Here is a 68659-nt window from a genome sequence, read left to right on the forward strand (position 1 = left end):
ATCCATCAGTCCATCCACCAGTCCATCCATCTATCCATCCATCCACTCATCCATCCACCAGTCCATCAATCCATCAATGCATCCATCCATCCATCCATCCATCATCGATCCATCATCCATCCATCCACCATCGATCCATCATCCATCCATCCACCAGTCCATCCATCTGCCCATCCATCCACTCATCCTTCCACCAGTCCATCAATCCATCCATCCATCAATCCATCCATCCATCATCCATCCAGCAGTCCATCCATCTATCCATCCATCTATCCATCCATCCACCCACTCATCCATCCAACCATCCATCCATCCATCATCCATCCATCCATCCATCCACTCATCCATCCACCAGTCCATCAATCCATCCATCCATCAATCCATCCATCCATCATCCATCCATCAATCCATCCACCAGTCCATGCATCTATCCATCCATCCACCCACCCATCCATCCAACCATCCATCCATCCATCCATCAACCCATCCATCCATCCATCATCCATCCATCCATCCACTCATCCATCCACCAGTCCATCAATCCATCCATCCATCAATCCATCCATCCATCATCCATCCATCAATCCATCCACTCATCCATCCACCAGTCCATCAATCCATCCATCCATCTATCCATCCATCATCCATCAATCCATCCACCAGTCCATCCATCTATCCATCCATCCACCCATCCATCCAACCATCCATCCACCCATCCATCCATCCATCCCTCCATCCACACACCCATCCATCCACCAGCCCATCCATCCATCCATTCACCTATCCATCCACCCACCTATCCATCCATCCATCCATCCATCCACCCATCCACCCATCCATCCAACAGTCCATGCATCCATGCATCCATCCATCCAACAGTCCATGCATCCATGCATCCATCCATCCATATCCATCCACCTATCCATTCACCCACCTATCCATCCATCCACCATCCATCCATCCACCAGTCCACCCATCTATCCATCCATCCATCCATCCACCTATCCATCATCCATCTATCCATCCATCCATCAGTCCATCCATCCATCTATCCATCTATCCATCCATTAATACATCCACAGTCCATCCATCTATCCATCCATCCACTCATCCATCCACCATCCATCAGTCCATCCATCCATCCATCCATCCATCCATCATCGATCCATCATCCATCCATCCACCATCGATCCATCATCCATCCATCCACCAGTCCATCCATCTGCCCATCCATCCACTCATCCTTCCACCAGTCCATCAATCCATACATCCATCAATCCATCCATCCATCATCCATCCATCAATCCATCCAGCAGTCCATCCATCTATCCATCCATCCACCCACCCATCCATCCAACCATCCATCCATCCATCCATCATCCATCCATCCATCCATCCACTAGTCCATCCATCTATCCATCCATCCAGTCATCCATCCACCAGTCCATCAATCCATCCATCCATCAATCCATCCATCCATCATCCATCCATCAATCCATCCACCAGTCCATGCATCTATCCATCCATCCACCCACTCATCCATCCAACCATCCATCCATCCATCATCCATCCATCCATCCATCCACTAGTCCATCCATCCATCCATCCACTCATCCATCCACCAGTCCATCAATCCATCCATCCATCAATCCATCCATCCATCATCCATCCATCAATCCATCCACCAGTCCATCCATCTATCCATCCATCCACCCACCCAGCTATCCATACATCCACCCAACCATCCATCCATCCACCTATCCATCCATTCATCCATCCACCAGTATATCCACTTATCCATCCATCCATCCATCCATCCACCTATCCATCCATTAATCCATCCACGAGTCCATCCATCTATCCATCCATCCATCCACCCATCCATCCATCTATCCATCCATCCACCCAGTCATCCACCTATCCATCCATCCATCCATCCACCAGTCGATCCATCCATCCACCAGTCCATCCCTCCACCCAGCAATCTATCCATCCATCCACCCATCGATCCATCTATTCATCCATCCACCAGTCCATCCATCCATCCATCGGCTCATCTTTCTATCTATTTGACCATCCATCCATCCATCCATCCATCCATCCATCCACCAGTCCATCCCTCCACCCAGCAGTCTATCCATCCATCCACCCATCGATCCATCTATTCATCCATCCACCAGTCCATTCATCCATCCACTCATCCATCCATTCATTCATCCATCCATCCATGTACTCATCCATCCACCTGTCCATCCATCCATCCATCCAGCCAGCCAGCCACTCATCCAACCATCCATCCATTCATCCACCCACCAGCCCATCCATCTATCCATCCATCCATCCATCCATCCATCCATCCATCCATCCATCTGTTGGTTCATCTTTCTATCTATTTGACCATCCATCCATCCATCCATCCATCCATCCATCCATCCATCCATCCACGCATCCATCTATCCACCCACCAGTCCATCCATCTGTCCTTCCATCTATCTATTGGTCCATCTATCTATCTATTCAACCATCCATCCACCCATCCATCCATCCATCCATCCATCCATCCATCCATCCATCCATCCATCCGTCCATTTGTCCATCTGTCCATCCCTCCACATGTTTGACTTTGGTGAGCAATGAATGGGAGGGGAGGGGATTCTCAGTCATGCCCCAGCCCCTCACAGCCCACCCTCCTCCCAGGGCCTTGGCCTCTCTGCCGACACCAGGCAGTCAGCCCAGCCTGCAGCTGTGAGCTCCGGGTGGGAGGCTGGACCCACTGGCTCCCGCCACTGCAGCTGAAAAGCATTTCCAGTTTACAGCAACCTAATTATTCACCCCTCCTTTGGATGGGGAAAGCTCGGGGAGGGAAGACATGGCTGCTGGTCCAAACAGATTCAGACTCTAGAGGACAGGCTTTTGGGTGGGAGTCCTGGGGTGTGTGGAGGTGGCTGGGCCAGGGTTGGGGAGTTCGAGGTGGGGTGGCTCCCCCTTGCCTGCAATGTCTTAGGCTGGGGCTCTGCTGGGGCATGAGGGCACAATGCCAGGCTGGGTGGCGAGGGGGTGGGCTTGGCTGAGATGCTGGCCCACACGGCCCAGCTGCTGAAGCCCTGGAAGCCAGCGTGGGGCTGGGCAGAGGAGGGGCAGAATCTCTGGGGAGGGGATAGACAGGCAGAGTCCTGGGGCTGCCCGGTCCCAAACAGATGCTGCCTGGGGTGCAGTGACCGACACCCTCTGACCCTGTCCTGGCCTCTTTTCCAAGACTCATGGGGCTGGCAGGGCTGGGGGTCCGAGGCTGCCGACCACAGAATTGACCTTCAGGTGTCTGGAGGAGCCAGTCTGGGGACTGTGAGGAGTGGGGAGCCAGCGGCTACTGCCAGGCCTTGAAACCGTGGCTCAGGAGGGGCTCCTGGGTTCTGGAGGGCCATGGGGAGTGAGGGGATGCATGGTTAGTCCTGGGCCAGTTCAGCATCAGCCACATAGCGTCTCTCACACTCTCAACCTCCCTGGAGGTGCAGATGGGGAAACTGAGGCTTGGCACCATGCAGGTCGGAAGTGGTGGGGCCCACGTTCTCGGCTGGCCTATGCCACTGCTGTGGACAGAAGCCAGTGAGGAGGCGGAGGTGATGGGCCTGGCCAGAACCCTGTCCTGAGGCCCCCACAGCCGCCAGCCCAGGGTGCCACTGAGCAGGGCCATGGCCTACGTCCCTTCTTCCTGGCATGGGCCTCAGTGGACAACGGGGCCCTGTCAGGAGCTGAGTGAGTGGACAGGAGTGGAGGGGGAGAGCCTGAGGGGTTGAGGACCCCACCACCACCATCATTAACCCCCCCAAGGCCAGTCGTGGAGGCAGGGAGGGCGCGCTGGCCGCTGCTGGGGTGGGGACCTTAAATTTCTTCACTGCCCCCACCCCAAGAGCGTCTGCATTTATCAGGTGCCTCCTGTGTGCCTGTGCCTGGCTGCCTGGCGGGGCCTCCAACCTATGGGATTGCTCTGCAGTGCTGCGACTGGGGCCTCGGTCACTGCCCCTGCACCAGGGCACCAAGGCCTGGCGGGAAGAGGCCCCGGGGAACACAGTGGGACTCCCCAGGAGCTCCGTCAGCCTGAGGTGCCCTTGAGTCGCCAGAAGGGCCTGGGAGCAGGTGCACAGAGCCCGGCCAGCTTCCTCGCCGCTCCCTCCTCCGCTGCAAACGAGCTCCTGGCACTGAGACCTTGCCTGGAGTCTGACCCTGATTGGGGCCCCACGGGGCTGAACAAGACATGAGCTCTGCCCGTCACTGTCCCTGTGTGTGGCTGCTCCTCTGGGGGTCTGGGAGCAGGGAGGGACCCAGGAAGCCTTCTTCCTCCCCCTCCAGCCTGAGGAATCCCTGAAGGAGGGGTTCCCCGGGGAGGGGCCTGAGGGACACCGCCCGGGGGAGCTTGGTGCTGTGAAGGAGGGGTTCCCCGGGGAGCGGCGTGAGGGGCCACCACCTTGGGAGCTTGGTGCTGTGAAGGAGGGGTTCCCCGGGGAGCGGCGTGAGGGGCCACCGCCCGGGGGAGCTTGATGCTGTGAAGGAGGGGTTCCCCGGGGAGGGGCGTGAGGGGCCACCGCCTGGGGGAGCTTGGCACTGTGCCCTGTCCTGGATGTGGGTTTCTGCAGTTTCTGCCCCCGAGGGGCCTTGGTGGAGGCTCCATCTTCAGAGCCAGAGACTCCCGGATGGTGATTCTCCCACCGCACCCTTCCAGGGCAATGAACTGCACCCAAGAGCGGCCCACGCCGTCCCATGTCCCTGCGGTCCAGCGCTCCCGTGGGGCCCCACCTGCCATCCCCCCAGTAGGGTCCTGCCCACACTGGCTCCACCCTGATCTGTCCCCCACTCCTCAAGGGACTCTCCTTGTGTGTGCTCTGGGCAGCGCGGGGGTCAGTGTGGTCTCTTGCCCAGGGTATCCTACCTGGGGTTCTGTCAGGGAGTCCCTGCCCCCACCTAGGAACCTCAAAGCTTAGGGGAGACACTGCAGCTGGGACGGGGCTGTCACTCCCCAGGGGCCAGGAGCCCCGTGTGTGGGCAGCCAGCCGAGGCAGCAGCGGGAAGAGACATGCAGGGAAGTGGCCCTGCGGCCATGACTCATCTCAGCGCTCAGTTGACGGTGCTCGGCAGCTCCTGAGCCTGTAACCTGTAACCCCTGCCCCCCACCTCCGTGTCCTGAGCCAGGTCTTCAGCACGCTGGTGATTAGGACGCCCCACTCCCTCCTCGCCCGCTCCAAGGAAGCACCCGCCGCCTCCCAGCCAGGATGATCCCGGAATCCTAGAGTTGCCCAAATCAGGAGGGAGCCAGGAATCCCAACGCCGTGGGGTGGAGGGGGGTGCCTGGGGCCTCTCGTGGGGGGCGGAGTGGAGGGGGGTGCCCCAGGCTGCTCATCGGGGGCAGGAGGAGGCTGCGGCTGGGACGGGATCCGCCTGGAGACTGCCAGCCCTCCCGTGCTGCTTTGGGGATTCAGGAGATTACGTACAGTTGTTTGTGGTTTGTCTTTGGTAATTGCCAGTTGCGGCCTGTGGCTGAAAGAAGCCGAAATCAGAGGTAGGGACAGATCCTGAGCTGGTAGTGCCAGGAAGGTCCCGGTCCCGGTCAGGCCTGGGCCCATGAAGTGGGTAACTGCTGTGAGGGGGCTCAGCCTCTGCCTCCTGCTCTGGGGAAGCCAGCAGCCATGTCGGGAGGGCCCAGACAGCGCCGTGGAGGGGCCACGTGTGGGGCCACGTGTAGGGGCCGAGACCTCCTGACTCCCAGCACTGATGGAAGAGGGCAAGGTGGACCCCAGGTAGGGCTCCCCCAGCCCCAGTCCAGCCTTCAGGTGACCTCGGCCCTGGCTGACAGCTTGATGGTAATGTCTCCCTAAGCCACACCACCCAGCCAAGCCCTTCTCGATTCTCAGACCTCAGAAGCCACGTGAGACAGCGAGGTCTTCAATTGTTTAAAGCAGCTGCACTTGGGAGCACCCAAAACAAAATACCACAGACGGGGCAGCTCACACAGCAGACATCGCTCCCCTCACCGCACTGGAGCCTGTGAACCAGGGTGGGCTTCTCCCGCCGTCTCTTCCTGGTTCACATATGGCGCCTTCCCAGGTCCCCACAGGCCTCTCCTCTGTGTGCGCGTCTCCAGCCCTCTGCTCCCTGGAAGGGCACTGTGAGGCTGCATTAGGCCCCCGGAAGGCCTCGTTTTAAAAGAATTGTGTCTTTAACGGCCTGTCCTCAAGTACAGTCACATGCAGAGGTGCCAAGGGCTGGGACCTCTAGGGAGACACACTCAGCCCACGGCAGCAGCAGAGGCTAACGCTCCCACCACCCTGCCTTCTGCTCCAGCCCTGGCTCCTGGGGGCTTCTTTCCATGAAGCTTCACGTCGCCGGCTGCTCTTTCAGGGGCGCCCCACGTCTGCTTGACCCCGTTGCCCATCACACGCACCAGCGTTCTTTCATTTACTCAACCAAGGGTGAGGGCAGTTCCCTCAATAGCTGCCCCACTCAGACCCTGGGATTGTCCCTGCGTGACGATGTCCTGGTCGCCCGTGAGCTCCCGGGCGGCTTCTCGGGGGAGTTGCTCTGCAGCCCACGCCGGGGGTTCTCCTGGGACCCCGTCCTCAGGGGCGCCAGGCATTGAAGCAGCCTCGGTCAGAATCCACCCTGCCGCTTCCGGCCCCGCAACACAGGCAGTTCGCACCGCGTCCAGGGCCGGAAAAGCCACTCGGGCCTCATGCTCCACTTGTGAATTCCACTCACTCAGCCATTCACACAGGCGCTCATTCACGGAGCCCCCCGGGGGGCTGCACTGCACCAGGCATGGCCCTGAGTCCCCTGGGCTCTGCCGCACGGAGCTTGCTTCTTGGTGTGAACTACGACCTGATTCTCTGAAGGTCCCTCAGGATTTTCCAGATAAAGGGCTTCTAGCCAAATGACCCAGGGAAGTACAGGTTACGCAGCACTAGCTGGACCTGTCAGTGCAGGCCTTATCAGAGCCTTGAGTGTTCGAATGGGTACCAGGTGGATTCAGAGGGAGGCAGAGCCGTGGGCTGCTTGGGAATGTCTGTCCTCTGCGTGTATCAGGCCGGGTTGAGGGGGTGGCACTGGGTTGCTTGGGAATGTCTGTCCTGTGTGTGTATCAGGCCGGGTTGAGGGGGTGGCACTGGGTTGCTTAGGAATGTCTGTCCTCTGTGTGTATCAGGCCGGGTTGAGGGGGTGGCACCATCCCTGCTGCGGAACGAGAGGCAGGCAGGTGCCCCAGACTACTTCCTTGTCGCTTCTGGAAGCTTGTGCCTCCAGCCCAGCCCTGCATGGAGAGAAGGAACCGGCCCACCCCGGCTGCATCCCTGGGGCCGGCCTGGTCCCACCTAGGTCTCAGTGTTCCCTCTGAACCAGGGGCTGGGACCTTCTCTAGGACCCCTGGCCCTGCCACTCTGTCATCACTGGCAGGAAAGGGGTGCTATCCCCAGCTAGCGTCCCCTCAGTCCCCGCCCCCAGGCAGTCATACGCACACACATGCAGAGACATGCAGGTGGACACGCACACACATGCACACGCTGACTGCCCTGGCTCCAGGCTCCGTCCATCCAGGGACCCTGAAACTGCCCAGGGCCTGTCCCAGTCTTTCCAGCCCTGCCCATGCTCGGGGATCTGCTGGGTCCCAGAACTTCGTGGAACTCTCCAGACATCCTGCTCCCTGCCCCTAAAACTCCAAGGTGGGGCCATGTCCAGGTTTCCCCACCACGGGCTGCTGAAGCACCTACGGCTGGCACCTCCCTTTCCAGATGGGGAAACTGAGGCAGGGGCCGAGTGATGTCCCCCCATGTCAGGACCAGAGAGCAGCAGAGCCGGGACTCAAACCAGGCTGCCTTCGAGTCTGGGGTCTTAAGCCCCATGGAGCCCTGGGCAGCCCACACCCTCACAGGCTGGACCCTGCGGGAAGCAGCTCTCACACCTGGTGAGACACTCACCTGTGAGGCCCCGGGCCTTCCTCACTCTCAATTCTCACGGGAGCCCAGAGATAAGGTTCAGAAAGGTTACGTAGCTCAGCCAAAGTCACACAGCTGGTCTGACGCAAGTCTCACGAAAGCCAGTTTCATTACCTGAATGTGGTGAAGCCTCTGTCTTTGGGTCTTAAGGGCAAAAAAAAACAAAAAAACAAACAAAAAACTAAACAAACAAACAAAAAACGTTGAGGAGGGAAGAGGCGACCTGTGCCCGGGACCCGGGCCTTGGGGCCCCGAGAGGTGGAGGTGGTCCCATTCCAGTGAGGGCAGTGGACGTGCCGGGGTCTTCTGGGGCCCAGAGGGTGGAAACGTCCTTCCAAGAGAACAGCCAGGCCCAAGTTGCCACAAGCCTGGCCCCGCTGAGGTTCCCGCCGAGGTCCCCCCCGAAGTTCCCCCCTGAGGCCCCCCCAAGGTTCGGCTCTGAGGTCCCCCCCCGAGGTTCCCCCCCGAGGATCCCCCCTCAAGGTTCCCCCCGAGGTTCCCGCCAAGGTCCCCGCCAAGGTTCCCGCCGAGATTCTCCCTGAAGTTCCCCCTGAGGTCCCCACCGAGGTCCCCGCCGAGGTTCCCCCCGAGGTCCCTGCCAAAGTCCCCACCGAGGTTCCCCCCGAGGTTCCCGCCGAGGTCCCCCCCCCAGGTTCCCCCCGAGGTCCCCGCCAAGGTCCCCACCGAGGTTCCCGCCGAGGTCCCCCCGAGGTCCTGCTGAGGTTCCCGCCGAAGCCCCAACGTGTGATTAGGAAAGCGGGGCTTTGGCTGTGGGACCACAGAGCCCCAGTAGGAGCCCCCGCCCCAGCGCAGTGAACCCAGGACAACGTCGGGGCTGCCTGAGTGCCAGCGCCCCTGTCCCCAAGCTGGGGTGCCCCTCACCCCACACCAAGGAGGGAATGTGGCCCGGCTCCCAGCCCTGTGCCTGCACAAGCCTCTGCCCTGTCCCAAGTCATGTCCTGCTTCTGTGACCCTCCTCTGCCCAGATCCCCAGCTCCCACGTCCTCCCCAGACCCCCAGCTCACACCTCCTCCTCCTGACCCCCAGCTCCCACCTCCCAGACCCCCAGCTCACACCCCATCCCAGACCCCCAGCTCCCACCTCCTCCCCAAGACCCCCAGCTCACACCTTCTTCCCTCGAGACTCTCAGCTCCCACCTCCTCCCCAGACCCCCAGCTCCTACCTTCCCCTGACACCTCCCAAGCTCCCACTTTTCCCCAAGGGTCCCCCTCTCGTTATCACTGGATCCTCATCCTCTGAGGCCTTCTTTCCTGGGCTCTGTCTTGGTTCCCCATCCCCTGGCAGCCTGGGAGCTCCAGCAGGGAAGGGCAGGGCCTGGGATAACTCTGCCCTGGGTGCCAGGCCTAGGGCACACTTGCTTCATGGACCACCCTGGGATCACTTGGGCCTAGGATTTTGAGGCCAGCCTGGCAACATAGGCAGACCCCATCTCTACCAACAACAACAACAAAAAATTAGCCAGGCGTGACTAGTCCCAGTTACTCAGCAGGCTGGGGCAGGAGAATCCCTTGAATCCAGGAGGCTGAGGTTGCAGTGAGCCAAGATGGCACCATTGCACTCCAGCCTGGTGAACAAGAGCAAAACTCCATCTGTGCTTGGTGTGAGGTAGGGATCTAGCTCTATGTGTATGTGATGGACAGAAAGTCATCCCCATGGTGTGGTCACTGTGGGGTCTGTCACCTCCTCCACCGAGCCCCAGTGTGCCAACTGTCCCATCTGCTTGGTCCATTACTGAACTCTCTGTTCTGTTCCATCAACTCAAATCAACCTACAAAAATGGCTGTAATCAGCCTGGGTATGCGTGACCCCAAAACAGCTGGTTAATTCCCTGAAAAGAATTGAGCGCCAGATGTGGGGGATCGTGTAACCTGAGGGCTGCTTCTCTACTTTCAGTTTTGGCCGGGGTGGGAGTTCTAATAATCACTCATTTGCTGCTTTGCAGGCAGACGCTCACTGCATGCCTCCAGGGTGTCAGGCACCAGGATGGGCCATGGTGGGTGAGCTTAAGAGCAGTACACACTGGAAGGCAGGGAGGGATTGACAATGCGGCAAAAACACATGCCAGGTCATTTTTGTGAGGGACAGGCACTACTGAGAAAACCACACGATGTAGGCACAGGTGGCTGTCAGGGAGGGCTTCTTGGAGGAAGTGATCTTTTTGTCTGGGTCTGATGGATGAGATGGAGTTCACGAGCGAAGATCTAGGGTGGAGAAATTCCAGGAAGAGCAACTAAAACGGTCCCGCAGCAGGAATGGGCATTGCGTGCACACTACCGGTGGCGCTGGAGCTGGGAGGGAGGTGGGGGCTGCAGAGAAGCAGGCAGGGCCGGCCCACCAAGGAGAAAGCCTTCAAGGGGTGGGGCGGGTGGCGTGGACACTAGGACCTCCCCACGTGGCTGCCTCGAGCCAGAGCACTGTGGGGAGGACCCTCCCTTCTGCATCGCCGGTGCCACAGTGGGAGGAAGGTTTATTTACTGAAGTCCAGGCCGGCCCATCCCCATCCCGCCCCTTCCCGGTGCCACTCCAGCTCCAGAGCCTGCAGCTCCCCAGTCAGCACTTGGGGGTCAGACCCTGGCCCAGGCCACGTTTGCCCCCTCGGCCCCAGGATGCCCGGTCCTTGCCTCCCTGGAAAGCCCAAATCTCTGCCCGCCCCTCGGCCAGCAGAGCCTTTCACGGAACTGGAGGACACCGGGCTGAGCTGCGTGGAGGGTCTGCAGCTCACAGCCTGAGGGGACGCCTGGAGCTGGCTCAGCACAAAACAGGAAGTGCCTGATGCTGAGTTCCCAAAACTGCGCATGAGCACCGGCGGCTGAGAGCAGCAGGAGGACCGGGCCGTGCAGGGGGGCGGTCAGGGACCCCTTGGGTCAGCCTTGGGGCCATTCCAGGGGGTGGTCAGGGATGCCTCAGGTCAGCCTTAGGGGCCGTTCTGGGGGGTGGTCAGGGATGCCTCGGGTGGGTCTTAGGGGCCGTGCAGGAAGGCGGTCAGGGACAAGCGATGGCTTGGTACCCTCCGTAGCCCGAAGCCGGCCGGCAGGGAGCTCTGGGCAGCTGTCCACAGACCTGGGGGAGCCCTGTCCTAAGTGGACAGCGGGGTCCCCGCCAGGCCCAGCTCCCGCCTCTCCCAGGCCTGGGGGCAGTGGGCAGTTGGCCACTTCAGCCGCTTTGCTGTGGTCCAGGCAGGCGGGGACCCTCAGGGCCCCAGCGGGGCATCAGGGTGTTCGGGAGGCGGCGCCGGCTGTGAGTGGGGCCCTGGGCTGGCGGCGGCGGGGGCGCCGGTTTTCTCGGCATTAAGCCTGGCTCCGCTCTGCCGGCTGTGGAATTCCTGGTCTGATCCGTCTCCAGATTGGCCCTGGAAGAAATTGGGGGAGAATCGATTTGTGCCACGTTCTAGCAGCACGGCCTCATCATGACAGACGCCAGGCAACCACGGGCAGGGAGCCCCCCGCCCAGCCCCGCCCTCCTCCTGGGACCCCTGGGCTCCTCGCTCCCCTGCCCCACCCCCTTCCCGCCCCCACGCCCCTGGCCGGCCTGCTGGCGCCTAGAAAGGGGGAGAGGGGGTTGCCGCTTGCCGGGAGTCACGCGGCACTGCCCAGAAGCTCAGCGGGGTCTCCCGGGCGGCACTGCCCAGAAGCTCATCCTGCCCCATGCGGCCCAGAAACGAGAGTGTCCCCAGCACAGGGACACCCGCCCGGGGCCGCCTGGGGGGCCGAGGTGGGGCCAGGACAGCTCCGGGCCTCTTCCTCTCCCTTGGCCTCCTTGCTCCAAGGCTCCTCTGGGAGCCCAGGGAGGAGAGGGAGAGGCCTCAGGAGGGCTTCCCGGAGGAGGTGGCCCTGAGCTGGTGCTGGAGGAAGCCCTCACGCGGCCCGGAGCCTGGTTCCGGCATCCGTAAATTACACGTCCCCTTCCGGCGCCCAGTGGCGTCAGGCACTGCCTGTGGCTCCGCGAGGGGCGTCCGCGCGTCGTTGGGCTGAGTGTTCTCAGTCACCTAGAGCCCCACCCCCTAACGCCGGCTTCCCCGAGCGCCCGGGCAGCCCCACAGCTGGCATGGTGCTCACAGCCCCGAGCGGAGCCGCCAGCCCCAGGTGGCCTCTTTGGCCTCTCAGGCCCAGGGGTGGGTGGAGCTCAGAGGGGCCTGGAGGGGCGGGGTTCGCTTTCAGAGCCAAGGCTTCCGGCCTCTCCCGGCTGCTGGGCTGTGGGTGCTCTGCATAGACCCTGCCCTGCCAGGCAGCTGGGAGGCACAGAAGCCTCTGCAGGGAGGGACAGAGGGGCCTGGGCGGGCCAGGGCGTCCACACTGCAGGCGAGGGCTGGGCCTCAGCTTCCTCATCTGCTGAATGGGGCCCGCTGGGCTCTGGTCAGCCTCCCAAGGCTCCTCACCACCTCCGGGAAGCCGCCTGGATTGCTCTGCTCAGAATGAAGAGTGAGGGCCAGAGCCAGGGGCTGCAGCCTGAAGGCGCCTGTGCTCCCTGCTCAGCCCTGCCCGCTTGGCCGTGGCCGTGGCTGGGGCTGCAGCTTCACAGCTGTGCTGAGGGGCCCCGCCGACTGTGGGCTTCAGGTCCAGGCCTGGCCCCACCCAGATGTGGCAGCGCTGAGGCCTGGGGAGTGGCTGGAAGCTCACACAGGGCCAGAGAGGAGCCGCCACAGCCGGCACTGGGTCCAGAGCGCTGCTGGCCAGCCCTCCGCAGACACAGTCCATGCTCCACCCTGGCCCTGTGCCCCTGTAGGCACCGAGCTGCGGAAGGCTGGGCCGCTGCCGCCATGACGATTTCACATCCACCCTGCTCTGGGGGCCCAGGGAGCGCCAGGCCCTGCCGAGCTTCATTCTGACACAGACCCCGTGGTGGGGGCCGAGTTTCTGTCGCCTCCTGATGACAGCGAGGGACACGGCACTAACTGGGACAGCCTCTTGCTCAGGGGAGCAGCTGCACCAGCACCGAAGCCCAGGCCGGGTGGGGAGGGAGGGGCACGGCCTGCCCTCCAGGCGCTCCTGGTCTGCTGGGGACGTGGGAGGAGTGTCCTGGCCCTGGGCCCCATCGTGAATGAAAGGGGTCCAGCGTCTTGTTGCCGGGGCCGTCCAGCCGGCTGTTCGTACCTAACACTGCTGCAGGGAGGGGTCCTGGGGACTTGGCATCTTCCTCTACGTGTGTTCCCAGCCGGCAAGCGGGGTCCCCCGCCTTCGCCAGAGCAGGCTGCCCAGGGCCCAGGCGGCCACTCTGCACCACTCGGGCAGAGGTCTCGGGCAGGGGCCGGAAGAGGGGCTGCTGGGACCCAGCTAGCTGAGGAGGGCGGCTCAGGGAGGGCTGGGTGGCCCAGGGGAGCCGGGAGGGCAGGCGTGTGCTGGGCGTAGTTCCGGCTTGTGACTGGGCTCTGAGAGGAGTGACCGTGGAGGGGTGGCCCATGTTATCCTCTCAGCTGCTAACAGGTTCTGCCACCCACTCCTGGCCACAGATGGGGAGACTGAGGCACACAGCAGGGCCGTCAGCAGTGCGAGGCTGCAGGCAGCCAGTGGTGTGGAGGTTACCCAGGAGTCGCCCAGCACAGCGGGGTGGTAGGTTAGGGCCGCCCCAGAGTGAGCTCTCCTGCTCCTGCCCTGCTCCCGCCCTGCTCCTGGGCCCGTGGTCTGGCTCTTCCTGCTTCCTCCACCTCCAGGAAGCAACCAGGATTGCTGTGCTCTGAACCAGCCCTCCGTGCCCAGCCCAGCCACTGCTCAGCCACGGCGATGCCACATCCGAGTGCGGCCAGACCCTGGCCTGGGGCCCGCGGTGGGCAGGGGCCGCCTCACCACAGCTGTCCAGGCTGCAGCCCCCAGCCACTGCGGAGCAGGCGGGGCTGGGACCGGAGAATAGATGCCTTCATGCCACAGCCCCTCGCTCTGGGCTGTGCCTGGGCCCCACCCTGGCCCCCGTGCTCCCCCCACCGTGCCCGCGGTGCCCTCCTCCGCCCGCGCGGCTGGTGGCAGGGCCTCCCCGTGTGGGACCGGGCAGCCACCTGCTGCCCACAGCCACAGCCGCACAATGGGCCCTTGTGAGCCGGCGGGCAGCGGGTGGCGGGCAGCGCCTCTCAGCCCACCCCGGGCTCAGAGCCCCACTGTGTGAGGCGGCTGCCCTGGCTGAGGATCACGGAGCCGGCCAGGCTGGCCCCACCCACCCTCAGCCACAGGGACGGTGGCTGCTCCCCCCACCCTCTGTGGTTCCTGCCCCGGCCTCCCCTTGGGAGAGGGTGGTCTGCCTGCCTGAGGGTGGGGGTTTTCCAGAGCAGGAGTTCCGTGCCAGAGGCCACCTCCCTAGGGTGTCTCGGGCAGCCTGAGGCTGAGCGGTGGCTGGTCTGGGGGTCCAGGAGCCACTGTCCCCTCCAGGCCTCCACGTGGCCAGGGTGTGGCAGGAAGTGCGTTGCAAATGCCCAAGCCGTCCCAGGCACTGTCCTGCTCCAGGGAGAACTGAGCTGCCCCAGAGCTGGGCAGGAGAGATGGGGCCTCTTTCCCGGGGGAGCTCAGTGCATCGGGGAGGCCCTGTCCCTGGGACAGCGAAGGCATAGAGAAGCCAAGCTGAGCAGTGGGACAGGCGGGAGAGCCAAGTGCCTGGATCCAGCCATGCCTGAAGCCATCCCTCAAATTCATGACTGATTTTTAAAATGTATTTTATTTTTTTGAGATGGGGTCTCGCTCTGTCTCGCTCTGTCGTCCAGGCTACAGTGCAGTGGTATGATCATAGCTCACTGCAGCCTCAGACTTCCAGGCTCAAGCCATCTTCCTGCCTCAGCCTGCCAAGGAGCTGGGAATACAGGCACACACCACTGATCCTGGCTTTTTTTGGTATAGACGGGGTTTCCCTATGTTGCCCAGGCTGATCTTGGAACTCCTAGGCTCAAGTGATCCTCCCACGTCAGCCTCCCAAAGTGCCGGGATGACAGGCGTACGCCACCGCCCCGACCCGTGGGTTTTAGTTGAATGGGGACACTGGTGTTTCTGTGGTTCACCTCAGAGGCCCTCGAGGTTTCGTGTGGACCCTGGGTGGGAGGCGCTCAGGGCGAGCTCAGAGGTGACCTCCTTCCCGCCCCTGCTCCTGGGCGGCCAGGCTTCTGTGGCACAGGTCAAGCCTCGGGGCTCTCTGGCCTGGCAGAGTCTCTGCCCACTGTGGGGCCACTCAGGCAGCGGCTCCTCCACGGGGACCAAAGACAGGGCCCTCTCCCATCAGGGCAGCGTGTCCGGCCTGTGCCGCGGCTCGGCTAGGGGCTCCTGGAAGACGCCTTTGAGCAGCGGGACCCGCTGGGGTGTCTGGGCAGGGGTTTGCCTCTCGTCCAGCTCTCCAGCACACGGTTCTTGACCTCGAGGCCCCAGCTGACCACGGCCTCACAGGCCCCAAGGATGGCTCCAGGGCAGCCGCGGGAGGGGCCACACTGACTTCTCCCACCCCACCTCCTCCCTCTGTCTCTGGCTGCGCCCTGAACCCTGAGTAGCAAAGGTGGCTCAGTGACAATTCCAGACGGGGCGTTTCCTTCAAGGGGAAGGTGGGAACACTCACCCCTAGGTTGGGGGGCCTGGGGCCCTGTGCAGGGTGAGAAGTCACCTGTGGATGGTGACACAGGCCCCATGCCCAGGTCCCTTTGGTGGGTGGAGGGCAGATCCCTGAGCTCAGAGGTGCAGTTCTCCTAGTGGGGGTCCCTGGGGAGCAGCTCCTGCCCTGTCCCCCTTAAAAACCATGCCCCCAGCCAGGTCCCATCCAGGGTGGGAGAGCAGCCCCGCCCTGCCTCCCCAGCTGCGCTCCCTCCCGGCTGTTCCAGGCGCACTCCGAGTCCCCAGGGCCCGTGCAAAGCCAAGGATTTCCTCGGAGCCGAGCCGGAGCCGGCGCAGCTGCAAGCACACGTCAGGGGAGGGGCTGGGCAGCAGAGAAGGCGGAGTCCCGCACTCACAGGGGCGGGCTGGGCGGGGCTGGGCCGGGGAGGCGGGCTGGGGCCACAGGGTCCTCCTGCCCCTCTGTCTGGGAACCTGCATCTGGGGCTGAGGAGTGGGGCGGTACTTCGGGACACAGGGCTGGTGCCCCACGTGGGCCGTGGGTGCGGGCAGTGCCGAGGGTGGACGGGGCCTGCACGTGGACACTTCCTGAATGCGTGTGTCCGGCCCTGGACTGCAGGGCCAGGTCAGAAAGTGGGGCCTGAGGAGCCGGGAGCCCATCCCCACCCCCGGGGCTCAGCAGCCCCAGGCAGTTACCCTTGGTCCACACCGCCTGGGGCTCAGTGCCCTCAGAGTTCTCAGGGCAGGCCGCAGCTGCTGCTGTCTTACGAGACAAAGGGGGCAGCTCCATTGTGTTCCCCGATGAACCCTCACCCCTGGGAGAGTCAACAGAGCCAGAGATGCCCGGGCCACCCTGCCCTCCTCGGCCGCCTGCTGCACCGCTGCCAGCCTGGGTCCTCCGAATGTACCAGGTCCCAGAAGCCCCGCCATCCACTCTGCCGGCCTCACAGAGCCTCTGCTCGGCCCTGGGGACCTGGGCAGGGGCAAGGCCGGGCGGATCCGGGGCTGCTCAGCAGGGGAGAGAGGGACACCAAGTGCCCCCAGGATCAGCGCAGGGCCTAGTGTCCTGAGTGGGACTCACAGGGTCACCACCAGGCTACACGAAGTTAAGGACCCCTGCCCTGGAGGTCACAGAGCCAGCACTGGGGGGTGGCCCTGGCTGCTGGTTTCAGGACCTACTTGGATGGTGCTTGGGCAGCATGGCGCTGGGCTGGCAGGTGGCGGACCCTGAGACAGGGACGGTCCCATCCTGGGCCCCTCAGACCCATGAAGGCAACACTCCGGCCCGCCCCTCCTGCCCTGCACGGCTTGCGACTCCCACAGACCTGCCCTGTGGACCTGGGCCAAGTCCAGCCCCAGGGGCCGCTGGGAGGCACTGTGGTCAGTGGGGCGGGGGGCTCGGGTGCTTGTCCCCAGATCTCCGGCCACCTCAAGTGACAGGAAGGGGGGCCAGTGAGGACATGACCAGTGGCCGCCCCCACCCTCAAGGGCTGGCCTTGCTGCCCCTTCATCTCTGCCTGGCCCAGCAGCTCTGGGAGAGGCCACCCTGCAGCCCATGCGTGTGGGGACCCTGCCGTGCCCTGAGCTGTCGGAGCAGCCTCCCACTGGGTGCTGTGCTGGGCCCCTGTCCCCATCCTGCAGGGAGGAAGCACAGCTGGGGGAGTGGCCCCCCCAAGGGCCCCTGGGAGCTCAGATCCTACCCCTGGAGGCAGCCCTGGGGAGGCCTGGTGGAGACTCTGCTCTTCTGCTGAAGCTGCTGCTGAAGAGTGACAGGCCTGCCCAGCGCCGGGGGAGGCCCGGGACTCTCAGAGGGAGTGCAGGACAGGGCAGGGCAGGGCAGGGCCGTGATTCCCGGTGACAGCCAGGCTGCCATGGGCCGAACTGCCATCTCTGGGCCTGCGGGCAGGCACTCAGCTCCCCGGGCCTCAGTTTCCTCACCTAAGGAATGGGACATGCACACCTATGCCCCTGGGGTGGTGCAGAGAACAGGACGGTGCCTCCGAGCAGTGCCTTCAATGCCATCTGGGGCCTGGGAATGCACCAGGACTTGATAAATAAACACCAGCTCTCAACACCTCGCTCTCTGCAAGGGGAAGGCCAGGAACATCCCGTTTAGAGAGAAGGCGAGTCCACGAGCAGCAGACAGTCGGTGCTTAACAAATGCTCGCTCTTCTTCAGAGCCTTAGGGTGCCAGCTGGCCAGAGTGAGCCTCGCTGACCAGGGAGCTGTGGCAGCCGGCCGGGGGTAGGCCCCTGGGGCAGGTGGGATGCCTGTGGGGCCGGCGTAGGCTCAGGCTTTGTCTGGGAGTGCCCTGCCCCGAGCACTGGCCTGGACACCTGAGCTGAGCCTCAGACAGGCGTTTCGGGGCCGACCCGGCAGGAGCAGCCGCTATCCCCGGGCAGCTGAGCCCAGCGGCGAGGGCTGGTAGAACGATCTAGACGAAACACTGATCTTAATAGCAAAACCACTTCTTTCGAAGGAAAACACGATCCGCAGCCAGCCGGCGCGTACACATGGGGCCTGGAAAAGAAGAGAATTCCGGAGACACAAACGGCCCTGCGGGTCGCCGCCTCGGCCCGGCTGCTAAGTTATTAAACTCCTGCACAGGGAAAAGCGATAAAGTAAACATCCACCTCTCCCGTCGCTCTCAGAAGTGAAAGGTTCCTGAGATGGGAAATGCAGACGGCCTGCAGAGTGCTCCATCCAAATAAAATCATCAGATGCTTGAAGACCCTGGGAGAAATGGGCCCAGATGAATCACCTGCGCAAAGCCACTTAGCACTTCGCAGGGGCCCCGAAGCCCCGGTGTCGGCAAGGTGTCCGTCGCTGGAGCAGGGGTGGCTGATGGATCTGGTGCGGGGTGGGCGGGAGGAGTCGCAGACTCAGATGTAGGAGGCTTGGTGGGGCCACTGATTCACGTCTGGCCCGGGGCTCTGTCCCTGGGGTCAGGAGGGGACCAGGCTGGGGAAGTTGGGGAGGGGGTTTCTCCCTTCTCTTTCCCAGCTGCCAGGCCGTCAGTGGGAGACACAGGTCTTGGGGACCAGGCCCTGCAACCCATTCTGATCCCGACGTCTGAGACTGGCCTGGTGCTGGCTCTGAGGCCCCTGTGCAACCTCAGCTCGGGCTGGCTGTGGAGGACCTTTGAGGGTTTCCTGGCAAGGCCTTCTCCCTCTCAGCTGGCCATGGCACATAGGACCCCACTCCTCCGTATGCCCAGGGCAGGCATCGCTAATCGAGCCCTGCACTCCCCCCAACCCTTTGCATCAGGGCCCACCAGGCCCACCCACTTCTGTGCCCAGACCACCTGGCCGATGGGCGGCCCTGCCCCAGGAGGAACAGGGGTCTTCCTGCTTCCCCAGAGCTCCCGCTCTGGGTCCTGCATCCATGTCTCGGATGTGCCGCCCTCCCCACACCTGGGAGCCACGCCGACCCCCTCTGCGCTTTCCTGGGGAGACACCTCTATGCACCGGAGATCAGCCCCCCGCAGTCTGGGCGTGGGGGCGGGGATTTGGATGTTGGGGGTGCAGAGGCCATGGCCTCGCCATCTTCTCTGACTCTGCCATGAGAGCATGACCAGGGCCTGTTGGCCCCCTGGGCCCTGACATCCCCGGGTCCAGCACCTCCCTGGAGACCCTACCCATTCTCCTCTTTTCCTTTTCTCACAAGGACCCTTTCACCCTAATCCTGCATGACCTCATCTTAGCTGATTAAATTTGCAAAAATGGCCAGGCTCGGTGGCTCATGCCTGTAATCCCAGCACTTTGGGAGGCTGAGGCAGGCAGATCACCTGAGGTCAGGAGTTCAAGACCAGCCCAGCCAACATGGCGAAACACTGTCTCTACTAAAAATACAAAAAATAGCCGGGAGTGGTGGCGGGCGCCTGTAATCCCAGCTACTCAGGAGGCTGAGGCAGGAGAATCACCTGAACCTGTGAGGCGGAGGTTGCAATGAGCTGAGATAACGCCATTGCACTCCAGCCAGGGCAACAGAGTGAGACTCCATCTCAATAAATAAATAAATAAATTTGCAAAGATGCCATCTCCGCGTAAGGTCACACGCTGAGGTTCTGGGTGGATATGAATCTGGGGGACACTGTTCAGCCCAGGACAGGCACCAACTGTAGCAGGGCAGCTGTCCCGGGCACCCAGTCTGACTGGCACTTACACCTGGCAGGTCCCCCGGAGCCTGGCCCCTCCACCATGGGGCGGGGGCTCCAGTTACTTCCCTGGGGGAGTCCCTAACCTGAGGTTTCCTGTGCCGGGGTCTAGTCAGGGTGGGGGCTGCACCCCATCCCTGGAGCAGGTATGCTGGGCCCTGATAGCAAGCTGGGGAGGGTTCCAGGGCCAGAGGAGGACTCGGGGGCTGAAGGCAGTGATGGGTCCATCAGGCAGCAGGGAGGGCAGGGCAGGGGAGGGGTGTCAAGGCCCATAAGCGAGAGGAGGCAGGAGGGAGGACGTGGTACCCACAGCTGTGGTGGAGGAGGGAGGGGGTCCACAAGGTGGGTCCCCAGTTTGGAGTCTCAGGTACCCTCCGCTGTGGCCACCGACTGCTGGGGAATTGGTCAGCCTCATAGCATGGCGTGGAGTTGGGCCAGGCAGGGCTGGACACCCGCCAGGGGCACTGCAGGTGGGCTACCAGGGGCTGGCCTGGGGTTCAGCTGTCACCCAGCTGACACGGGATCACCAATGGCTGCCATGGCTCAGGCATCCCTCTCCTGCCACACTGGGGACACTGTGACACAGGCTCTCAGGTCAGTGAGGACAGTGTGGGTGTCGGAGCCTGGAGGGAGGGGAGTGGCATCGGGGAGGCCCCCGCCGAGCCTGGACGGTGGGGCAGGTGGAAGGGTGTGTGCCCGGCCATGCACTTTGGGTCTGGTGAGTGTGGCCGAGGGGCACAGCTGCTCTTGGTCGGGGCTGCAGTGAGTGCTCAGCCCACCTGGCCACAGGCCGGCCACCAGGGACTTGGCGTCTGCTACCCACAGGACTGAGGATTCCAACAGCAGTCCCAGCCCAGGCCCCGAAAAGTTGAGCAGAGGAGGGCAGGAGGCCCCCGTATCCCTGGGACCCATCCTTGGTAGGCTGGGTTGGGCTGTGGGGGACACACCTGCTCTGGGGGATGTGGGAGGGGGGCGCTTCCGGGCCTGCAGCTGTTGGCCCCGAGGACAGACGCAGCCTCCTCAGCAACAGCTGGGCCGGAGGCTCGGGAGCCAAGAGAGACCAGAGCCCAGGCCAGCCCGGCCCCCACCAGGGATCAGTTACCTCGGCTACAGATGCCAGCAGGGGGGACTTTCAGGGGGTGGGCACCAGGCTGGGGTGGGCAGCTGGGGTGGGCCGGGGCTGCAGTGCTCTCCCACCCAGGCTTGGGCACAGGACGAGCCAGCCCCCACCTCTGTCCACTCAGCACTCCGCAGGGGCTGCTGTCTTGCTGAGTGCAGGACGCTGACCCCAGGATGTCACCATCTGATGCTGCCCAGGCTCTCCCCTCAGAATCCCTGCTTAGTGACCACAGCCACCCCAGCCCCTCCCACTGACCCCAGGCAGAGCAAGGGGCCCCACCTGCACCCAGCAGGTGCAGACTGGGCAGGGCAGGGTCCCAGGAGGGTGCATGCTTGGGGAGCCCCTGCACGCAGACAGTGGGGGGCCAGGGAGGAGCCACGTGCTGGGCACAAGGCAGTTTCTGCAGGCCCCTTGCTGGGTCTGCCTCAGCACGGAGGGACCAGCAGCACACAGTAGGTGCTCAGCAAATGCCGGGGGGCGGGGATAAGCGAGCACCCACGGGGGGTAGCACTGGCTGCAGTTTCGCCGCCTGCCTTGGCATCACCCCCACCTAGGCCCTGGATGGGCGGTGACCACCGCCTCTCTGCTCCTGGGGCTCTGACTCCCAGCATCCGGCAGCTGGGGACCCGGCCTCCCCCAAGGCCTGGGAGCAGCCAAGTGGCCAGGTATCAAGTGGTAAACTCAGGCCAGGGTTGGGTGCCGACTTGGAGGGCCCCTGTGGCAGCTGAGCCCCGCTCCACCTGGTCCTGCACACCCTCCAGGTCCTGCCCACCCTCCTGATCCTGCCCACCCTCCTGGTCCTGCCCACCCTCCTGGTGCTGCCCACCCTCCTGGCCTGCACACCCTCCTGGCCTACCCAGGCTGCCACTGGCCCGAGGGTCCCAGTGAGGATGAGCCGGAGATGGACACTGAGGGGGTTGACGGGCCTGGGGCAGGCTGGCCGGGGCAGGGGGGCTGGGCCTGTCCAGTGGCCGCCTGCCCTCGGAAGAATGACACCCTGCTTTCTCCCGTGCCCGAGGCGGTGGGGTGAGGGTCAGACCCCAGCACCCATGTCTGTTTCTCTTTCTCCTGAAAAGCCTGCAGACCCTCATCTGAATCGCTCCAGCAGAGCCAGGCGGGGTGCCACCCCCACCCACACACACAAAGGGCTGAGACAGTGCAGCATGGCGTGTGGGCAGCCCTGGTGTCTCCAGGCTGGGGTGCTGTCCGCCTGCCCACCTGGCCACGGTCCCCAACAGCCGGTTCAGCAAAGGACAGGCAGACCCTACGGGCCAAGGACGTGCTGGCTTGGCCGGTGCGGGGCCAGGTGGGCAGCTTGCCAGGATTTGGGGATTTTGAGCCAGCTGCTGCAGCAGGTGTGGCCGGCCCAGCCAGGCAAGTCCTGCTGCCGGGAGGGTCGCCCACCAGCTGCTGGAGGGTGTGGGGCGGCCGGGCTGGCCACTCGCCGGCAGCAAAGCCAGCAGAGAGTGGGCTGGGGGAGGCGGGAGGGTCCCAGTCCCACCCCCAGGGTCCAGCTTCCCTGGGCCCTGCGACCAGGCCACGAAGGTCAGCTGGGCTGGTTCTGGGCCCTAGGTCTTAGCCTGGAAACCAGGAGTTTCAATCTTGGCATGAGAAAGCCCTCGCCACAGGGCAGGAGGAGCCCCACATAGATCCCCCAACCCCTGTCCTCGGGCCTGAGCCCGGCAGGACTGGACGCCGGACCCCCGTCCCCTGTCCTCGGGCCTGAGCCTGGCAGGACTGGATGCTGGACACCGACGCTGCTGGGAGCCTTGAGAACTGCACGTGTGCCCCCCAGTGGCCAGCGCCGGCTGTGCTCCGCCTGATTCTTCAGGGCCTGATGCGGGGTCCTGGGGCTTAGGGAGCCGAGGCCCGGGGAGGGGGCTGCACGGTGGTGTGGTCCTCTCAGAATGCAGGATCAGAGGGCAGTTCTGAAAGTCTCCTTGGTCAGAGAGCTGGTTTGCAGAGCTGAAGGGGAGGAGGGGGCCAGGAGGTTGCTCGCGGCTGTGGTCCTGAAAATCAGGCCCTGCCAAGGGTCTCTGAGGGCCAGCTGGGGAGGGAAGGGCACACAGTGTGTTCAGAGCAGGACCCCAGGGCGCTCGGGCTCTGCCCTTCTGGGGACAGAGGGAGATGGAGCCGAGGGGCCTCAGGGAGGCCCGCCCCGTGGTAGTATAAGAGCCACTGCTAACACCCTGCTTTGGTGAGGCTGCGCCCCAGGTGTTAACAGCCACACCCCAGCACACCAGGTGCAAGCCACTCTCCATAGGCCCCAGCCTGTTGCAGGAACCCTAAGCTCCAGGCCGGGAAGGGACGGGCAGGGCTGCCGTAGGGGCTGTGGCCTTGCAGGATGAGGGTTGGTCAGGGGTGCTCAGGGGACAGCAGGCCGGGACGTGCTGGGGCTGCTGTAGGGACTGTGGCCTTGTGGGGTGAGGGTTGGTCGGGGTGCTGGGGCTGCTGTTGGCTGGCCAGGCCCTACCTGAGAGCCCGGCCATGGGACCCAAGGCCAGAGGGTGGCCGAGCTGAGGGTTGCCTGCTTTGGGGGGGTCCCTGGCCCCAAACCCATCTACCCGGGGCGCGGCACTGGGGCAGGTCCCCAAGGGCAGACAGGGGAGTGACCTGGTAAAGGCAGCCCTGTGTTGCCCCTCCTCTCCCGTCCATGCCACACACACACCAATGAAACAGGAAATTTTCCTTGACCCCTTTGTGGGCCTGGTGACAGGGGTATCTCGCTTAGCCCAGAGCTCTCAACCCCTCGAGGCAGCAGGAGCACGCAGGTGGGTGGGTGAAGGAGCTGGAGTGAACACTTCTGGGCCCAGCAGGAGCAGAACTCCGTGCAGTCCTGTGGCAGTGTCTAGGGCAGTGCCTGTGACCCGTGAAGCCTCAGAGGGTGTGTGTTACAGTGCTTTTAGCTTTGCTGTCCAAGGATGTCTGGAGTGTTTAACAGCTCAGTGGACCCTCTGCCTTTTCTTGAGGGCAGCGGGTCAGTGCGACAGCTTTCTGTATCCTAAGCTCTTGTCCAGTATCCAGGAAATATCAGGTTGCATGAAGAAGTTGAAGGATAGTAAATGCAAGGGATTTTATGGCCGATGGAGGGAGGGGGACCTGGAAAGGGGGTGGAGGGGGAAGGTGATGGAAGAGGCTCTCAGAGGGAGGGAGAGCTGGAGAGGGGGTGGAGGGGGAAGGTGATGGAAGAGGCTCTCACGGGTAGGGGGAGCTGGAGAGGGGGTGGAGGGGGAAGGTGATGGAAGAGGCTCTCAGTGGGAGGGGGAGCTGGAGAGGGGGTGGAGGGGGAAGGTGGTGGAAGAGGCTTTCAGTGGGAGGGGGAGCTGGAGAGGGGGTGGAGGGGGAAGGTGATGGAAGAGGCTCTCAGAGGGAGGGAGAGCTGGAGAGGGGGTGGAGGGGGAAGGTGATGGAAGAGGCTCTCAGAGGGAGGGGGAGCTGGAGAGGGGGTGGAGGGGGAAGGTGATGGAAGAGGCTCCACGGGTAGGGGGAGCTGGAGAGGGGGTGGAGGGGGAAGGTGATGGAAGAGGCTCTCAGTGGGAGGGGGAGCTGGAGAGGGGGTGGAGGGGGAAAGTGGTGGAAGAGGCTTTCAGTGGGAGGGGGAGCTGGAGAGGGGGTGGAGGGGGAAGGTGGTGGAAGAGGCTCTCAGAGGGAGGGGGAGCTGGAAAGAGGGTGGAGGGGGAAGGTAGTGGAAGTGGCTCTCAGAGGGAGGGGGACCTGGAAAGGGGGTGGAGGGGGAAGGTGATGGAAGAGGCTCTCAGAGGGAGGGGGAGCTGGAGAGGGGGTGGAGGGGGAAGGTGATAGTCCCCTGAAGTCCTGCTGTCTCTACCAGACTCTTCTCCAAAGTCCCGCCATCCAGCTGTCCCTCTGAGGACACGCTGCTCCTCTCTGATGTCAAACTGCTGTCTCTGATGTCTAGCTGCTTCTCCTCTCCTTGCCTGCTCTGTTCTCTGCCAATAAGGTCAGGAGTTTTTATGGGCACAGGATGGGGTTGGGGCGAGGCAGTGGTGGTTTTGGAAAAGGCAGCATTGGAGCAGGAAAACCGGAATGCGTGTTCTCACTCAGGGCTATGCTTCCAGGCTTGAGGGTGGGGTTCCTCAGGAACCCCATCTTTTTCTACCTAGAATTTCTGTCTCCTGTCCCTATCACTGAGGGCCCGTGAGGCTGACAGTGCCCATCTCCAAAGAAGGATTGGCCTGGGCAGGGCTGTCAGGAGCACCAGGGCAGGGCCTGCCAATCTAGAGGTCCCCGAGGAACAGATTCAGGCCTGGGGACGGGCCCACGGCAGGGCTTTCCTGGAAATGCCTGGCAGAGTGGGCAGGGGACGTCATTGTGACCCCGTATTGCCGGGGACACCAGGCTCAGAGGGGCTGACTGACCAGCCAAGGCCGCACAACAGAGCTGCTGGGAGCCGGTCCCTGCCAGGCCATGGGACACAGGGACCCCGGCTCTCGCTGCCTCTGCCCCAGCCCCAGTTCAGGACCCACTGTGGCTGTCACTGAGCTCCAGCCTCAGAGCAGCCCACCAAGCCCGACCTCACGCAGGGCCCACTGTGCCCACCAGAGGGCGCCAGAAGCCGGCGGTCCCGACACCGCGGTTCAAACGCAGGGACCGTCCGGTGGGGGCTGCTGCAACCCCTCCCTGGCGTGTCCAGGCCCCTCCTCGAGGGTCCCCAGGGTCGGGGCCTGGCCGGGGAGAGAACCAGGTGTGGTGGAGCTGGGGAGTCCGGCGCTGGGCAGTGGGCGGCCTGTGCCTGGGGACCCCGGTGTCACCCCGCCAGGTGGCAGGGAGGCTGGTCCCCTCCAGGAGCCCCCACTTTCTAAGGTGGCCCTAAGCCCCTGCTGCTGTCCCTTCTGCCCTACGCCCCATCCCCCTGTTTAATTCCCCCGACAGGGTCCGGGCAGGGACGAACAGGGTCCCCCCACCCTGGAGCTGGGAGGAGGGGGGTGGGGGCATCACCAAGCATGGGGTCCAGGCAGATTCCGTTCATGGAGGACATGGGGGTCCCAGGGTGAGGACCCCTGGGGGGCTGGTCGGGGGGCGCTCAGAGCCCACGGAGAGAGGCCTGGTGGGGGAGGCCTTGCCAGCAGACCCTCCCTTCCCCCACCCGGAGTCCCGGCTCCCATCAGCCCCCACTTCCTGCTCAGTGTCCGGCCTCTGCCTGCCCCTGGTCAATGCTGCCATTTGTCTCTTCAGCCAAAGATCCCATGTCCACGTGACATGATCATGACAGGAGCTGTGGGGGGTCCCAGGGAGGCCGGCGCTGGGCTTGAACTTGCCCCGTGAAGGCCCCAAGCCCCCAGCTGCCGCATCCTGACTGCTTCGTGTGAAGGGAAGGGAGTCACAGCCACGCCCCAAGAGAAGGGGCTGCTGCCTCCCCCACCCCTGCCCTCCTGTCTGCCCCAACCTGCCTGGGACCCCCCAGAGTCGGCTGGGGGCCTCAGCCCAGTCACCCAAGCTGCGTCCTGCCCCAGAAAACCCCCACGGGCCCTGACCAGTGCCCACCAGGGTCCCCAGGACATTCTGGGGGCGGGAAGTGGGGACAGGAGGCTTTATGCCTGCATCTCATCTGCGAGCTTCCGGAGCCTCTTTGCACACTTCACAGGGCTGCAGGGGTTTTGTGTTTCAGACGGAGTCTCACTCTGTTGCCCGGGCTGGAGTGCAGTGGTGTGATCTCGGCTCACTGCAAGCTCCGCCTCCCGGGTTCAAGGGACTCTCCTGCCTCAGCCTCCCTAGTAGCTGGGACTACAGGCACGTGCCACCACGCCTGGCTAATTTTTGTGTTTTCAGTAGAGACGGGGTTTCACCATGTTGGTCAGGCTGGTCTTGAACTCCTGACTCAAGCAATCTGCCTATCTCAGCCTCCCAGAGTGCTGAGATTACAGGCGTGAGCCACCACACCAGGCATGTTTTTGAGACAAGGCCTCGCTCTGTCCCCCACACTGGAGTGCAGTGGCGCCATCACGCCTCAAGGCGACCTCAAACTCCTGGGCTCAAGTGATCCTCCCACCTCAGCCTCCCCAGTAGCTGGGACTGCAGGTGTGTGCCACCATGCCCCACAAATTTTTTAATTTTTTGTAGAGATTGGGGTCTCGCTATGTTGTCCAGGCTGGTCTCTTGAACTCCTGACCTCAAGTGATCCTCCCGCCTTGGCCTCACAGAAAGTGCTGGGATTACAGGCGTGAGCCACTGCGCTCAGCCTAGGGTTAGAGTTTTTTTTTTTTTTTTAATGTGTAGGTGTTTCCTGATGTCTCCCACCCTCTTTGTTGGGTCTGGGTCTCAATTCATTTTTCCGATGTTCTGAGCAGGGATTGGAGAGTGTCTTCAATGTGAAAACACTGGTCTTTCTGCAGCTTAGTTTCAGTCTCTTACCTGCTACTATACAGGGAGGCATCATCTGGGTGACTTCCTCAGGGCTGTCTTCCAACTCCCATATTCTCTTTTGGCCACATCTAATCTGCTATTGAAGCCATCAGCTGAGGTTTTTATACCAACAGCCACATTCCTTGTGTTAAAGGTCCTGTGTGATTGTTTTTCTAATCTGCTGGGTCCTTTTCGTGCTATTATATTGTTTTTCATTTCTACTTTTATCTCTTTAGTCATTTTAAACTCATGTATAATCTTTTTTTTTTTTTTTTGACAGATTCTCACTCTGTGGCCCAGGCTGGAGTGCAGTGGCGTGATCTTGGCTCACTGCAACCTCCACCTCCCAGGTTCAAGCCATTCTCCTGCTTCAGCTTCCCAAGTAGCTGGTACTACAGGTGCCCACCACCATGTCCTGCTAATTTTTTGTATTTTTAGTAGACATGGGATTTCACCTTGTTGGCCAGGCTGGTCTCGAACTCCTGACCTCAAGTGATCTGCCCTCCTCAGCCTCCCAAAGTGCTAGGATTACAGGTGTGCGCCACCATGCCTGGCCTATAATCTCTTAATTGTTCTATTATTATTTCTGGTTCTTAAGATACTATTGACTGGGTGCAGTGGCTCACACCCGTAATCTTAGAACTCTGGGAGACCAAGGCAGGTGGACTGCTTGAGCCCAGGAGCTGGAGACCAGCCTAGGCAACCTGCTGAGACTCTCTCTACAAGAAAACAGAAAACGTTTATTGGACTTGGTGGCACTGCCTATAGTCCCAGCTACTTGGGAGGCTGAAGCAGGAGGATAACTTGAGCCTAGGAGTCCAAGGCTGCAGTGAGCTATGGTTGTGCCACTGTATTCCAGCCTGGGTGACAGAGCAAGGCTTCATCTCTTTAAAAAAAAAAAATGAAGCATTAAAAATTAAAAGATGGTGCCATGTCTGCCAGTCCCTCGGTGTGTGAGCTCACCATTGCGGGCCATTTCTTCTATGGAGCCCAAGCCCCAGGGGGACATATCCCCACGGAGGGTGCATGTTTGCCTTTGCTGGAGCCTGGGTGGCCTCTAGGTCCTGGAACCAGACTCCATATCCCCCACCCCACCCACTGGCTGCCAGCGGTGCCCCATCCGTGTCCTGGTGACAGAGGCAGCGCCCCGGGGGTACAGGCACGGGCGTCAGCTTTGAGTCTGAACCCCAGCCCGGCCCCAGTCAGCTGCATGGCTGAGGGTGGGTGGGGGATGCCCCTGCCTTGATCCCCCACATCCTCACCTGTAGCTCGGCCTCACCTCCCTCACAGGAGTTGGAGGGCCATGTGGGAAAACAGGCATGGCAGACGTAAAAGGCCCAGTGGAAATGCCGGTTCTCCTTGCTGCCATTACTGCATTTATCTAGCAACCCCGCACCACAACCGGAGACCTAGAAGACCCTATGCCCCAGGCGGGGCTGAACAGGACAGACCTCGAAGAGCCGGTCCCCAGATCGGACCGCCAACAACCAGGCCCGATTCCGCGCCTCCAGCCGGTCAGTGCCTTAGCAAGGCAGGAGCGGGTGAAACTCCCAGCCCTCCCAGGGAGCAGTCAGATGATGACACATCCACACCCGTCCACAGGGAGGGAGTGCGACAAGGCCTGTGGCTTTCTGTGCGAGAATCGGCCAGTGTCCTTTGGGGCCCGGGATGAGGTTTCAGTGCCCACTCTCACTACCAGGACTCGGGAGGGAGGGCTGGGGAGCCTCCATCTGGTGCTGTCGGTGGCCACTCCTCAGACAGCGCGGGCGGGTTCGCAGGCCCTGGGCAAATGTGGTGATGCCACAGCCCCACCCTACAGGGACAGCGGTCAGCAGCTGCCCCTGGCCCCGCCGTCCCTAATGAAGTTATAGATGGCAGCTCTTAAACGTCTCCAGAAATGTCAGAGAGGCTCCCAGAGCTGACGTGCAAATGAATTGCTTCTCAGGCTCGGACCACACAATTCTGCTGGGACCAAGCACAGGCCTGGGCCCTCCGGCTGCCCCTCAGGTCCTGGCTCTGCTGAGAGGAGGAAGCCTGGCTCTTGGGAGGGGGTCTCAGGTGCCCCCTCCATGGAGCCCAGCAACCTGGCAGGTGGGGGTGGGCACCGCCCCTCCCCGGGGACTCCATCTCCCCGGCAATCAGCTGCCTCTCCCTCCTCTGGGGCCCCAGGTGGTCCTCATGGAGGGGTGCGTGGGACTGAGGCCTGAGCCCCAGGGGAGGAGCTGGCTGGTGAGCCATGTATCCCAGTGGTCACTGCGGCCAGCGGGGGAGGTTGAATCCCAGGCCCCAGCACTCAGAGGCTGGTGGAGTGGGTTGAATTGAGCCCCTCCAAAAACGTATGTTGAAGCCCTGACCCCGGGTACCTGCGAGCACTGGAAATGGGGTCTTTGTGAATGATCGAGTTAAGATGAGGTCGGACAGGGAGGGTCCCAAATGCAACGACCGGCACCTTGTAAGGAGGCTGCTGACAGCAGGGAGAAGTCGGGCGCGTGACGTCAGAGGCAGAGACTGGAGAGAGGCAGCCCAGGAACACCACGGGTGGCTGGCAGTGCGGAGCCGGAGGGCCCTCCCCTGGAGGCTTCGGAGGGAGTGTGGCCCTGCGGACACCTCGATCTCAGGCTTGCGGCCCCAGGGCTGGAGGGGTTGCGTTTCTGTGGCTTTAGCTCCCAGTTCGTGGCTCTTTATTATGGCAGCCCCGGGAGACTCACACAGGCAGTGACTGTGAACAGGTCCCCTGACCTCCGGGCCGCAGTTTCCCCACCGGCCCCTGCCACGGAGTAAATAGGTCTGGGGTGGTGCTTAGGCCGGGGAGCTGCCCCAGCTGCCTGCTGTCCTTGCTGTGGCTGACGGGGTTGTCCTGGCTGCAGCTCCGGCCCTGGCTCCTTGAGGCCTCGCACCCTTCCTGGCACCCACTGGCTGGGCTCTTAGGGCCTCTGGTCACCCCGTGGGTGCTGATTGAATCGGGACAAACGCTGTGTGCAGCTAAGGGGTGACTCAAGGCCGGCCAGGCCCAGAGCTGATCCCAGGCCAGGAACAGCAGCAGTGATGGTGTCGGCATCCACCGTGTCCCTCCCAGGGCCCGGCCATGGGAGCTGAGGGGACGTGTCTGTGGCCTCTGTGGTCTGAGTCTGGAGGTCAGCGCCCAGCAGTGTAGCACCTGGGCACCTCTGTCACCTGCCTGCAGCCAGTGTGTCCTCGTGGGGGGCAGCGAGGTGACTGGGTCTCTGTTGGGTGCCCCTGGAAGGCTCAGAGGCAAGGATCTTCAGGCAGAGAGTTTGGGGGTGGCCCCAGGAAACACCCGTCATTGAGGGGGTGCTGTGAAGAGAAGGGGTGGGTGCCAAGGGCGGTAGTGAGCAGTTCACCGCTGTGGGCAGACCCCAGGAGGCAGCACCCCGGAGCTGTCCCCACCATAGGGAAGTGGCCAGGCTGTAGTGGCTGCACCCCGGGGCATGGACTCACCACACTCCCGGCCTTTCCCACGCCCAGGCCAAGCCTCCTGTGGTCAGAGACGGCCAGAGTCACAGGGGTTGCAGGAAGTGGCTGCAGGCATGGTCAGGAGCAGGTGGCATCTGCTTCGAGGGCCTGCGCGTGGCTTTCCTGCCCCTGCAAGCCTCTGCCATGTGGGTCCTGGGAAATTGGCACCCAATTCCATGAGCAGCCCTGGGCTCCGGGGCCTCAGATCCCCCAACACTGCCGTGTCCGTGGGAGGTGCTCCAGGGCCTCGGACCCCCCAACACTGCCGTGTCCGTGGGAGGTGCTGTGGGGGCCTCAGATCCCCCAACGCTGCTGTGGCCATGGGAGGTGCTGTGGGCAGGGCTGACCCCGGGGCCCAGCTGGTTCCTCCCCACCTGATGCCAGAGAAGGGAAGTGCTGAGTGTTTGAGGGGGATCAGCCCGGGAAGGGGGTGCAGTCAGGCTCATGGGGTGACCAGGAGCAGAGACCCCACCCCACCAAAGCACACACACTGGCTGCGTCTGAGGGGAAAGGAGCCCAGGGAGGTGGACGGGGTGAGCAGGGGGTGCCCGTCGCTGGCCTGGACGCCTAGGGGGGCATCTTACTGTCTTTGGGGCTGGCAGGCTCCAGACCCCCTAAGCTCACGGTGCCAAACGTGACCCCCCCATACCGGGCGGCAGCGGCTACAACTGTGAGGGGCAGGCAGTGGCTGCCTGGACGGGGACGTGCTTGTCCTTTGACGAGGACTTTGCGCCTCATTCAAGTCCCCTACCTGCATCCCTGGCGGGGCATCTGCGGTCCAGCCCGGCAGGGACCCTGAGTTTGTGTCTGTGGGGGTGTGGCCTCTGGGGATGGGCACTGGTCACAGGTGAGCCGGCGTCGGGGCCACAGCCTTCACTCCCAGCTGCTGCAGGTCCTGGTTTCCGTATGTCACCCAGCGCCACGCTTCTTCACCCACGCAGAGCCACGCTCCACCTGTGCGTTCATGCTGACTTATTACCGACCCTTCTCGAGTGAGGAATTCTCTCCAAACTCCATTAGGCTTTCAGCTTCCAAATGAAATGAAATGGCTGATGAATCACTATATTTCAACATATTAGGAAAGATGGACCTATTTGCATCCGATGAGCAAAATGCACTTTTTTATTGATTGAAAAGTTGATGAGGCAAACAAATCAGGGAAAATGGCTCCCTTTTCATTCCCCTCTGAGCAGCAAATCAAGCGACTTAAAAGAGCTTTGAATGAGTCAACAACAAAATGCCCCTAAATGTGGAAATGTGAAGTGCAAACATTTCAGCCTCACTGTCAGTGCCCACCGAGGACACAGCCCGCCTCCCGCCCTGGGAAGCTGGGGGCTGTGGAGGATCCCGGCCACGTGGACATCCAGCCACATCCCAAAGTCTCCAAGGGGAGATGGGGTCCCCAGCAAGCCTGTCCGGATTAGCCAAGATGAGGGGCTTCAGGAGTCAACGCAGATGGAGCTGCCAGGCACGGTGGCTCAAGCCTGCCATCCTAACTCTTTGGGAGGCCAAGGCAAGAGGATCACCTGAGCCCATGAGTTCAAGGCCAGCCTGGGCCACATAGGGAGACCTCCCCCATCTCTAAAAAGATTTTTAAAAATTAGCCAGTTCTGATGGCACCTGCAGTCCCAGCTACTGGGGAGGCTGAGGTGGGAGGATCGCTTGAGCCCAGGCATTAGAAGCTCCAGTGAGCTATGATCATACCACTGCACTCCAGCGACAGGTGAGACCCCGTCTAAAAAATATCTCACAACAAGAGAGAGAGAGGGAGGGAGGAGCCTGCACGGGCTGAACTATTTCAGTGTCCTGGGGCTGCTGTAATGCAGGCTTACAACATCAGAAATTTATTCTCTCCCAGTTCTGGACGCCACAAGTCCAAAATCACGGTGTGGGCAGCACGCAGCACACTCCTTCCGGAGGCCCTGGGGGGATCCCTCCCTCTTCCAGCTCTGGGGGCTCCACGCCCCTGCTGCGGCCGACGCTCCAGTCCCTGCCTCTGTCCTCACAGGGCCTGCTCTGTGCATCTGTCTCTATTCTGCTCTGCTCTTCACAGAGGAACACCAGTGACTGACTTGGGACTCAGCCTCAATCCAGGGTGACCTCGTCCCAAGATCCTTAATTACATCTGCAAAGCCCTGCTACCAAGGAAGGTTGCATTCTGAGGTTTTGGGTGAACATGAATTTTGGGGGCAGGACACTGTCCAGCCCAGTGCCAGGCGCCGCTGTGGGCCAGGCCCTTTGACTCTTGCAAGCCCACGATGGCTACAGAGCTCCAAGGAGGCAGCTTCCTGGAGGAGGCGGCCCAGCTCATCAGAGAACCAGCATGTCTTCCCCTTGGGTTCTGGAACCAGCACTTTTAACGGTAAGTCCTTTTGGACCACGCTGATCCGGGCTGAGACCCTGTCGCCTGCCGCGCGCCTTGGGCAGAGGTTAGACAGGCCGCGCACCTCCGAGCTTTGACGCGTCCTTCCTCCAAAGGGTGGAGGCCCCACAGGGTGAGTGCAGGTCGGGGATGGGCCGTGGGGTTGCCGGGAGGGGACCAGTGGGGGCTTGCAGTGTTCTCGGGAGGGCCCGGGGCTGGGGGCAACCGAGACCTGCTTCGGTGGGTGAGTGGAGAAGCAACTGGGGGGTTTCCTTCAGCGCTGGAGAGAAATGGGTGATGAAGCCTGGGAAAGGCGTGGGGGGCCCGAAGCGCGCACCACGGTGAGAAGGCTGCGCGTGGTCGGATTCCAGCTCCACCGCGTCTGCGAAAGACTGAGCTGCGCCGGCCGGGGGAGGGTCGGAGGCTGCCGGGGGTTGGGGGAGGAAGAGCCGGGGGCAGTTTAGGGCAGCGAATCCACCGCGGAGACAGGAACGGCAGGCGGTGCGATTCCCACCAGGACCTCTGCCATCGGACCGCGGGTTTCTGACGGGCCGGAGGCGCCCGAGACATCTCCGCGGAACGGCGCGTGAACCTGCGGCCGCGGCGGCGGGTCCGGGTGGAGATGGACGCTGGATGGGCTGTTTCCTGAGTTTGGTTCCCGTGGCGGGGTCGGCCCCTCACCCCTGCATTTGGCAGACCTGATGCGGAGCCCGAGGGTGGCTGTTGGCCTGGGGCAGGGAAGGGGCTCTCTAGATCGGGGGTCCCACCTGCTGGGCTTGGGGAGCCCATTTGGCCTTCTCTGATTGGTCTGGAGTTGCAGGTGGGGCCACCTCAGGAAGCTGCTGTATCTGAGGGAGCCCGGGCCGCCCTGGGGGACGCTGGGGTTTGACTTCTGGGGCTGGGGGCTGCACGGGTGGGTCGGGGTCTGTCTGGGTTGGGGTCCGCGGCCGCGTGGGGTCTGGAGTGGCGTCTGCCTGGCTTGGGGGTCCTCAGCCGCATGCAGTTTGGGTCGAGGTCAGGGGTCCGCGGCCGCGTGGGGTCTGGGTCGCGGTCTGCCTGGCTTGGGGGTCCTCAGCCGCATGCAGTTTGGGTCGGGGTCGGGGTCTGCAGCTGCGTGGGGTGCGGCTCTCATGGCCCCTGTGCCTGGAATTCGCTCTCCAACCATTTCCTCTGCACGTTTCCCTGGAAAAGGACATGGGGTTCAGGGTGGTGGATGTGGACACCCCCTGAAACCCACCAGCCCTAGTCTGTGATGCCTGGATGGAGGGGCCACAGCCACACCAGCTCCCAGTCTCTTCCCAGACACCCTAGCCCCTGGAGGCAGTGTCCCCCCGTGAGGCGTGTCATCCCTAAGCGCCCCACACGCCTGCTCCTGGGCATCCTCCTGGGTGGTGATGTGGTGCGGCTCTGCGTCCCCACCCAAACCTCACATGGAAATGGAGTCTGCAGTGTGGCGGTGGGGCCTGGTGGGGAGGGACTGGGTAGCAGGGGCGGATTTCTCGTGAATGGCTTGACCCCGTCCCTCCTGGTGCTGTCCTGGAGCTTGTGAGTGGCCATTTAAATGTGTCCTGCACCTGCTCTGTCTTTCTCGTTCCCGCTCATGCCATGTGAGACACCTGCTCCCGCTTCGCCTTCCACCACGGTTGGAAGCTTCCTGGGGCCTCTCCAGAAGCAGAAACACCTGTGCTTTCCATATAGCCTACAAAGCCTGAGCCAATCAAACTCTTTTCTCTATAAATTACCCAGTCTCAGGTTTTTGTTTGTTTGTTTGTTTGTTTTGGTGGAGGCGGTGGTGGACAGCGTCTCTCTCTGTCGCCCAGGAGGGAGTGCAGTGGGGCGATCTCAGCTCAATGCACCCTCTGCTCCCGGGTTGAAGTGATTCTCCTGCCTCAGCCTCCTGAGTAGCTGGGATTACAGTTATGTGCCACCATGCCTGGCTAATTTTTATATTTTTAGTAGAGACGGGGTTTCACCATGTTGGCCAGGTTGGTCTCGAACTCTTAACCTCATGATCCCCCTACCCCCAACCCCCCACCTTGGCCTCCCACAGTGCTGGGATTACAGGCGTGAGCCACCACACCCGGTCGTGGGTATTTTCTAGCAATGCAAGGACAGACCACCGCACCAGGTGAACACCCCTGATGGCAGTAATGAGGCACACCTGGGGGTGCCCCCGTGGCAGACACACCTGAAGGTGATTGGGGTTCCCAGCGAGGGAATCTGGGAGGAGCCAACCGGAGACCCAAGTCCTCTCTATGAGAAACATCTGAGCCCTGGCCCGTCCTGTGGAACCCGGGCCATGCTGGGGATTCAGACCCTCTGTTTTGGGTTCAACGGAGGCTGCAGGTGGAGGTTGTTGGGGGAGGGTGCTAAGTGAAAATGCTGTAGGAAGGGCGTGCTTCTTGCGTTGGTTGTGATTGTGGGTTTTGCAGTGGTTGTGTTTTTGTGGTGGTTGTGGTTTTTGTTGTGGTTGTGGTTTTTGTTGTGGTTGCGATTTTTGCGGTGGTTGTGACTGTGGGTTTTGCGGTGGTTGTGGTTTTTGAGATGGTTGTGGTTTTGCAGTGGTTGTGGGTTTTGCACTGGATGTAGTTCTCCCACCCCACCTGCTGCCACTGGACCCTCTCCCCTGTGTGTAGCCCCCGCTAGGACCCCATGTCTGGATCCTGGCTCTGGGTCTCTTCTCTGGCCTCGTGAGACTGGCGCCATCTCCACTGGAGCCAATAGGCGTTCGGCACAGCTACCCCCAGCTCCCTCTGTCTCTGGATGAGTTGGTGGCCGCTCCTATGCAGGAATGCCCATGGCCTTTGGCATCACACAGGGTCGGGATCCTGGCTGTGACCCCTCCCCCAGTGACTTCCTGCGGGACTGATGGCCAGAGAGGGGGCCTGTCGGCCCTGCAATGCCCCTCCCACCATCAGCCACACTGAGTTCTGGGCAGGAGTCCCCTGGCCTTGGTCCCACCCACCCCAGGAGGATCCAGTGAGTCCGGTCTCCACCTGGGACACCGCAGAGGTCAAGCCCACCACTGTGAGGCTCAGTGGCTGCTGGGAGCCATGGCAACTCCGCAGGGATGGTCTTCGGTCCCCTCTCCAGGGACCCCACCCTAGCTGTGACCTGTCCCACGGCACCTGTACCGTGACACCCTCCTTGCTGTCCATGTGGCTATGAGGGCTGCCCTTTGCACGTCCATTCCGAGCCGCAGCCCTAAAGCAGTGCTGGGCTCACCAGGCCCCTCTGTGGATGCCGCCGCTGTCTGTGCAGTGGGATGTTAATAGTCTCCGCGTCATGTGGCTGTTAATTTTGGAAGCTCGCCCCCTTCCTCCTCCCCCCACTGTGGTCCTGCCTTCACACCCCGCTGCCTGAGTCAGCGCCCACGGCTGCACCAGATGCTAGGTTTGGCCCCAGCTGAGGGGCTGGTGTCGCACACGCAGGCAGGGGGCCTGGTAATGGGGGCTATACCATCTGCATGAACGGCCTTGCTACTTCCCCCTGCCCTGCCCAGCACAGGCTGAGTCCACAGCCCAGACAGCAGTGCCCTGAGAGCTGCCTGGCACACCCCGGGAAGAGGATGAATCTTGCCATATGGGGAGGCTTTGGCCCCGAGAGCTGCCTGGCACACCCCGGGAAGAGGATGAATCTCGCCATATGGGGAGGCTTTGGCCCCGAGAGCTGCCTGGCACACCCCGGGAAGAGGGTGAATCTTGCCATATGGGGAGGCTTTGGCCCCGAGAGCTGCCTGGCACATCCCGGGAAGAGGGTGAATCTTGCCGTATGGGGAGCCTTTGGCAGGAGTGGGGCTGCCTGGTGACCGCGTGAAGCACCTCCTGGGATGAACCAGGGCCCTGCCAAAGCTGAGGCTGGGCCGGGACTCCTGGGGCCTCATTGTCTGCGAGGAGGTGGGTCCCAGCTGGGCTGCGGCAGGGGCCAGGAGGTACCTGCATCTGCCCTGATCTCCCTCCTCACACCTGCAGAGCCCCTCCACTCACTGAAAAGCAGGGTGTCCTGGGTGGGCCCCGGCCTGAGCATCCAGAGACTCAGCTCCAAGCCAAGCCCTTTACCCTCTCTGAGCCTCAGTTTCCCCATCTTCAAATGAAGATGGCCAAGGAGAGCAGGCCCCGCCCCCCAGCTGGGCCTATCAGAGTGCACAGAGGTGCCCAGGCAAGCAGGCCCCGCCCCCCAGCTGGGCCTATCAGAGTGTATAGAGGTGCCTAGGTGAGCAGGCCCCGCCCCCCAGCTGGGCCTATCAGAGTGCTGGTGCAGGCCTGAGGCCTCACCTGGGTGGTACAACCCGCTGGCGGAGGAAAGAGCTGCCCTAGCCCAAGTGGGACTGGGGGGTCCCCATGATCCCCCAGGAGGGTGGGGGTCTTGTGTGGGAGTCTCTCACCAGCTCCAGTCGCGGTTTCCAGGGCATATTCACTCAAATTCCTCATCCTCACCTTCCCCCAAGTGCAGGCCCGGCAGTGGCTTCTACGTGGGGCTGGGAGGGGGCAGGTCTTTGGTGCTCATGGGACGTCACTCCACACTGGGCACTGGTCCAGGTGCCAGGGGACAGAGCGGGCACCCCAGCGGGTTGTGTGGGTGAGGGCCTCAGCACTGCCCCCGCCTCCCATCCTGAAGGCTGGAGTAGCCTGGGAAGCTGCATTTTAATGAGCACCCCATTTTAACAGAGTGCCCACTGATGCTGGAGACCACGGCCAGGAGGGTCAGCCACCCCCAGGGCCCCAGGGGCGGGACTCAGGCCCCTGCAGAAGGCCCCATCCTTGAAACCCTTTGAGGGTCTCCCTGTTTCTCTCTGGACCCCGGGCCACGCTCTGCCCTTGGCAGCTGCAGCCTGCATCTCACTCCAGACACCTTGGTGGGAAGCCCCTGCTGCCGGGTCCCCAGGCTGGAATCCGCACGACGTCAGGGCACCCTGTGCTCTTGGGGACGCTCTGCGGTAGATCCCTGAGGATCTCAGACACCACGACACCCTCCCAGCCCGGTCCCAGCGACACATGCCGGCAGCGCCTGCGCTAGCGTCTTTCTTCTCCTGTCGGGAGGCTGGTGACCCGCTGTGCTGCCCCGGTGGGGGGCTGATCTCTGACCTCCTGTCTGGCAGGCTGTGCTGCACCAGCCAGGGCTGGGAGGTGCACGTGGACCCGTGTTTATTGGAATCCTGCTGTGATCAGACCCGGGGGCGACATCGAGACCCACCAGGCCCCGCAGCCTCCTGTGAACATCTGCAGGCTGTTGGGGGCAGCGGTCGACGGAACAAGTGTGGGGCAGCCCGGGCTTCCCGGAGGAAGTGTTGCTTGAGCTGCCAGGGGAGTTACCTGCAGAAAGGGAGGTGGGGTGCACCAGGCAGGGGGGCAGCCAGGGCAAAGGCCTGATGCTCAGAGGGTGACGGTGGGCAGCGGGGCCCTTTGGAGGAGCGGAGGGAGGGCCCTGTTGGCTGCAGGGCACAGTGCCCCACACTCCTCCTGGCCGCCACCCCCAGGGCCCAGCCCAGTCCGGGGACTAAGACGAGAGGCCTCTGGGGTGTTCCAGATGAGCTGGAGTCAGCCTCTGTTGCTTTTGAATAATTACAGGGGAGTCAGCCCAGTGACCAATCCTCTGCCTGGTGGGGGAGGGGCACGGGCTTTGTGTCTGGGAGCTGCTGTCCTCAGCCTCAGGGGAGGGGGTGTCAAGGGCCGTGGAACAGGTCACAGCTAGGGTGGGGTCCCTGGAGAGGGGTCTGAGGACCGTCCCTGCGGAGTCCATCCAGCCACCATCAGTTGCCATGACTCCTGGCAGCCCCTAATCCTCACGGTGCTGGGTTTGACCTCTGCAGCGTCCCAGGCGGGCATGACCTCATTTGATCCTCCTGGGGTGGGTGGGACTGAGGCCAGGGGACTCCTGCCCAGAACTCAGGGTGGCCGATGTGGGGAGGGGCAGTGTGGGGCCGACAGGTCCCCTCTCTGGCCATCAGGCCCCCAGGAGGGCCCAGGTGCTTGGAGGTGGGGGTGTCCCAGCTTGATGTTGGGGATGTGAGTATATCCAGCGCCTGCCCACCCGCAGGGCTGAGCTCCCACTGGGCGCTGGGCCCTGACTCTCACACCGGACCCTGCACCCCTGGGGCACCCAGCGATTCCAGAACAGTGGGACCCCAGAGGCTTCTCAGGGAGCCCCAGAACATGACGGATGGGGGCCCAGGTGCGAGGCAGTGGGAGCTGGAGGAACACAGCCAGGGGCTGAGGCGAGAACCACGAGGATGGCGGCGGGCAGAGGCTGAGGGGAGGGGCAGCAGATGGAGATGGGGGAGGAGTTAAGGGTCACAAAGGGGTTCTCAGAGGATCTGCCTTGGGAAGCCACTGCTGTGGGAGGGTGGGAGGGATAGAGCCCAGGTACCTCCAGAGAGGATGGAAAGGCTTATGGGGCGGATTCTGGGCAGGGGCCCTGGGATCAGCCTGCAGCCTCCCCTGAGGGCCTGGCCATGGCCGCAGGCTGGGCAGGAGGGGAGGGGACCTTGGGGCTGGGTGCCGTGGTCCTCTAAGCACTCTTGCTCGATGATAAACATAATACGTGCTGCTTGCAGAACATGTGGAAACACTGAAACGCTTAAAGGAGAGAACATGGTCCCGGTACCCGGCCTTCAAGGGAGCTGCTGGCGCCTGTTCAACAGGAGCCGACCCCACCTGTGAACAGACGGCAGGCGGCTGCTCCCATGTCCCCTCAGAGAGGGGCCCTCCGAGTTCTGCTGTCACCTGGGGGCGCCTCACTTCAGCCAGTGGCGGGGCTCCCTGGGTCGGCACAGGGGCTGGGGGACCTCCTGGTGGGAAAATGTCCGGTGATCCCCAGCCTCCGCGCTCAGCGGGAGGAGGCACTCAATCCCGCTTCTTACAACCAGCGGCGCTCACGGCGGGCCCGGGGATCAGCATCCCGGGAGCTTCTCAGGAATGCAGATTCCCAGGCCCTCACTGCCTCGGGAGTTGGGGGCCCAGCTCGAGGCCCAGGAATCTGCTTTGAGGACCCAGGTGACTCTGCTGCCTGCCTGAGAACCCCACCCTAGGTGAGGGACTAAGGTGTACCCATGGATTCATTTCAGGGGAAATAAAAATAACAACTTAGCAGGTAATCTATGTTTAAATATGTGTAGGATCCACAAATAAGGCATGGATAAAACCCGAGTGGAGTGTCCTGGAAATCCCACGACCACGGACCCCCTCTCGCTGGGGCTGCCTGCGGCCCCCGCCAGCCTCCACACATCCACTTCTCTCCACAACCCCAGCCCACCCCTCAGAGACGAGTCTGCAGAGCCCCTGACCCTCTCCCCTTGAACAAGGACCCTCCACGCTCTTCAGACTCTCGACCAGGGACCCCCTGGACTCCTGCTGGCGGCAGGACCCCCACCCCAAGCTGGGGTCTACCACAGAGCGGACAGCAAGAAAATAGGGTGGGGGCGCAGGCGATCATGGGGTCACTGCCAGTGGGACCAGGGCTGTGGGCGAGTGCGCGAGGGTTCCCGGAGGCCAGACGTGGGACCCGGGAGTCGAGCAGGTGAAGCGGCCCTGCCCCGCCCCCACCAGGCACTGGCTCCGCCCCGCCCCGCCCCGCCCCGCCCCCTCCCAGCCGGCGCCCGAGAGCCCGGAGCCAGTGCCGCGCGGACATCGGGGCTCCCCCGTTCAGAGGGCGCCGCCTCCCAGGTGAGTGCCGCCCGCCCCTGTCCCCCTCCCGCGCGGGCACCCCCTGCCCTCGGCTGTTATCCCCACTGGGGGTTTCACCCTGTGTGCGCAGCCCCGGCCCGGGGTCCCGCCGTGCGCCCCCAGCCCGCTGCAGGCACTGTCCGCCACGCGCCCTCCGCACACCCGCGGGGCTCTCCTGCCGCCGCCGGGGGTCCCTCCCCTCCCGTTCCACCCACTCCCAGCAGCTCCATCCCTCCCATCTCCTGCCCCCACCCCACAACTCACCATCTGCAGGCACCCCGTGTGCCAGGGTCAGCCCAGAAGCTACAGGGGACCCAGATGGCCCCACTCTGCCCACCGCGCCGCTCCCGGCCTCTCCTCCCCACGACGGGGGCCACAGCGGGGCTGGCTCCTGGAGCTGGAGGAGAGTGGGTAGGGCTAGGGAGGGCTCGGAGCCTGGGGCTGGGGGCTGGAAGTGGCACTCAGGCCACAGGGAACCACTGGGCCACGGAAGGAGGGTCCCAGGGTGCCCGTGGCACCCAGCGAGGGGAGGATCCGCAATTTGGGTACGGGGGGAGGCAACTGGTGCCTGCGCCCAGCTGGGTCCGTGAGCTCCTGGAAGGCAGCAGGCAGAGGCCAGCACCCAGGGGCCCTGTGACCTGGCACCCACAGATGGGTTCCCTGAAACCCAAGACTGGGGAGGCTGGGGTGCCACCCCGCCCGCTGCGAACAGAGCCCCCTCCTGTCCAAGGCACCGCGTGTACCTGGAATCCTCCTGGCGTCTTCGCCCTCCCCAGAATAGAGAACACGCCACTGGGGTGTGTGCCTTTGGCCCTCCTCCCCCACCCCAGACCCACCCACGTGCCCGACCCACTGTCCCCAGCCTGCCAGCCTGCCTGGGGCCCCCTCAAGGGCGAGAGAGCTGAGTGCATGGTGACAGAAGTTGGGGATGGTTCCAGCGAGGCTGAGCCCTTTCTAAAGGGAGTGATTCTGGACTATGTAGGTGGGGACTGCCAGAGCCTCCTGGGCAGAAACTGGTCGATAGCACCAAGGACAGGGGCCTGGCGTTGATTTCCAGAGCGAGACCCAGCGGGGCTGTCAGGAGGTGCCTGGTGTGGAGGGTGCCCCGAGAAGCGTTCGCGGAGCACGCGGGACCCCTGCTGCTGCTGCTCCAGGCTGGCCCACACCTGCCTCAGTTTCCCTCTCCTGGGGAGGGTATGTGCCCCTGGCCACAGGCTGCCAAAGGGACAGGTGGCGTGTATGTGGGGGACAGGCGGGGGTGCCATTGGCTGCACTCACAGAGCTGGACCCCAAGGGGGCAGTGGCCTGCCACCAGCCCACCCTTACGACAGAGGAAACAGGTCAGAACGCTTGTCCTGGGAGCACAGGCCTGGCTCAGGGGCCTTTGGAGGGGCTGGGGCCTGTAGTCTTAGCTAGGGTGTCCCCCCACGTTTGCCCCTGCCCAGCACACATTGGAGGAGCCCGGGTGGGTCTGCAGCCTCTCCAGGGTGCGGCGTGGGCCCCGGCCGCGTGAGCCGCTGCCTCCCCGAGCAGCAGGTTCCGCAGCCCCTCCAAGCTGCAGCCGCATCGCTGCCCCCCGTGAAGGAGCCGGCTCCCCGACCTCGTGCTGGGCTAGCCTGGAAGGGGTTGGCAGGGTGCAGGCTAGACCTCCATCCAGTCATGGAGGGCTTGGTGCTGAGGCCCCGCCTCTGGTCCCAGGCCCCTGTGAAGACTGCCCCCTTCTCCGAGGAGCCCAGTGGCCTCCTGGATGCTGGGGAAACGCTGGGCTGCTTAGGGCAGCTTGTGGGAGCAACCGTTGAGCGCCCAGTATATGCCAGCCCCGCTGTGGTCCCCGTCGTGGGGAGGTGAGGCCGGGAGTGGTGCAGTGGGCAGACTGGGGCCAGCTGGGTCCCCTGTGGCTTCTGGGCTGACCCTGGCACACCGGGCACCTGCAGATGGTGAGTTGTGGGGTGGGGGCAGGAGATGGGAGGGATGGATGCTGCTGGGAGTGGATGCACGCAGCACCCTGCACACAGAAGCTCACTCAGTTTCATCTGCTCAGCAACCCTACAGTTTGCAGGAGTTGCCTATCCCAGAAGCTGGGCTCAGAGAAGCCCGTGACTTACCCCAGACCACGCAGCCCGTGTGGGGAGTGGGCAGGGGGCGGGGTCTCTCCCAGTGCCATGTCAGGCTGAGCAGATCCCTTCGTGGCCGAGGGCTCAGGATCAGAAAGCTCCTAATGCTGGCTCCCCCTCCAGTGAATCCCCCACCCACAAGGGACAGGGCCACCGGGACAATTCCCCGTGAGTGCGTAATTTTATGATTCAGAGGATGACTGCTTCCAAATAACGGCTCTTGCAGAATTATGTTCCAAGAGTCAGGTACAGCAATAATGGTCTATTTGTGTCCTTTGCTGCTCTGAAGTCTAACTCCGGAGGTGGAGCACTGGGGGCCGCAGAGCCGGGGACCTGGCAGCCTGTGGAGCCCCTTGCTGGGCTCTGGGCATGGGAGTGGCCTTGGAGGAACCCTGAGGCTCCTCTGAAGCTAAGAAGCTACAAAGACAGGGAGGCTGAGGCAGGAGGATCGCTTGAGCACAGGTCGAGGCTGCAGTGAGCTGTGATCACAGCACCACTGCAATCCAGCTCGGGCAACAGAGCAAGACCCCATCTCGAAAACAAAAAATCAAACAGGCATTTGGGAACCACATGTGCTGGGGACCCAGGGCCTGTGTTGGAGATGGACCGGAGCCCGACAGCCGGCCTCTCCCTGTCCCACCATCGGTGGCTCCTCTGTCCCCTCCACCTGGCCTCCTTGGTACGGAGGAATGGGCCGAAAGTGCCTCCCCAGGGAGGGCTGCAGCTCAGAGGCCTCTGCACCTGGGCCGCCATCCCGTCCACCTGGACTCCCACGCAGCCCGCAGGCTGTCTCCAGACCACTGTCCTTCCGGAATGCATGCTCCACAGGCAGCCCGAGGGAGCCGCAAACATGGCATGTTGGATTTCCGTGCTGGTCCCTGGGCAGCGGAGAGCCACAGGCCTCTTCCCCTCCCTCTCCCTCTCCCTCCCTCCCTCTCTCCCCCTACCCTGTCTCTCTCTCTCTCCCCCCACTCTCTCTCCCTCCCTCTCTCTCTCCCCCCACCCTGTCTTTCTCTCTCCCTCCCCACCTCCCCCTCCCTCTCCCCCATACCCTGTCTTTCTCTCTCCCTCCCTGCTACCCCCTCCCTCTCCCTCTCCCTCCCTCTCTCCCCCCACCCTGTCTTTCTCTCTCCCTCCCCACCTCCCCCTCCCTCTCCCTCCCCCCTCTCCTCCCCTCCCCCTCCCTTTCCCTCCCTCTCTCCCTCTCTCCTCCCCACCCCCTCCCTCTCCCTCCCTCTCTCCCTCTCTCCTCCCCACCTCCCCATCCCTCTCCCTCTCCCTCCTCTCTCTCTCCCCCACCCTGTCTTTCTCTCTCCCTCCCCACCTCCCCCTCCCTCTCCCTCCCTCTCTCCCTCTCTCCTCCCCGCCTCCCCATCCCTCTCCCTCTCCCTCCTCTCTCTCTCCCCCTACCCTATTTTTCTCTCTCCCTCCCCGCCTCCCCCTTCCTCTCCCTCTCCCTCTCTCTCTCCCCACACCCTTTCTCTCTCCCTCCCCACCTCCCCCTCCCTCTCCCCCATACCCTGTCTTTCTCTCTCCCTCCCCGCCTCCCCCTCCCTCTCCCCCATACCCTGTCTTTCTCTCTCCCTCCCTGCCACCCCCTCCCTCTCCCTCTCCCTCTCTCTCTCCCCCCACCCTGTCTTTCTCTCTCCCTCCCCACCTCCCCCTCCCTCTCCCTCCCCACACCCTATTTTTCTCTCTCCCTCCCTGCCACCCCCTCCCTCTCCCTCTCCCTCTCTCTCTCCCCACACCCTGTCTTTCTCTCTCCCTCCCCACCTCCCCTCTTCTCCCGCCCCCGGGGTCTGCAAGGAGGCCACTGCTCCGTCCCTGCTGAGGATTCTGCTGCACTCTGGCTCCTGCCTGTGGGAATCCGTCCTGTCTCTCTGGCTGGTGTCTCTCTGGCTGGCGTCCCTGCCCAGATGCCGCAGCTTGATGGGGATGCTCTTTCATTCCTTTATGCTGCTTGGGACAGGTGTGCTCCCAGACGGAATCCTGTCGCCAGTTCTGGGGGAGCCCGGCCAGGCTCTCCCCCTGCCCACCCCACAGAGCCCTCTCTGGACCTCGTGCCAGCACCCTGCTCCAGTGAATCAACCCTCTTCCCATTCACCAATTCTCTCTCCAGTGCTGTCCACACTGGAGTTGGTTCTGACCACTTTTGTAGTGTTTTTTTTCCACTTAAATGATTGTATTTTTTACATCCAGGATTTGTAATTTTTAAAAATAGATGCCTGTTCATTTTACTTCTTAGAAGCCAAATGTATTTCCTAACATTTTATCCATGCTGTCTCTGTGGATCCTGCACATATTTAAACATAGCCTAAGTGTACCTGTTTGCTTGTTATTTTTATCTCCCTGAGATGGATCCACGGGTCCACTGGCCCTGTTGATTTTCTGAGTCGTATTTCTTAGTGTGTTTGGGCGACGCGAGCTTGGGGATGTTGATTTCTAGGTTTGTTGGGGACAGAGGGCTTTCTCTTTGTGCTGTCAGCCTTGTGTTCTGGGCTCCCCCGTCCCCAGCTCTCCTTTCCTTGTCTACCAGATTTCAGTGGCCTTGGCCCAGCCCCGCAGCCCCCAGCCAGGACTGTGGCCTTTCCTGGCAGCTGCTGGGGTCGTCCTGTGCTCTGAGGTGCCTCCGGGGTCAGGGCCGGTCAGCTGAGCAGGCCCAGGGCTCCAGACAGCACATGCTGAGGTCACCAGAGCCGGCTCCACCCCTGCTCAGGCCGAGGTCCCCCAGGGAGGGGCTTGTCCCTGGTCTGGATCCTGGGGGGCACTTTGATTCTCTGCTGGCCACCCCCAGAGTCACACAGCTCCAGGGTCAACCCAAACATCCGGACTTCCTCCGCCCCACTCGTCAGGGGAGGCATTGATCTTCTTTTTGAGACAGGGTCTTGCTCAGTCACCCAGGCTGGCATGCAGTGGTGCAATCACAGCTCACTGCAGCCTCAACCTCCTGGGCTCAAATGATCCTCCTGACTCAGCCTCCTCAGTGGCTGGGACTACAGGCGCCCGCCACCACACTTGGCTAATTTTTGTATTTTTTGTAGAGACAGGGTCTCACCATGTTGCCCAGGCTGGTCTTGAACTCCTGTCCTCAGGTGATCCACCCGCCTCGGCCTCCCACAGTGCTGGGATGACGGGCTTGAGCCACCGCACCCAGCTGGAGTATCATTTTTATGAATGATTTCAAAAATGCAGAAAAATACAAAAACAATGTACGAGGTACACACGTGCCCATGGCCTTGAACCCACAGACGTCACCATTCCCAGCCCACCCTTCTCCATGGACACCCCTCCCTCCCCTCCCCCAAGTCTCCCCTGTTCTCTCTCTGGGCCACAGTGGGGGGTTCCAGGGCCTGGGAGGGGGCTCAAAGCTCCGATGGGACTGGGCAGTGTCAGGTGGCTGGAGCCCCCACACGCTGTGCCTCTGACCCGCCCACACCCCCACGGCGGCTTCTCCTCCGGGCTGCAGGGTGTGCAGCCCCCGCCTGCAGTCCCCTCTCCTTCGCCCTGTGTGACTCCTGGGGCTCCATGTGACCACTCTGTGTGGTTTGTGTGTTTGCTTCTCTGCAGCCACCCCGTGGGGAGGGCGGTGTCTCTCTGGCCCTGTGCTGTGCCCCCGCCTGGGTTTACAGATGTCTGTCATTGCTGTGGGGGTGACGGTCCCTGCGCTGGCCTGGAGAGAGGTTTGGGGCCGACGGGCAGCGGGCACCCCGGTGAAAGTCCCTCGAGGCTGCGGTGGCGACACCACGTCCAGCCCCTTCTCGGGTCGTCCTAGCCAGGCGCCATTCATCCCAGGCGGACAGGGGGCCGACCACCGGCCCCGTCTCTCTCCACTGCCACCTCTCCCTGTGTGTCCTGGGAGGGGCCGCCCGCTGGGCCTCGGCCCCTTACCTGGTAGACGAGGGCAGCAGCACTGCAGGGCAAGCTCTGAGGGGCTTCAGGGAGACGCAGGTGCTGGCCTCAGACTCCAGGATGCTGCGGCCAGGCCAGGCGCCATCTGGGTGCAGGGGCGGCCACAGGGCAGCCGTCGCCGTATCGACAGCAGCCGTCCGTCTGGGCTCCCGGGGCCACCTGCCCGCCGCTCCTTCCTCTCCTGGCTTATTTTCCAAACAATTTGCTTAATGTGATTCCCGGCCAAGCTGAACATGACTAATCGTGTTTACCCGGTGATCCCGCGCCTCCTGGCAGGCGGGGCTGGGGCCCAGGAGGAAGGAATGCCTGCATGTGCCGGTTCAGGGACTCACCACCCTGGCGTCCTCCCTTCTTCTCTTGCAGAGCCCGACGCACCCCCGGGCTGCCGCCATGGAGCCCCTGTTCCCAGCCTCCACGCCCAGCTGGAACACCTCCTCCCCGGGGGCTGCCTCTGGAGGCGGTGACAACAGGACGCTGGTGGGGCCGGCGTCCTCGGCGGGGGCCCGGGCAGTGCTGGTGCCCGTGCTGTACCTGCTGGTGTGTGCGGCCGGACTGGGCGGGAACACGCTGGTCATCTACGTGGTGCTGCGCTTCGCCAAGATGAAGACCGTCACCAACATCTACATTCTCAACCTGGCAGTGGCCGACGTCCTGTACATGCTGGGGCTGCCTTTCCTGGCCACGCAGAACGCCGCGTCCTTCTGGCCCTTCGGCCCCGTCCTGTGCCGCCTGGTCATGACGCTGGACGGCGTCAACCAGTTCACCAGTGTCTTCTGCCTGACAGTCATGAGCGTGGACCGCTACCTGGCAGTGGTGCACCCGCTGAGCTCCGCCCGCTGGCGCCGCCCGCGTGTGGCCAAGCTGGCGAGCGCCGCGGCCTGGGTCCTGTCTCTGTGCATGTCGCTGCCGCTCCTGGTGTTTGCGGACGTGCAGGAGGGCGGTACCTGCAACGCCAGCTGGCCGGAGCCCGTGGGGCTGTGGGGCGCCGTCTTCATCATCTACACAGCCGTGCTGGGCTTCTTCGCGCCGCTGCTGGTCATCTGCCTGTGCTACCTGCTCATCGTGGTGAAGGTGAGGGCGGCGGGCGTGCGCGTGGGCTGCGTGCGGCGGCGCTCGGAGCGGAAGGTGACGCGCATGGTGTTGGTGGTGGTGCTGGTGTTTGCGGGATGTTGGCTGCCCTTCTTCACCGTCAACATCGTCAACCTGGCCGTGGCGCTGCCCCAGGAGCCCGCCTCCGCCGGCCTCTACTTCTTCGTGGTCATCCTCTCCTACGCCAACAGCTGCGCCAACCCCGTCCTCTACGGCTTCCTCTCTGACAACTTCCGCCAGAGCTTCCAGAAGGTTCTGTGCCTCCGCAAGGGCTCTGGTGCCAAGGACGCTGACGCCACGGAGCCGCGTCCAGACAGGAGCCGGCAGCAGCAGGAGGCCACGCCGCCCGCGCACCGCGCCGCAGCCAACGGGCTTATGCAGACCAGCAAGCTGTGAGAGTCCAGGCGGGGGGTGGGCGGCCCCGTGTCACCCCCAGGAGCGGAGGTTGCACTGCGGTGACCCCCACCCATGACCTGCCAGTCAGGATGCTCCCCGGCGGTGGTGTGAGGACAGAGCTGGCTGAAGCCAGGCTGGGGTGGACACCGGGCAGTAGGTTCCCCACCGTGACCGAGCACTCCCTCTAGCCGTCTGCCACACGGCGGGGGCTCCTGGGAGGTAGGGGAGGTGGCCAGACCAGTGGGGGGCTCCGCCGTGCCGTGCAAGTGCTCAGGGCCGCCTCACCCTCCATCCGGCCCCAGCCCATGCTGGCCTTCCCTCTGGGGAGCGACTTTTCCAGAAGGCCGGCCAGGCGAGAGGGTCTTCCTGACGGCGGAGCTGACCTGCCCGGCCCACCAGCTGCATGTCAGCTCCGAGCCACCGGGTCCCCGTCCGAGGCTGCTCTGCTAAGTTAAAGACACCCGAAAGCGCTTGACTCAGGTCCCTGGAGTCCCTGGCCAGGGCCCCGGCCCCTCACTTGCCCTGCACTGTGTGGACTCTGGGGATGCAGGTGTAAGGGGAGTGTGGCTGGGCAGCCCCTGGTCAGCCAGGGTCACGCCTGTCCTGGGGGCCCCACCCTGCTGCCCGACACCCCCCATGGGAGGCTGCGGGCGGCAGTTGCTGTCTCAGAGAGGGGAGCATGGGGGCTTGGGCGCTGGCCTAGCCAGGGGCGAGGTGGGGAGGCGGCTGGTGCAGAGGAGAGCCGGGGACTGAGGTTGGGGTGGAGGCTGCAGCCCTCCAGGCTGCTGGGGGTGCAGATGGCTGTGCCGTGCTGAGATTGGCTCTGTCTGGAGGGGTCCAGTGTGGGGTGCCTGAGGGTACCAGGGAGAGGTGCTCCTGCTGCAGGAGGACCTGAGGGTCGGGGCTTGGAGAGGACAGGGAACCTGCGGCCGTCTCTTCTGCTTTGGGGCAGGGGCTCTGGCCCGGGAGAGGGAACGGGGACAGGAGCAAAGGATGGTCATCCAGGCGCAGCGGGGAGCTGCTCCTCAGGCCACAGCAGACAGCACTGCTGAGAGGCGGCGGCCGCGCGGGTGACGCAAATGGCAGGCCTTGGAAATCCCACCGCCCCCCACCTAGAATTGTCCCACCTCCCCCACCCCAAACACCAGCTTTTCCTGGCGCCCCAGGCCCAGAACGTGGGCCCAGAGAGCCTTGCTGGGGTCTCTGGGGCACCTTGGCCTTGCTCTGAGGCTGGAAGGAGAAGGACCAGGGTGCGGCATCACTCGGCCCCGGGGACCCCTCTGCCCTGCCCAGCACTGGCCCCGACCCGTGCTCCCGCCGTCTGCCCAGAGCAGGACCTCATCCTCCCGGAGGGCACAGGGAGCAGCTGAGTGGGCACAGATCCTGGCAGGAGAAAGGCCCAGGCTGAGGCCAGGCCTGGGAAACATCCGAGCAGTGAGGACACGCGTGTTTGACAACTGCTCCCCTGAATAAATGCGAGGATAAATGTTTGATTCTTTCCCCGAGCAAATATTGTCCCTGGAGCCGAGTGCAGCCAGCGCAGAGTGAGCGGAGCCTGGGCTCCCCCGAGGCCCGACACAGGGCCCGCCCCCAGCCCCAGCCCTGCTGAGCCAGACAAGGCCGGGACGGGGGGCAGCCAAATGCCCAGCAGGAAGCGGGAGGCGTGGAATTCGTGAACAGGGTGAAAAATGATGAAAGCTGCCTGGGGTCTTAGGCTGGAGCTGCCCCTCACGGCTTCTTGACAGCTCTGGGCGGGGCAGGGTGGGCTTCTGCAGGGGGTCCACAAATCTCTGCCTCTTGAGTCACCAAAGAGGGGTGCATCCAGGGTGCACTGGGGGAAACCGAGGCCCGTTCACACCGCAGCACCCCCCTCGACCTGCCTCCCCAGGGATTTGGGTGCCATGTTCATCCTCTCAGAAGGCTTTGGGGACCAAGCAGATGGCTCGGAAATCCCTGCCAAGATCAATTTCTCCAATTGATTTGACACCGGGCGCTCTCCCTGCAGGGCCGGCAGCCACGAGGGGCAGACAGAGGCGTCAGCGCCATCACTCTCGGGTGAAGACGCCCTTGACCCCCAGCCCATTCGACCCGGCCACAAGCCTCGGGCCACCCTGCTCCCCGCCTCGTCCAGCCTGAAGCCCCCAGGACCCCGGTCCCTGTCCGTCCCAGGCCCCAGCCTCATGGCCCTGCCGAGCTCCCCAGTCTGGTCCTGGCCACCCACAGCCCACATCTGTGCCTTTGGTCATAGCCTCGTCCCCATCAGGTGCACACCCTCCCCACAAACCAGACCTGCCACACACGGCCTCCTCTTCCCTTGACCCCCCCAGGACCCTGTCACGCTGACCTTCTGGGGACGGTGGGCTCATGACGGCAGCCCCACAGCTGGGCCTGGGACTTACTGCACTTGACCCCGTGGTCTGGCTGAGCCCTGAACACGTGTCTCCATCGGACAGACACACCTGCAGGGCACCAGCATGGGGCTGGGTCGTGGGATCAAGGTTGAACTGGACGAGCATTCCAGGCAGAGGGAACAGCCTATGGGAGGGCTCAGAGGCAAAGGGGCACAGGGGGGTTAGCTGTGGGGGTCAATTCAGAGAGAGGAGCAGATCCAGGCCCCTCAAGTTCTGCCCCCATGCTGCCCCAGGGAAGGACGAAGCTGCGCTCACTCCAGCTTGAGAGAGGAGACTGGATGAGAGGCGGGAAGAGGCACACACAGGGAATGTGCGGAGGCTGTGAGTCATTCAGGAGAACACGCAGCGGCCTGGGCCGGGGCCGGGGCCCCAGGGGTGCTCACGAGGCAGAGGCAGCCCCTCTCCAGGCCTGGAGAAGGGGGCAGTGGCTCCTGGCTGGTTCCTGCTTGGAGCACGTGGGAGGACAAGGCCCCGGGGTCTGATGGCCTCAGTGGGCTGGGAGGGCTGAAGATGTCTGGGGAGGTCCCGGGCAGCCCATGGACCAGGCTGGACAGAGCCAGGGGGAAGAGGACAAGGCCTGGATGCCCCCAGGGCACCAGCATGAAAGGCCGGGTGGGGTCAGGTGAGTGTCTGGAAGGAGCATGGGCCCTGGACCCCTACATCCTCACCTCCTGGGGCAGTGGGGGCCTGTGGGTGGCAGGGGCCGCAGAGCCGAGACCCCTTGCAGGCCACCTGAGAACCCGGTGGGGGCGGGGGGTGCGGCACGGAGCAAACATCCTGGGCGGGGTGGCTTCCCGGCCTGCGCGCATCACTGGGTTTTATTGGCTCTGGGCTCCAGCGACTCCAGTGACCTTGCTCAGGAAACGTGCCCGGGCAGGACGAGGAGGGCGGGAGGGATCTGTTTGCCTGGCAGAGCGGGTGTGGGGAAGACGGGGCCAAGGAGAAGCAGCCCCCACAGGCAGGAGGAGGTGTCGTTAGCTCCACAGTGAGGGAAACTGCGGCCGGGCCGTTGTGGATGCTGACAGACCCCGGCGGGCCGACCCTCATCCCAGCCCAGCCCCATCAGCAGGGGTGCCCTGGGGCGGGATGTGGGGGTCTGTGGAGGGACCCGGAAGGCCTCCTGGGGAGGGAAGGGGGCAGAGGCGACCGGCAGCCATGGGGTCCCCAGAAGCAACCACTGGCCTAGGGCCCCGGGGAAGCCGTTTCCTCCCACCAGACGAGACCCCAAGAGAGTGGGTGGGGTGGGGACGGGGAGTGGGACCAGCTGTGGGGTCTCAGGGAGGCAGTCTGGGGGAAGACTGCCCCTAGGACGGGCCCCTCTGCCCTCCCAAGGCCGGGTCTTGGCAGCACGAGCAACCCCTGTGGGTGCAGCAGAGGCAGGCGCTGGCCACGCTGCCCCGTGGAGGCCTGGAGCCACCTCGGGCTCTGCACTCCTGTGGGTGGCAGGAGCCGCCCAGGGCCCCTGGCAGGCTGTTAGGTGGAGTCAACCTCCTGGGTTCATTCTCTTCTGTCCCCACCCTGGCTCGGCCACAGCAGCCCCCGCCTCTGGCTACGTCTCCCTCCTTACTCCCAACCCCACCTCCACTTCCAGCCCCATTTTATCCCAAACACAAATCTGTTCATGTCCCTCTGCTGCTCACGAGCCTTCTGTGGTTCCCACTCCTCAACCCATGCTTCCCAGGGCTCTGTCCCCGTCCTGGGAAACGGGTGTGATCACGTAGTGTGGTTTGAGGAGGGCTCACGAGGACACCGTCAGGGCCAGGTGCCAGGTGCAATGGTTCATACCTATAATCCCAGCAACTGCTGAGGCTGAGGCGGGCAGAGCTTGAGCTCGGGGGTTTGAGGCCAGCCTGGGCAACATAGTAAGACCCTGTCTCTACACAATCTACAAAAATTATCCAGTGGTGCTGGTGCATGCCTGTCGTCTCACATACTGGGGAGGCTGAGACAGGAGGACTGCTTGAGCCTGGGAGGCGGAGGCTTCAGTGAGCTCTGATCATGCCGCTGCACTGCAGCAAGACCCCGTCTCAAAGGAAAAAAAGGCCCTTTGTGAAGTGAGGAGTACAGTGCCCTGGCTGACACCTTGGCTTTATCAGCCTGGAGGTTCAAGGTTTGGGGCAGTGTCCTCAGAACCCGGAGATGAGACGGCTGGGAGAGGAGAGGCTACCTGTGGAGCAGAGACAGCCAGGGCCTGCTGGACTCCCCAGTTCTCCCTCCCAGGGCCTGCTGGACTCCCCAGTTCTCCCTCCCGGGGCGTGCTGGGCTCTCCAGTGGCCGAACGCAGCTGGAAGCTCTTGGTTTTGTCTATAGTGGTTGACAACTCATGTAGAGCAGTGGGATGGGTGAGATGGGGCTGTGGAACAGAAGACACTGGCCCCTCCACCTGAGTCCCTGTTCTGATGTTCATCGCCCCAGAGAGGGTGGCCGGAGAGTGAGGGGATGCCCAGGAGCTGCCTTTGTCCCAGTCGGAGCTCCTGCCTCTCACCCCACTCTGGTGTCCAGGTTCTGCCCATGGGTGCCTCCCTCCATGGGGGCTTGGAGCTTCAGGAAGGCAGTGCTGGCCATGCCTGTGCCCTCAGACATGTCCTGTCACTCCTAACTCTGCCTCCAGGAATCATGGTGGGGGCAGTTCCCTAGAGCGAGGCAAGGATTCCATGGCTGCCAGTGCAGTGGGGAGAGGTTCACAGGAGAGGGAGGTCTGGCTGCTGTTCCTGTCCACCTGGCTATGGCTTCGCCCAGCTCTCTGTACACTGGGTCTGCCTACTGTGATCCCCTGCCAGGCCCTGCCCATGTGTTTCCTGAGGGACACGGACGATGGTAGTGACCAGGCAGCTTGGAGATGCCTGTAAGCCACACGAGAATATCTAGACACTGGCACTCATGATGGTGTGAATCCACGATGATTTTTCATTCCTTCCTGTATCTTCCAAATTCTCTATTTCCTCTCAAGTTTTCCTCCTCCATCTGTGCAAGACCCTTGCAGGGCAGGAAGGCTGTCCTTTGCTGTCTATGGGACAGCCCTTCCTAGGGTCCCATGTTTTAGTTTCAGGATTGACACAAAGCAGAATGTTTTACTTTCATGAAGGCCAACCTATCATGTATCTACTTGGAAAATTCTTCTGCTTTTTATCAGTGGGAGGTTTCTCCCCATTCACAGATTAGCCAGATGTCCCCATGTATTTTTTAACATTTTGGTAAAATACGTATGACAGAATTTTACCACCATAACCACTTTTGTGGATGGTCCTGTGGCATTAAGGACACTTACACTGTGGTGCAACCATCACCCCCATTTATCTCCAGAACTCTTCTCAAAACCACAAACTGAAACTCTGTCCCCATTAAACGACTCCCTATTCCCACCCCCAGCCCCGGCACCTGCCCTTCTACTTTCTGTCTCTATGAATTTGAGTCCTCTAGGTGCCTCGTGCAATTCGAATCAGACAGCATTTGTCCTTTTGTGACTGATTATTTCACTCAGCGCACTGCCTTTGAGGCTCATCCATGGAGCACGTGCCAGAATTTCCTTCCTGTCTGAGGGTGACCACTGTCCCCGTGCATGCGTGGACCACATTTGGTTTTTCCATTCATCATCAGCAGACACCTGGGCTGTGTCCACAGTCTGAGTCCACTCCTGCTGCTGTCAAAGAATACCCCACCTCTTAATACCATCACAGTGACCATCAGCTTCAGCATAGGAATTCTGGGGGCACATTCCGACCACAGCACCTACCTTCTGGCTACAGTGAGTAATGCTGCTGTGAACATGGGTGTACATCTCACAGTCCCACATGGGTTTTGTTGGTGGTGGTTGTGTGAGTGTGAGTGTGTGTGTGTGAGTGTGTGTGTGTGTGTGTGGCAGGATCTTGCTTGTTGCCCAGGCTGGAGTGCAATGGTGCAATCTTGGCTCACTGCAACCTGTGCCTCCTGGGTTCAAGCAATTCTTCTGCCTCAGCCTCCTGAGTAGCTGGGATTACAGTCACCCACCACCTCACCCAGCTAATTTTTGTATTTTTCGTAGAGACAGGGTTTTGCCATGTTAGCCAGGCTGGTCTTGAACTCCTGACCTGAGGTGATCTGCCCGCCTCGGCCTCCAAAAATGCTGGGATTACAGGCGTGAGTCTCTGCACCCGGCCTACCCCACCTCTTAATACCATCACAGTGACCATCAGCTTCAGCATAGGAATTCTGGGGGCACATTCTGACCAGCAGCTACCTTCTGGCTACAGTGAGTAATGCTGCTGTGAACATGGGCGTACATCCCACAATCCCACATGGCTTTTGGTGGCAGTTTTGTGTGTGTGGAGGGGTGAGGGGCGGAGTCTCGCTCTGTCACCTAGGCTGGAGTGCAGTGGTGCAATCTCAGCTCACTGCAACCTCTGCCTCCCGTGTTCAGGCAATTCTCCTGCCTCAGCCTCCCCAGTACCTGGGATTACAGGCGCCCCCCACCACACCCAGCTAATTTGTGTGTTTTTAGTAGAGACGGGGTTTCACTATGTTGGCCAGGCTGGTCTCAATCTCCTGATCTCAGATGATGCACCTGCCTCAGTCTCCCAAAGTGCTGGGATTACAGGTGTGAGCCACTGTGCCCAGCTGGTCCTACATGTTTCTAAAGATTATATGACTGAAAATTATTTCATTCAACTGAAATTTGTATTATCACATGACATGAATTTTTTTTTCTTTTTTTTGAGACAGAGTTTTGCTCTTCTTGCCTAGGCTGGGGTGCAATGGTGCGATCTCGGCTCGCCGCAACCTCTGCCTCGCGGGTTCAAGCAATTTACCTGCCTCAGCCTCCCGAGTAGCTGGGATTACAGGCATGCGCCACCACGCCCGGCTAATTTTGTAATTTTAGTAGAGACGGGGTTTCTCCATGTTGGTCAGGCTGGTCTTGAACTCCCGACCTCAGGTGATCCGCCCGCCTCGGTTTCCCAAAGTGCTGGGATTACAGGTGACATGAATTTCAAATGAAAAATACCCCTCCTTGTGGCTGCCTCTGCCTTCCTGGTATATTTCCTGGTATATGGGGCGCCCCCTTGTTCTTTGGGGGCGAGGAGCTCTGGCAGTGTGGTGTCTGCTTGGTGGCCACTGTGTTATGATATCTAATAGGGAAAGTCTCCACCCAACACTGAGCTGAGCTAAAATTGTTTAGAATCCTATCCATTCTTCCAGGTTCTCTTCAACACTGCTTTTACAAAAATTAAAAAAATGGAATTTGGGCCAGCGTGGTGGTTCATGCCTACAATCCCAGCACTTTGGGAGGCCGAGGCTGGAGGATCAGTTGAGCCCGGGAGTTCAAGACCAGCTTGAGCAACATGGCGAAACCCCATCTCTACAAGAAAAAAATTTTTAAATTAGTTGAGCGTGGTGGCATGTGCCTGCAGACCCAGCGACTTGAGAGGCTGGGGTGAGAGGATGGCTTGAGCCCGGGAGTTCAAAGCTGCAGTGAGTGACTGTGTCACCGCACATCAGCCTGGGTGACAGAACAAGACCTTGTCAAAAAAAAAAAAAAAAATGGAATGTTTACAGAAATGTTCATAGTAGCATTATCTATAATCCGTAACAGCCAAAAGGTAGAAACAACCCAGGCATCCATCAATAAACAATGGACAAACAAATGTGGTCCATCCACAGGACAGAATATTACTTGTGACTCCATTTCCATGAAATGCCCAGAACGGGGCCGTTCACAGACACAGAGAGTAACAGTGGCTGCCAGGGGGTGGACGGGGAGCGGGGAGTGACTGCTGAGGGGTGTCCGTTTCTTTTGGGGGGACAGAACCGTTTGGGAACTAGACAGAGGTGACGGCTGAGTGTGCAGTGCCACGCAACTGTTCACTCTCGAATGCTCAATTCTACGTAATATGAATTTCACCTACATATTTAAAATTGGATTTTTACTGGAATTCCACTAAACGGATAAAGTCACATGGGATAAGCTGCCTCCCCAGTCCGATGCTCGCCTGGAATGTCACAGGGATGTCCCCGCGGGAAGCCGCGGTCCCCAGTCCCTTCCTGTGCGGTTGACTCATGATTAAAGCCGACACGGGCCGACCACGGGGGTGCCCGGCGCGGTTCTGATGGGGTGGCTCCCCCTTGTCTCCTAAGTGGCCAGGGCAGCACGAGGCTGTCGCTGCTTTTCGTGTCTCTGGCCTCTACCAAGCATCCCTCTTTCTGCTCCCGCCTGGCGCTGGCAGCGTCCCTCGGGCGTTTATCACTTGGCAGAGAATCGTGACGTATCTTATCTCACTTTCAGTTCTCAGTCACTGTTTTTTAAACAAATAAACCTGGAAGGTTGGCGGGATGCAGGTCCTGCTGTCTGAGGCTCTCGCGGGCATCTCCCCACCCCGGTTCTCTGAGAACCAGGGTCGCCACTGGCATTAATTAGACACCCCCACCAGCTTCCAAGAGACCTTGCACCCCTGCCCGCCTGACCCCTGCTGCAGGCTGACCCCTGCCCGCCTGACCCCTGCTGCAGGCTGACTCCTGCCCGCCTGACCCCTGCTGCTTCTTAGTATCAGCAGCTGCAACTGCCTACAGGCCATGGCGACGTCTGTGCAGGGAGGTCCAGCCTGTCCCTCGGAATGAGCGCCTGGCCTCGGGGCTGCTGTGGTCACGTCTGGGTCCTTGGCTGGGCCTGGTGACGGGCACTTTCTGAGCTCCCTGGTGCAGGGGCCGGCGTCTTCCCAGGACTCTCTTCCTCAAGACCACCTGCCACCCTGGCAGCACAGGCTCACTGGAATCACAGAGGCTGAAGACCCCAGGGCAGCCGGGCCAGGGCCAGGGAAAGGAACGGTTGTCTGGGATTCCAGGGTGCTCCCCCAGCACAGAACAGGCAGCCTGCGAGAGTAGATGTCCTCCCCGGCCCTGGGGTGGTCCGGACCCCTGGCTCCCATCTCCCATCCAGCCCTGCTCTCTCACCGGGGCCAAGAACCTCTGCATGGCCAGCCGGGACCCCCACCCCCAGCAGCCCATACCCCCCACCTCTGGTTCTTCAAGCACCTGCCACACGTGACCCCAACAGGCTCCTCCTGGGGATCCCCCCAAGCAGGAACCCCTGGAGCTGTGCAGCTGTCCTCCGGGGCCTGGACACCAAGGGCTCGGCTCTGGGCAGTGCCCACTTTGGACCTGCAAGCCCAGGGCCCCTCACAGCTGCTCTGGGGTCCCCGACAGAGCCCTTTGCGCACCCCCTGCTGCACGGGAAGCTGAGGCGACAGGCAGAGCTGGCAGGGACACGGGCTCTGTGTGGGGTGGGCGGGACGTGGCTGCAGCCTGGCTCTGCCTGCGTGGCACTGGGTGTCCTCACTTGGGAACGGGCTGAGTGAGCACAAGGCTCCCCAGAGCGCTGACCAGGCGCCCTGCTGCTGCAGCCAGGACCAGGCTGTGGGCTTCTCTCCTGGCACCTCTTAGCGCCACCGGCCGTCAGCACACGGGGTAGGGCTGGGGGTGTCCCGGTCGGGGTGGGAGGCCTGGGGTCTGCCAATCTCCCCTCGGCCTGCCCCTTCCTGTTCGGGCGCCTTTATCTCTAAGGCGGAAGCTTCTGTGCCAAGGCCCCGTGAGTGCCCGGAGATGGCTCCGACCCCTGCCGGTTGCCGGGCGCCCTGGGTGTGTCCCGCTATCCCAGCCAGGAGGAGACTCAGGCCCTGGGCCAAAGTGCAGCCTGAGGCCCCGCCCACCTCAGTGTGGGGCGAAGGAGAGGGAAGGTTCCCGGTCCAGCCCCAGCGCCAGTGCCCCTCCTGTCTCTAGCAGGGCCAGGGTTCACCAGCCCTGGCCACCGGCCCCAGCCCCTCCTGTCCTTGGTTGTCACCACACTCCCAGAAGCCCTGCTACCACCCCCCAACAGACACACAAGGTGGGACTTGATTACGGGGCTACTTGGGGGTGCTGCGGGGCAGCCTGGCCCCAGGGACAGCCTCAGGGAAAGAGGTGGATGCCAGGGGACTTGGGAGGCAGCAGGCTTGGGCAGTGGGTGGGGGTGGCGCAGCCAGGACAGAGCCCCTCTCCCTGCAGAGGGGCCATGTGTGCACAGCAAATGGCGGGCCCCCGTAGCCGCCCCTCCTCCTGTCCTGCGCTGTTCGGGGCCACGCTTGTTCCCCCGCCTGCCTGGGGAGTGGCTCCCAGCACACACACGCGGGTTCTGCAGACTCTGGCCGGGCCTCGGAGCACCACCTCCCAAGGGCAGGGCACCCTCTGTCCCAGGACAGGAGTGAGGCGAAGTGGAGAGGCGAGCGAGCCAGCCGGGGCTCCCAGAGTCCCCACAGGCGGACGTCTGTCTGTAAGGAGGGGACGGCACTTCCTGAGGGTGGGGCTGGGAGGTCCGGAGTCTTCACACAAAAACGGCGGCTGTGTTGGGAGATGGCCCCTGACCCCCATCTCCTGCCACCCTGCCCCCTCCTCCCCCGGTTCCTTTGCCCGACCCCCACTGCCGGTTGCCCCCAGGCCTGGCCCAGTGGTGGGTGGTGGGGATGACTGAGCAGCCCCTCAGGCTGGGGCCCCACAGCAACAGGGAGGGTCACTGTTCCCAGCTGCTTCCTCCCAGCCAGTGTGTGCTGCCAGATGGACAGACAAGGTCCCCCTGCCCTGGGGGCTGCAGCCCCTGCCCTCCTCCCTCCCTCCTCTGCTGGCCCCACCCTGCAGGGTGCACCCTGATGTTGGGGGCTGTCCCCTCACAGACCCTCCTGGGGCAGGCTGCGGGCCCAGCTGCTCAGAGATTGGTCAGTACTGGTGGGGGCCCCTGTGGGGAGGGAGTGGGGGCAGGGCAGGCCCTGAAGAGGGGGACGGGCGAGCCGGGCACTCCATGGGTCGGGACGTCCCAGGGTGGACAAGGATCAAGGGGCCACGGGGGCACCTGGGACCCCGCATCCCTGCATCTGTTCGGCACCCATGGGCCCCCATGAGCCCACACTGGGTGCACCTGTGGGGGCTCTCCTGCCCCCACCCGGGGATGCTTTATGGAGGGCCTTGTGAGGGTTCCAGGCAGCATGGCTGAGCTGCTCCTGATGCTGCTCCTGCCCGGGCCCAGTGGCCGTGCTGCCACAGATAGCACACCAAGGAGGAGGAGGCGGTACGTGGGAGGCTGGGCCAGAGGGGCTGGGAAGAGGGGGAGGGAGGCCCAGGCCAGGTGGAGGTGGTTCCAGAGACAAGTGAGCATGTGGCTGGGAGAGCTTCCGGGAGGGGCCACAGCTGCTCCAGCGGGGGAGGGTAACAGAGGCTTCCAGTGACCAGAGCTGGGCCAGCCTCTTGCCTGGAGGGACCGACCCACCCACACTCCCAAATGGGGCCCTCTCTGCCCCCACAACTGCAGCCAGGCCATGTGGACCTGACTTTCATCCCTGTCTAAGCATGAGGCGACTCCGTGGGGGTCTGAGGCTCCCCCCGGCTCTGGTGCCCATCAGGGTCCAATCTTCCTCCAGCCCGCACACATTCAGACAGACTGAGGACCCGTGAGCCCCCAAAACTGGCCCCCTGCGCTCAGCCGCGTGTTTCCTGCCAAGGACAAGCCTCCACTAGGCCAGCCCCACCCTCTCGGCCACTGTGAGTGCTGGGTGCCCCTAACACCGCCTGGAAGTTACCGTCTTCCTTCGACCCTTTTGGCCTCCCCCGGGTCCATCCACACGGGGCAGGTGCTTGGCAAATACGCAATGTCAAATGAATGTCTCCTCAGCAAGGGTGCCTGGCACGGCTTTTATAAGCAGAATGGCCCCTCGGCCGTGAGGGCGAGTACCTGGGTGAGCAGCCGGACTCCGACAACCCCATGAAGAGGCACCCGGCTCGCTCCACCACCTGGCCACACCCACCGCACACCCAGCACCACAGGCCTCCATCCATGTGGCTTCGTGTGGTCCTTTCCTGTGCGCCAGCCCTTGTGAGGGCAGGTGCGGGTCAGACTTGCTCCCAACACACCCAGCACTCCACATGGCCCAGTCCCTGCACACAGTCGGCGCTCAGTCAATCCCTGCACACAGTCGCACTCAATCAGTCCCTGCACACAGTCGGCACTCAATCAGTCCCTGCACACAGTCAGTGCTCAATCAATCCCTGCACACAGTCGGCGCTCAATCAATCTGTGCACACAGTCAGCGCTCAAGCAATCCCTGCACACAGTCGGCGCTCAATCAATCCCTGCACACAGCGCTCAACAAATCCCTGCACACAGTCGGCGCTCAACCAATCCCTGCACACAGTCGGCGCTCAATCAATCCCTGCACACAGTCGGCGCTCAATCAATCCCTGCACAGTCAGCGCTCAACAAATCACAGCACACAGTCGGCGCTCAACCAATCACAGCACACAGTCGGCGCTCAACCAATCCCTGCACACAGTCGGCGCTCAACCAATCACAGCACACAGTCGGCGCTCAACCAATCACAGCACACAGTCGGCGCTCAATCAATCCCTGCACACAGTCGGCGCTCAACCAATCACAGCACACAGTCGGCGCTCAATCAATCCCTGCACACAGTCCGCGCTGAAGCTCCGCTGCCCGCCCACCCCACCACACACACACACACACACACACACACACACACACACACACACACACGAGCGCGCGCGGTGCTCAGCCTTGGGGCCGCTCAGCCTTGGGGCCCCTCACCCGGCTACAGCTCGGCGGCCGGCTTGACCAGGTGGCCGCTGAAGGTGATGTAGAGGTCTCCGTGCTCGCCGTAGATGGCGTTGTCCCGGTCTCGCTGGAACATGCGCACCCAGACGGCGTCGCCCGCGGCCAGCAGCAGCATCAGGCTCTGGGCCTGCATGACGCTGCGCTCGCTGGGCTGCGCGTAGAGCACGGCCGCGGGCCGCCGGTTTAGCATGACGTGCAGGTAGGTCTCCTTGTAGTTCCAGGTGTGCACGTTGAGGCTGAGGAAGTAGACGCCGGGCACCGTGCAGAGGAAGCGGCCCGCGGCCAGGTCAAAGGCGCCGTCCAGGTTCACCAGCTCCGTGTCGAAGGGCACCGCCTGGAAGTGGTCGGAGCTGTGCAGGCCCTCGCGCCGGCCCACGGAGAAGGCCGCGTAGGCACGTTGGCACGCGGCGCCTGGCGGCCCTACCTGCCCCTTCTGGCCTTTGCGGCCCTGCAGGCCCCGGGCGCCTGGCGGCCCCTCCTTCCCGCTCCTGCCGGCACGACCTCGGACCCCGGCCTCACCCTTCTCACCTGCAGGGGCCAAACGAAAGCCGAGGGTCGGGGCCGGGCTGGGCAGGCCTCCCCCATTCCAGCACCCAGGCCAGGGGCTGGGGCTCAAGGGTCACTGTAAGGACACAGTCTTTGCAAGTGACGGCCCCTCTCCCAGCCTCCGCGTCCATGTCTGTAAGATGGGGAGAAGCCGTTCTCCAAAGGTGTGGCTAGACCAAGGCCTGTGGCAAGGCCGTCCCCACCGAGAGGGTGGGGACATGGGTGGTCAGGGCCAGCTACGGTCTGCGTTGGGTGTTAAAGAATGAGAAGGCTGGGAAGGTCCTACCCAAGCCTAACCTTAGTACAGCCTTCGGGACAGCGCAGCCGTGTCAAGGGGTCTCAGAGCAAGCGGGCTGCCCAGCCTCCCTTCCCAAGGGGCTGCTACTTTGGGGATCTCAGGAACCCTGGCCCCCTTCCCCAGTGTCCTCAGCACCCCACTTTGGTTCATGGGTCCCTCCCCAAGCCAGGCTTCTTCCTGCTTGCGGGGGGAGCCCAGGGGTCCCTGGGCATGGAGCGCTGCCAGGGCAGACACTGGTGCTCAGCGTGCCCCTCCTGCCCCTCCTCCCAAGCCCCAGGTGCCCCCCACTCCCTGTGGGCTGTTGGGTCCTGGTGGGGGAGCATGCAGGCAGCACCCACGGGCCTCACCTTTGAGGATTTCGATGTCTATAGTGGGCCGTACTCGAGGCAGCCCCCTCCACAGGTCCCCCCTCCACAGGTCCCTGTCACTCACCCGGGCATAGGGTCCAGGGGGCCAGGCCGGGTGGCAGCAGTGCACACAGGGCCTCCTGGGCAGCCCGGGCCAGGCCCCCACGGGCAGCAGCAGTGCTAGGAGCAGCAGGGCGGGGGCTGCCATCTTGGCCGGGCTGGGGGAGAGGAAAGAGGGGAGGGACTGAGAAGGAGGTGCCCCAGCTGGAGCCCCCAGACCCTACAGCAGCCCGGCCCTGCCCCCGTTGGGAATACAGCCAGTGGAGGCGGGAGCTTCTGCCTGGGCACGGACACTCCTGGCCCAGTGGGTGAGGCCAAGGCCGAGGCTCAGGGGCTGCTACACTCTGGGCCACACCAGGCACCCTGCACACCTGGAGTCGCGGAGTCCTGGTCCCCAAAGCTGGGGCCCCCACACCCAGCAGATGGAGGGGAAGCCGTTGTGGGACACAAAGGTCTCTGAGACAGCCCTCTAAACTCAGGAGCGGCTGGCCGCCCAAGGCCCCACCCGCTGTGGCTGGGCAGAGCCCTGGGGCGTGGTGGCTGGCCTGCTCCAGGGAAAGGCCCCCCAAGCCTGGCCTGGTGCGGGGGACCCTGCACAGTGCACAGAGGCAGTCTCAGCCAGGCCCAGAGAGCCTCTCGTCCGGAGCCCCCAGGGCAGGGCCTGCAGGGGCCTTGGGAGGCCACTCCTCTGCCTCCCCCAGACTAGGGAAGGATGGTCCCACCTTGGTGCCAAGGGGAAGCCAGAGCCAACCTGGGTCCCCCTGAGCAAGGTAGCCCAACAGCAGCTGCCCCAACAAGCCTGGCCCCCCTGCCAGGTGGGCCTTGCCTACCCCACTGCCCTCACAGCCACATCTGGAGGCTTGGCCAGGAGTGTCTTCTGCTAGGGCAGGTGCACGGGTCGGGATCCTCAATCTTCCCTGAAGATGGGCTCTGCTGGGCAAAGATCTAGGCTGCCTCCTTCAGGAAGCCCTCTGGGATTGTAGCACAGGGCAAGGTCCTTCCTTCTGCAGTGGGTCATTCCAGGTGGGTGGAATGTCTCTGGCAGTTGAGACACCCTCTGCCTGCCTCCCCATGAGCTCAGCAGACCCTGACTCACCCCCTGGCCCCACTGGACACCACAAGCGCCCCCCCGGACTCCTCCGGCAGAGGGAGCCTGGCAGGAGCGGGTGTGTGCATGCACGGAGGCCTGCAGGAGCCCCCACGGAGCTCCCAGCCATCCCAGCCCCTGGCCCTGCCTGGCAGACAATCAGGGCTGGATCATGCTCCGCTGGGGTTCAGGGGGAGCCCGACCTGCCCATGGCGGCTGTGAAGATCCCCACAACCACCCCCAGGCCCTGTGCTCCCTGTTACCGTCTCAGGGATGCTCCCTGCCTGGCCGGCCGTCTGTGTTACTGTCCCAGCAACCCAGCCGTCAAAGAGCCCTTTCACGCCCGCCTGGGCGCCTGTGGCTTCCTCTGGGCTGTCCAAGACCAACAGGCCAAGAGGCCAGCTCCGCCGAGCTCTGGACAGGATCCTGGCAGGGCCCCTGTGTCCACTGCGAAGCCTGCCTCGCGGCCCCAGGGTCCTCCTGCCAGCCCCACGCCCATGAGTGGGGCTGGGGCCCGGCGTCTTGGCCGGCTGGGTTGGGGGATGGTGCCGTGGGCACGCAGCTCTCCTCCATCGGGAAACCAAGCCTGCTGCCCGCCTGGGGTGCGGCGCCCTGAGGAGAAGCAGGGAGATGGAAGCTGTGGCTGGGCGGGCCCGGCGAGGGGGCTGTAGGCCAAGGCCCGTGTTCGGGGCCCAGACCAGGGCCTCCATGCTGCATGGGGCCCCCTTGGCCACCAAGCCACCAGTGACGCACAGCCCTCATGCTGCTGGCAGGGAAGCAAGGCTGGATGGAGCCCAGGAGCACAGCCTCCCCAGGCTCCGTGGGGTCTCTTCATTCCCTCATGACACCCCTGGGGAGGCCCCCCACCAGCCCTGCCTCTCAGCGGATAAGGACTGGGCCGGACGGCTTGCGGGAATGACTTCTAGACCTCCCAGGCCTCAGCGGGCGGGGGCTCCATTCTCTGTGGGCCCCAGGCCAAGCCCACACAGCACCTTGGCCTTGTCCCGCTCCGACCCTGGGCCTCTGGACACGGACACGCGGCCATCCCCCACAGGTCCTTCCTCCACAAGCCGGCCCCTGTTGTGGGAGGCACTGGACGTGGCAGGAGAATTGTGGCGGCCTTGCTTGAAAGCAGGCTGTGGGCGGCGAGGGGCCCCGAGCTGGCTCAGTCCCCTCGGCAGATTCGTGTGCGGCCTGGGGTCCCGCTCTCCCCACAGCCCCTCAGCTTGGCCTGGCCCTCAGCACCCCCATGCTAAAGACCGAGGAGGAAAGGAGGACAGGAGGCGAGGGGAGACCAAGGAGTCCCCCCTGTGGGAACTTCGTGTGCCAGGCTGCGGGCAACAGGGGCTGGGGAGGGCTGTGGTGGGGACCGCACCAGCTGTAGCCGGTTCCAGGCTCCCCCCTCCAGCTGGCCCTGGGCGGTGACAGCTCACCCTTGGCAGCGGCACCCACTAGGCCCAGCGGCCCCCTCTGGGGACAGCCATCTTCACCCTGTTGGCTGTGGCGGCACAGATGGGGTGTGAAGACCTGAGCGCCCGTGACTATGGCACCTGCACCCAACCGAGCCGGCTCAGTGTGGCTGTGCCCTGGGCGGCGAGAACACAGCTCTGCAGATGTGTCCCAGTGGGACAGAGCGGGGGCTCCTGGGGCTTGCAGAGAAAGACGGGCGGACACCCACACTCTGCTGTGCCCTGGGTCTGAGCCTCAGCCTCCCATGCCCGTGAAACGGGCACCCGTGGAGCTCAGAAGTGTCCAGAGCATCCCTGAGGCCCAGACACAGGGAACCCTGTGCCCCTCAGCGCCCCCCGACACCAGCAGAACTGCCCCCTAAAAAGAGAGGCGTGTTCCTGACAGTCCCCCTTGAGGGCAGGTCCCAGAGCCTCCCCATGCACACGGCAGGGTGGAGGGAGGCTGAGGGGTGGGTGAACGGCCCGGGAAGGGTGGCTTTGGGTCCCTCGGGTTCGGGTGGCCCGGGATGACCCGTCCTGGGGAGAGTCCGTCTGGGCAGGCGGCTGGCGGGGCCAATGCCTGAACTATGTGGCACAGAAGCTGCAGGCCGGGCCTGAGTGGGATGGGCAGGGAGCGCGGGGGGTGACTCAGTGGGGCAGGACAGCATGTCTCCTGGACAGAAATAGCCCTGGCCAGGCACGACCGCGGCATTGCCGTGGCGACGGGGGAGCGGCTGCTGCCGGGTGCCCTGGGGCCCGCCCCCCACAGACACCCAGCAGCGTCCCAGGCGGGCCCCGGGAGGGCCGCCCCCTCTCCGTGCTGCGGGGCGCTTGTGCCAGTGAGGTGCGGGTGGAGGTGCCAGGCACTGGGGGAGGGGGCCTTAGCAAGACCCCCGACTCCACCCCTCTCTCCCAGCCTTCAGCTCCCTGCTGTGCAGACTGGGGGCTCCTGGACACCTGGGCTCACTCGACCCCCGAGAGGAGTGGATGATCTTTCTAAAGGAAGGCGTTTGGGGTCCACCCAGAAAGTGGGGAGGGCTCCATCCCTGGGTTTCAGGATTTTACTACTAGACTGCGAAAGTCTGGGCCTCCTTTTTCCGCACAAGGCGGGCGGCCCCCGCGTGCCCTAGTCCAGTGGTCTGCCTGCACGTGGGGGAGTGGGGAGGTCACAAAATTGGGGGCGGGGGTGTTGGCCCCTCTCCAGCCGGGGAGTCGCCCCCATTGCTGCAGCCATCAACCTGGCCCTGACGTGGGAGCACAGTGGGCACAGGGACCCCTGGGCTCAGTGTCCCCTGCTGTAAAGTGCACCTGAGGCCTGACGTTGGAACCTGCCCTGTGCTCGGAACAGCGCCTGGCTCCGTGTTCCCAGGCTGGTGCCACCAGCCAGCCTCAGCGACTCCTTCCAGGCCCCCTCCCCCGTGCCCCAACCCTTGGCTCCTCAGCCACCCCCTCCCCGAGGGGACATGCCGGAGCGCTGCCTGGACCTGGGCAATAATGAGGCCTGAGTGCGCGGCCGGCGCGGAGGGACCATTATCTCCCAAGCCTCTTAATGGCCGCTGGCCGAGAGTACATGTGATGAGCCGCCGCAGGAGGTGACAGCAGCCGGCAGCTCCCTGTGGGGCTGGAGCAGGCACGGCACGGGGACCTCACCGCCACCCACACCCACGGAGGCTGGCACGGGGTCTGAGTTCCACCCAGAGCCCTGGATGCAGGATGGGGCAGTGCCGGGCCACCCCTCCTGCAGCCGCCACCCACCCACACCCTACCCCTCCCTGGCCGTGGTGTCCCAGGTGGCAGGGAGTGAAGCCCCCACCCAGGAGCCTCCCGTGGCTCAGGGGCCTTTGAGTTCACCAGCTTCTGCCTGGCTCCAGGCCCCCCCATGCCAGGGGGACTGCAGAGAGGCGGTTCCTCGTTCCCCCAGCAGGTCACTGCCCCAGACCGTCTAGTGCTCTTGAGCAGCTTTGAGGGGCTGCGTGCACAGGACATGAGCTGCCTGCAGCCCCTGGGTGAGGCTCCACGCTGGGTCCTCTTTCCTGGCTGCCCAGACCCAGTGGCAACAGCACCCAGGGTGAATTTTAATGGCCCCAAAGAATGAGAGTCGGGCCCTGGTTGTCGCCGTGGTGACCGGCAGCTCCTAACGAACGACATGGCTTCCGTGGTGACAGGAGGTGACATTTTCTCTGGAACAGCCTGTGCTGGAGAGAAGGTTCTGGAAGCTCTCGGGCCCACCTTTCAGGGTCAGGGTCTGCCCCTCTGGGAGGGGCCAGGTGGGCAGAGGAATCGTTGCTGCCCAGCAGTGGGGCTCCGAGCTGGTGGGGGGCCCGGCCCGGTCAGCAATGAGCCTATCGCAGCACAGCCTCTCCCAAATCACAGCAGCTGCCCTGCTCCCTGGGCGGTCCCGGGGCTGCAGGAGAAAAGGCAGGAGGACCCATCCGTGCTAAGGCTTGGAGCTGAATCATGTGGCAGGGCCTGGGCTTTCCCGGGCCTCGGCATCCTGTCTGCAAAACGGGGATAATTACCCTCTCTCCGGGGTCACCAGCACGGGCTGGGGCCTGGCCACTGCCTACATGCAGCTCCCCCCACCACCAGACAGCAGGGGGGACCGCCTGAGTCCATCCCACCTGCTGGGGGTGACCTCGCATGCCCCCGCCACACCCACCTCTTCCTCCCACAGGGCCCAGGGCTGAGGGAGAGGGGCTGCCTGGGCAGGCACCAGGGTGAGAGAGCCCAGAGACCTGAAGGGCTTGGCCTCAGTGAGTTCCAGATGAGGCGAGAGGCCCAGCCCAGACATCTCCGTCCCTGTTCCCAGCCCTTGTACCTCGGCCTGTGCTGTGGAAGTCAGGCCCCCTCCTCCAGGAAGTCCTCCCTGCCCCACCTGCTCACACACAGCCTCGCCCAGATTTCTCCCCGTGCAGGCTCTGCCCGCCCGGTGACTGTGCTGGCAGTCAGCACCGTCCCCTCCCCACAGCAAACAGCAGGAGACTTGGGGTGGCGTTTTTCTTCTCCAGCAGTGGCCTCTGCAGGGGGTGTCAGCAGGTGGGGGAAAGAGGTCTGGTAGCCCCACGTGAAAGGCGCCCCACTCTCCTCCCAGTGCCCCCCACAGCATCTTCCACCTGCTGATCCCACCCAGCTCACAGGTGTCCCAGTGGGTGGTTGGGGCAGAGAGGCTTGTACCTGTTACCTCCCCGTCCCCTCCAGGCTGGTATAGGAGCCCTGTGGGCCTGGGTCTTGGAGATGGCACCCCCACCTACATGCTCTCCAGGTGGGCCCCATCCTGGGGGGTGCGGGAGGGACCCCCTGCAGATCTGCCCATCTAAGTCTGGGAGTCCTGGGGACAGTGGGGCTGCGGAAGGGGGCAGTCTGGGTGGGACCCACCTGGAGGATCCTCCCAGCAGGTGCACCAGCAGTGGGAGGAGCTCTGGGCAGAGCGAGTGCCCAGTCTCAAAGGGTATGAAGTTGAGGCTGGGGGCCTAGAGGTGCAGGGGGAGGAGGTGGGGAGGTGCGGGGGCAGGAGGCGGGGAGGCGCCGGGGGGAGGGGGCGGGGAGGCACGGGGGAGGGGGCGGGGAGGCACGGGGGGAGGGGGCGGGGAGGCGCGGGGGGAGGGGGCGGGGAGGCGTGGGGGGAGGGGGCGGGGAGGCGCGGGGGGAGGGGGCGGGGAGGCGCAGGGGTCCCAAAAGATGCCCCAAGGCTCTGG

The 68659-nt window shown here is 63.0% G+C and overlaps 2 protein-coding genes and 1 pseudogene across 2 annotated transcripts; 1 reads left to right on the plus strand and 2 right to left on the minus strand.

The window, feature by feature from the left end:
- Positions 1–32476: 32476 nt before the first annotated feature.
- Positions 32477–34009, minus strand: LOC129527493 (nascent polypeptide-associated complex subunit alpha, muscle-specific form-like; annotated as a pseudogene).
- Positions 34010–40562: 6553 nt separating this feature from the next.
- On the plus strand, positions 40563–49711 carry SSTR5 (somatostatin receptor 5). Its single transcript, XM_055364868.2, has 2 exons — positions 40563–40638; positions 47025–49711. The coding sequence occupies exon 2, from the start codon at positions 47052–47054 to the stop codon at positions 48144–48146; it is 1095 nt and encodes a 364-aa protein (XP_055220843.1). The 5' UTR covers positions 40563–40638; positions 47025–47051; the 3' UTR covers positions 48147–49711.
- Positions 49712–61155: 11444 nt separating this feature from the next.
- On the minus strand, positions 61156–62577 carry C1QTNF8 (C1q and TNF related 8). The gene is made up of 2 exons (XM_055364870.2): positions 62370–62577; positions 61156–61706 (listed from the first exon to the last, which is right to left on the minus strand). Exons 1-2 carry the CDS (start codon positions 62575–62577, stop codon positions 61156–61158), a joined length of 759 nt encoding a protein of 252 aa, XP_055220845.1.
- Between the last annotated feature and the right edge of the window lie 6082 nt (positions 62578–68659).

This window comes from Gorilla gorilla, chromosome 18, assembly GCF_029281585.2.
Source record: "Gorilla gorilla gorilla isolate KB3781 chromosome 18, NHGRI_mGorGor1-v2.1_pri, whole genome shotgun sequence".
Taxonomy (NCBI): domain Eukaryota; kingdom Metazoa; phylum Chordata; class Mammalia; order Primates; family Hominidae; genus Gorilla; species Gorilla gorilla.

Coding starts and splice junctions, on each gene's coding strand:
- SSTR5 (XM_055364868.2), top strand. CDS start 47,052: ATGGAGCCCCTGTTCCCAGCCTCCACGCCCAGCTGGAACACCTCCTCC.
- C1QTNF8 (XM_055364870.2), bottom strand. CDS start 62,577: ATGGCAGCCCCCGCCCTGCTGCTCCTAGCACTGCTGCTGCCCGTGGGG. Junction 61,707..62,369: donor AGACATCGAAATCCTCAAAG/GTGAGGCCCGTG, acceptor TGGCCCCTGCAG/GTGAGAAGGGTGAGGCCGGG.